A 72,089-nucleotide genomic window follows, 5' to 3' on the forward strand; every position below is an offset into this window, starting at 1 on the left:
AGGAGACTAAGTGTGAGGTTTAGTAGATTGAGTTCTCAATTTAAAAAATATTTTATCTCTGAACCCATCTCCCACTTCCTGCACACAAACACCATTTGGAGACATTCGACTCACGGACAGCGAGAGCTCTTGCACCTTTATGTTCTTACTTTGCTAAATTCAATACTAGATATAGACTCTTGCTTGTTATTGTCTTGACTTGAATTGCATATCTCACATGCTTTACTTTGAAGTTCTTATATGTGTGTTAGCATGTCACCACAGAAATTATTGTGTTATCATTTATCTACTCGAGGACGAGCAGAAATTAAGCTTGGGGATGTTGATACGTCCCAAACGTATCTATAATTTTTGCTTGTTCCATGATCTTTTGGGTGACATTGTTACATGTTTTTCTACACTTTTATATCATTTTACACATATTTGTACTAACCTACTAACTCAGTGCACCCAGTACCAGTTTATGTCTGCTGATGTCTTCTTTGCACGGGCTTTTACCCAATTTTACGAAGCCCAAAAAATCCAGAAAAATATATAAAAACAATGAGCGAAACAAAAGCTTCGGGGTCACTGAAGGAGGGCCAGAGGGGGCCAGGGGCTCCCAGGCGGCCTGCTGGCGTGAAAAGGCCCTAGGCTGCGCCAGGAGGTCGCCTGGATGGGTCCCACCTCCTCCGGTGCCCTCCTTTGGCCTATATTTAGAGATCCGTGAGGAAACCCTCGCAGACTTTCTGGAATCATGAATTTCTCCATCGTTCCGACACCGCAGCGCTTCCAAGATCGGGAGCGTCATGAGACCTCTTTCTGACACCCTGCCGGAGGGAGGATTGACCTCCGGGAGCTTCTCCACCGCCATGGGCGCTTCTCGGATGTGCCGTGAGTAGTTTCCCTTGGACCATGAGTCCATGACCAGTAGCCATGTGATGTCTTCTCTCCAATCTTGTGCTTCAATGGTTAGTCCTTGTGATCTGCCCTACATGATCAAAGCATCTATGTAATCCTCTTGCTTTTGCTATGCTCGGTTTGTTGGGATCCGATGGATTATGAGATTATGTTCAGATTTTTATGAGTTATATATTTGATTATCCTTTTATATTATGTTCCTTGGTGATTCTTGCATGTTCTCCGTTGCCTTTTATTGCTTTGGCCAAGTAGTAGATCGTAACTCCAAGAGGGAGCGTTATGCATGATTATGGGTTCGGGCCCCTCAATGTCTAGATTGAGTGACAGAAACATGAGACTAGGGTATGTGCTTGTTGCCACTAGGGAGAAAACAACGGTGCTTGTGACCACAGTTGCAAGGATTGTTTACCTTACGCATAGTTCGTTAATGAAGTTGGCCGTTGCTTTGAGTTTACACTTTGGGTGGGGCTCGCAACTTAATACCGGAGAGATGTTCTGGATAGATATCTCAAGGTGGATTATTAGTAAGTAGATGCTGATGAATAAACGGTCTACTTGTCTTGGCGTACTGCGTACTGCCCATTATTATTGAACCTCTAACTATCAAGGAGCATAATTAGCATTGCAGCGCGATCATAATTATGTCAATCGCCCAACTATGATTTGTTACCCTAGCATAGTTGTTTATCGTCTTTGGGAGAGAGACATCACTAATGAACATCATGTGACTCCGGTCCACATCACCATCATTGCTTACACCTCCACCATTTACCGCTTTCTTTACTTTTCCGTTGCAATCACTATTACCCCCCCCCCCCCGCTTGTGTTTTGATCCTTTGCAAACTACAAGGCCGGAGAGATTGACAACCTCTCTATACTCGTTGGGAGCAAAGTTATTTGTTGTGTGTGCAGGTCCACGCCTTCTGCTGACCAAGACAGGAGACACCTACTTGTTGAGCCTAGGAGTCCTCCTGGTTTGATAAACCTTACAGTCTCCGTGTAAGAGAAATTTGCTCATGACTACATCTCCACCTTCCACTTAGGGTAACCAACGAGGGGCGAGAAGTATATACATCATCTCGTCATCAAGGAGCCCCACTACCTCGAGCTGGCCGTTTGATTTGTTTCATGTCTACTATCCCTTCCTTTTCATCGCCGAACTATTGGGTGTGTTTGATCGCCGAACTATGGCATGTTGATCACCGACTTGTGGCATGATGATCTCCCAACTAGTGGTGTCTTTTCGGGAGCGGGAAAGACAAGTTTGAATTAGTTGGCATCTGGGGGCCGAAACCTGGGGTCACGGCTGGAAACTAGTTCGCCCCGAGGGCGAAAAAAGCGCCAGCGCATACGCCAAAAGGGATTCACCAGGTGCGCTGGGGGGCAAACGGTTGGAGTTGCTCTTAACCTATGAAGATGTTGCGTGAGAATTCGGCCCACGGAGAGTTGGCTGTGTGGGAAACAATTTTGATGAAGATGGGCTATCTTCTTTGACAAGTCAAGATCGAGGTGATTTGTACCACTACAAAAGCAATCCGACAGATGGAAGCCGATTGCGCATGGATACTGTCATAGAAGTTTCATTCAACGAGTGGCGGAACCAAGATTGAAGACCAGTGTTGGCGTCTTTTTATTTATTTATTATTTCTGTTATTTCTTTGAAAATGTTTCACATTACCTAGCACTTCAAGGTGTAAGAGCATCTCGAGCCGTTCGCCCCCCCCCCCCAGGGGTGTGAAATAGGGCCGCCTGGGGGCGCGCTAGCGAAAAAATTGGCTTGGCGGAGCTCGGGTTCCCAATCCCCCCCCCCCAAGGTCGCCCCCACCCACTGATTTCGACCCACTTTCAGTGCAAAATTGTACCAACTTCGGCCCATATTCAGCATGCTTCGTCGTAAATTCAACAGATGTTTCTTTTTTATCACAAAATTCATCACAGAAATCAATACAAATCAAAATAATTCAACAAATCAAAATAGTTCCACAAATAGAAAATCATAATTCATCACACATTGAGCTAGGCGTTGTCGTTGAGCCTCCATATGTGCTCTACCAAATCGTGTTGCAGTTGTTGATGCACCTATGGGTCTCAGATCTCCTCACGCATGTCGAGGAAGGCAGTCCAGGTTGTCGGTAGCTGGTGTTAAACTTGGGCAAGAGGACCCTGCCTGTAATATGGTTCAGTGTCAAACACTCGCTCTTCCTGCTCGCTCTTAATGATCATGTTGTGCAAGATGACATAGCAAGTCATGACTTCCCACATTTGATCTTTCAACCAGGTCTGAGCGGGGTACCGGACAACAGCAAATCGAGATTGGAGCACACCAAATGCCCGCTCGACATTCTTTCTTCAAGCTTCTCGGCGCTTGGCAAAGTAGGAGTTCTTGCCTCCTGACGCAGGGTTTGAGATAGTCTTCACAAATGTGGACCATCTAGGATAGATGCCATCTGCTAGGTAGTATCCCTTGCTGTAGTGGTGCACATTGACCTCGTAGTTAACAGGAGGAGCATGACCTTCAACAAGTTTGGTGAAGACATTCGAGCACTGCAGTACATTGATGTCATTATGAGTTCCTGGCATACCAAAGAAGGAGTGCCAAATACAGAGGTCTTGTGTGGCCACTTCCTTAAATACCACACTGCAACCTCCTTTGCTGCCTTTGTACATCCCCTATCAAGCAAATTGACAGTTTTTCCATTTTCAATGCATGCAGTCGATACTTCCAAGCATCCCAGAAATTCCACTTGCGGCATTTTGTGCTAGGATCCAAGCAGTGTCTTCAGCATTGGGTGATCGCAAGTATTGAGGTCCAAACACTGCCATCACTGCCTTGCAAAACTTGTACTAACACTCGATGGTGGTGGACTCAGCCATGCGTCCATAGTCTTCTAGAATATCACCGGGAGCTCCGTATGCAAGCATCGTTATAGCTCTCGTGCACTTCTGGAGTGAGGTGAATCCAAGTCTGCCGGTGCAATCCTTTTTGCACTTGAAGTAGATGTCGAACTCCCTGATGGAATTCACAATCCTGAGGAAGAGCTTCCGGCTCATCCGATAACGATGCCGAAATACTTTGTTGCCGTACAGAGCAGCGTCGGCGAAGTAATCGGTGTAGAGCAAGCAATAGCTTCCAGTTGATGCCTCTGCTTTGCCTTCAGCAGGCCCGGCACCGAGCCACCTCGTCGCGGCTTTACGTTGCCCGCAAACAAGACGACTAGAGCGATGAGGACCATGAGGTGCTCTTCGTCCCGTGCGTCGGCATCAGCTTCCTCCTCCAGCAGTGCCGCGAACGCCTGGCGGGTGTGGCACACGCGCAGCCACTTGCGTGGCCGGAGCACCGGAAAAGCTCACCCAGAAGCAGGGGCGAAGCCGCAGTGAACCCTTCCTTTCTTGTCGGGGAGATGGCCTTTCTAGCAGCGGTAGGTAGGTGCACGGCGCCAGGATCGACACAACAATGAAAGGTGTAATGCGCGTGGGGGGATCTGGAGGTGGAAAACCGTTTTTCCGTGACAATGACGTCCCAAGCGTCGTTTTCCCTTCCGTCGGAGTCCCCAAGCACCCCCGAGCGCACTGGGTTCAGCATGGGATCGTCGGGCCTAAAAATGGATCTAATCGGCGAAAATCAACGACCTTGGGCTGATTTTTTTAGTACCGATGGAAAAAAACCGTGGGAACCTGTTAGGGGCGCGGGTTGAGGCTCTTAAGGGCATGTACAATGGTGTTATCTTAAGAGTGCCATGTAGGATAAATGATGAGATGGAGGAGAGAGAATTCATAAAAAAAGTTTTGTCTTGTCTTATTTAAGAGAGAACAAGAGATGATCTCTTAGCACAATATGTCTCGCCATATTTTTAGGAATAGCTAGTTATTGAAAATAAAGCTAAGAGGTGATCCATTGTAAGATATTTTTTGTCATCTCTAAATTATATACAAAATCTATACCTACTAATAAAAGAAATATATATTCTTAGTCTGTCATGTTATTTTATAGAAAACCCCTTGATATTTTTAACATTAAACATGTAGTACATATCAAATATTATTTTAAATACTCATATCTTTTAAATCGTAACTCAAAATTTAACATGTTATATATGGATTTTGATTAAAAAATATGTAGAATCTGAATATGATGTTATTTTACCTGTTAAACATTTACAACTTACTATATATGATGCAATCTTAATCAATAATGCATTGTTTGTTTTTCATTCATACCGGTACTGATCTGGATTGTGAATGAACATCTCAGCAAAATGAGGATTGGAGACGACATTGAAGATCACTTGACCATTTCTTTGTATTTATTAAATCTACATGCAAGTCGTGTTTAAATAAAAGACCTGTGGAATCTTGAACTGCATTTTTTGTAGTCTAACATCATCTTTGTTTAGGTCGTAGGTACAAATACCTAAATTATAGACCATTTTTAAAATTAAAAGTGAATGGTATTCTTTTCTTCCGTTACAACGCACATACCTTTTTGCTAGTTTAAGATAAACTATTTTATCAACCATTATATCTGTACTATTAAAAGCACGAGAGGGCAGATCCAACTACAGATCTGGACCGTCTGATTACACCATCAAGGGCCTAAAAACATTGTTAACGAAACTTCTCGTCGCTAACGAAAACACATATTAACGATACTCTGATTCCCTCGCTACTAACCCTCCCTCGTTTCTCAAAAAACAAACTCCACCATCTTACGCTGGACTGCTTCCGCATACGCGCCCCGTGCCGCTCGGTTCTGCCGCCACCACCGCGCGTTCGATTCTGCCCCGCGCTCGCCGCTGCGCCACCCGGTTCCGCCGCCGCCCCCGCGCACTCGCTGCCGTGCCGCTCGGTTCCGTTGTTGCTGCCGCCGCCACGCCACTAGATTCCGCCGCCGCACCCGCCGCCGCACACTCGGTTCTGCCTCCGCCGTCCGCCGATCTACTCATCGAGGAGGAGGAGCGCCGCGAGTTTGAGGTCAAGGGCGATCTCACCTTCGCCCGCAACCGCACGCGACGTCGTTGGTGCCCTTCGAGGAGTTCGGGGCCTCGCCGGCATGCGGGGTTCAGGGAAAGGATGCGGGTCCTTTGTGAGGAAAGGAGATTGTCTCCACCGCGACCAAATCAGGAGCACATGCTCAAGCTACTTGAGCTCAAGCCCTCCGGGAGACCCGGGATATGTGGGCACAAATATTATTCAGATTGTTCAAGCAACTTTTTGTTTTGTGAAAAGTTCTGGATTTCTCATCAACTCATGTTGACCCAAATGATGCAGCCTTTTGAGCGCCTTGTCTTGCCTCACATGACCACAAGAAATTGCTGCTGCAGAAGAGGAGACGACGTTGGCTGTGGCGGCTCAGCACTAGGTTGGGATCACATCTGGACTGGAGGAGGTTGCCAATGCAAGAGAGGAGCATGTCGAGATCCCTTCACTGAAAATTCTGCACGCCCAGCAGCAGTTGTCCTCTGAACCTACACCAATCTACAGCAGCAAGGAAAGCCCACTTTCGCCTCCTTTTTTCATATCATTTGACTTATGTTCTTCCTGTTGATGGATGGTACCATAGATTTATAGGATTCAAGAATGGTTGCGGATTTTAAAGGATGGCTCATTGTCCTTGTAATCACTGGAATGTTTATAGATGTTTACAAGTATGTGTGTTGATTTGTACAGAGCCAATCGGTGGAGAAATTACAATTGCATTAGAGACATCATGGATGGATAGAGCTCCCCAAACAGAGATGGAGAGACAATTGATGGAACAACTTAGAGAGGACAAATTTGCAAAGAAAGCCCCCGCACAGCCTGGGCGGAGAGGATGCTACTACACAACTATCCCTGCTTCGGTTAAACACATGAACATTTCTGCAGATAAGCTGACTTTGCTGAATTTGGACAGAGTAATGTTCTTATTATATTGTTTGGTACAACTAATCTTATTAGCATGTACCTGGTTTGTTATATCTTCCTTTTCCCACAATATATTTCCTGCAGCAATACCTTGTCTGATGTGAACACATCTTTATTACAATTTGAACAATGAAATGTTTGGCGCTACATGCGGACGCAACAACCTGAGTTTGAATAGTAGAGACCACAATTGTACTCCCTTCGTCCCACAATATGAGCGTTTTGCAAACTATGTTACCTTACAAACGCTCTTATATTGTGGGATGGAGGGAGTAGTTAGCACAGCAACTAAAAGCAATGGGAAAACATTAGTTTGCTGCCTTTTGTCCATTCAATCACAATTCCATCAATTATACTATAATCTGCAAATAAGCATCATAGCTTGCCGCTACTGGTGTTTTGCTCAAATTGATTCCTCTTATAGGTTCCCATGAGTAGAAAACACTGAGTTGACAAGCTGTACCTATATTTGTTGACGAGTCTATTCTACTTCTCATCTCAGACAAGCTTGCTGGAGAATGTCCTGGCCAAAAATTATCAAGGCCAAGAAGATTTACTCTTGGGGGAGTTATAGTTCTCATTCATAGCGTTTATGGTATGGCAAGCAAAACCAAACAATTGATAGTGCGTCTTATTTATTATGTGGATCTATTCTCTAATGTATTTGAGTTGTGTAGATGGGACAGTCACCGGAGGCGTGTATGCAGTGGAAAGCATTAGTCAGTCTTCTTTTGAGCTGCAGTGAAGCTGTAAGTACTAATATTTTCTATCTCATGCTGCATTTTATTCTCGCTCCTTCAGTATTGATGGTTCAAATGTCTACATTCATCTCCTCTGTAGTATTTCTATTCAGGGTTTGGAAATTCATATGGAACTAGCTGGTTACCCAAATGACCCTGGCTCGTTTTAAAGAACCCTGGCCCATTTCAGCCCTCAAATGACCCCTTTTGGCTCAATATTATTTATTACCTTTGACACCAAAGAAGGTTGGATGCTGGTGAACAAATTGCAAACCTGAGAGATTAAACCAAGTTTCATAAAATAATTATGGACTACACATACCTTGAAGCTTATTTCTTATATTAAAAGCAGCATAATAGATTAATTTCTCTCTTTCTTGACACCATTTTCTATTGCAGGTTGTGTTCGGGCGAGGCCCAGATACAACAACCTACTTTTATTTGCCGAAATGATCTCCACTTAATTACAAGGTAACCATTTTCTATTGCATGTTGTGTTCCAAAATCCTAGATGCATAACAATGCACAGCAATTCATACGCGAATGATTTTTTGTACTGATTCATATTCCATTACTTTTACGAAAGGCAGGGGTATGCACTTTTCACCATCAATTTTAGAATAAGACGCCTGCAGGTGAGGTGTAGACATATAGTTTATGAAAATATTGGTTACCACAGCTCTTATTAGTGCTAAGTCGCAGTATCTAAACTTCAGTGTTTTTTCATAATCTTTCTTAGCTCAGTTTATTTCTCATGGAGTGGCTGACCTATATAGTTCTGTAATAGCCCATAAATACATACTGTTGGGCAAAAATATTGGCATCTGCCAGCATTTCCCTTTATATTGGAAAAGATTTGAAGTGATGAAGAACTGCCATGCAAGCATATTGGCATCAGACTTCAGGTGAGAATTCAGTTTACATCATCAATGTGCTATTGCTCGTAAAATTAGTTAAGTACATTCTTAGTTAAGTACATTCTGTTTTAATAAAGGACTCATAAAGGTTACTTGGAATTGGAAGATATTACTTTACAGAACAACACTCTACGTGTGATATGGTAATTAATAAACAGGTACATACGATTCATTCAGGAGTTTTCCATCAATTTTGCTATGGTTGTGGTAAGTCATGGACTACTAAAGCACTAATGATATGTAAATCTAGAGGTTGAACTCTTATTATACACGGAGTATTGTCGATTTTCTAGAGAATAACGAGGCATGCTACCTCCTCTATTCTTCCGTGCATACTATATGTGCAGTTGTACCTTGTCATCTATAGTTTTCAAAAGCATACATGTTTTCATTTTTCATCACACTGATTTATACACTATAGTTATGCGGCAACCGATTGCGCCAAAGGGAGCCACAAAATTGATGGAGTGGATAGCTGGGAGGTGAACAACATGGACTGGCAGTAACTGGCCTTGGCTGGTACTCACTGGGCTGAAGAGCCATGTCATCCTCACTGTGTATAATTTTGGTGACATTGATGGGATTCTTCAACAAGCCAAGTTCTTTGAGAGGCCCGGGTATTTTCTGCCCATCGCCCTCACCATTTCCATCGCGAACGCCATAGACTAGGAGACCAAGAAGAAGAATGGGGGCATGAACACTCGACAAAGCGGTCATGGCTGTTTGGATGAAGGTATCGAGTGACTGTAAGGTGACAATGGTAAAAACATTTTATGAGAATTGTTTGTAGATAGGAGTGAGCACAGCTGTGGTTTTGGAGTAATATTCACACTGGGTCATGTAGCCATTGTGAAGTGTGATGATGTGTATTGTACCCACCAGGAATGAGGAGAGAGACGCCATTCTGTCCCTGTGCATAAACAAGACCGATTGCATGATTACGTCCAATAATATGTTAATTTTATTGGATTAATGCTTGAGACGTGCGTTGCACGCGTAAGCTTACTATGAGTAATAAAGTAATTGAGTGCAATGTTGTTGTTTTTGTTTTGTTAGTGAGCTGTCCACTCATATGCTTCGGACCAAGCACGTTTTGCTCCAAGCGGGGAGCCACAATCTCGAGAGACGCCACATAGCTCAAGTACGCCTGCAATATTTTTGCCAACAAAGACGAGTGGATACCCGCCGAATAGAAAGCAGCTGCATAGTATCAAGTTGTGCAACTAACTATGCATCAATCAACGGAGGATTGCACATCGTTGATACAGTCAAGGAAATGGTGACACGCTGACTAGAAACATTATTGATGCGTCCCATGCAGATTCTTGTGACGACAAAGGCTCGAAGATCACGGCTTCTTTCTTCGGTGTGCACATCAACAAAGAGGATTGACACGGCATCACATATCCATTGATTATTTAGAATTTGGTATATGTCCTCGACGTGTCTACTCTTTTTTTTCAAAAAAAAGTATTTATCTATATCTATATTTACTTTTTTTTTACTAAAGCACATATTGCTTCTGTGATACGTCATTAAATTTGCATAAACGCTCGTAATATGATTGGTAATTAAGTACGTAACATTAAAACAGATGTAAATATTACACAATTATTATAAAAATTATTTGATGTTAATCAAAACTTGCGTTGCACGTGCATTACTAGTATGCTCCAAGGAGGCGACGTTTCACGGATCCGAGTCCCTGTCAACCGTTTCACAGTGTCACGTAACAGCCTCATAAGAAATTCTAATTTTTGCTCCTACTTTCCCGTCCTCTTCCTTGCTCTTTTCCGTTTGGTGCTGCTGAGAGAGGGAAAGAAAGAGACGTCGGCGATGGCGCCGCTGAGGCGGGCGGCGACCGCGGCGGAGGTACTGCTGGCCCTTACGGGACTTCTTCTTCTCGTGCTCTCTCCCGCGGGGGCAGCAACGGCGGCGGTGGAAGGAGGAGGTGACGATCTCTTGACTTTTTTGTCCCATCCACCGGTTCTTGCTTCCGTAGATGAAACGCTTCATTGCTACGCGTATCCTGTGCACGTGGTTCCGTGCCATGATTGTAGCTGGTTCCGCCCGATTTGTAATTGGGGTTGAGGAAAAATCGAGCGAGTTTACAGGAGTTAGTTCCACCGGCTGTGCTGGGAGCAATGCGAGAAGAGGACAATATAGAAGTGATTTAGGAAATCTTAAGTTAATTAGGCAGGAATTGATGAATGGAATGCTAAGGTGAAAACTCTAGTACAGGGACTGCTAGAGCAACAGATTTCGTGTAATCTGTGGGAAATTTAGTTGGGGACAGTAAAGTTCAGGTGCTTCATGTGTTCTCCAGTTCAGATGTTTGCTTGGCATATTCACTTGCATACTATCGTGTCACCAAGAAATACCGTAATATAGGAAGCGATGTGTGCCTTGATATAATATTAACTACATAGCGCCTGTGCTCATAGAAACAACCATGCATGAAAGGTGAGATCAGTCGGCTACCTTCTTATCCTTTCTGAGACTGGAAAATGTTGTTGGATATGACAAAACAACTAATATCTGATATGTATATTCCTTGAACTGCTATCCAGAAAATGTTGCCCTTCATTGTTTTGCATAATGTTGCATAAAGTTGTTTACACTTTCTTTGCGCAATGCAGAGCTCAGGATGAAGCAATCTGATGGTGGTTACTCTTACAATAGTACTCTTGCTCATGTTCTTGTCGAATATGCATCTGCTGTAAGTTCCTCTTTGAACCATATATGCTAGCACGTAATTTGTTTAACTGCTCAAATTAGTTCCTCAAACTCCTAGCTAGTTAAGTTCTGTGACGTGAATATCCTTGCGTGACTCGAAGAATCTTTTTATGACTTGGCTTGCCTAAATGAACCCCAGGTGTATACATCCGATCTAACCTCACTTTTGACATGGACTTGTCCAAGGTGTGAAGGTCACACAAAGGTACAACCCATGAAACCAAAACTAGACTTGGCATCTTATGCTGCTTGTACAAACTGGTCATAACTACGTTCTTTGTTTGATTATTAACGTAGGGTTTTGAGATGATCGAGATCATTGTAGATATAGAGAAATGTCTCCAGGTTCGTTATTTTTGTGTTCACGGCTTCTCATGATCTTCTTGCATGTTTTAAATGACAATTATGCTCGTATATAAAACTAACAATTTTGAGCAGGCTTTTGTTGGAGTTGCCCCTGATCCACAATCCATAATAATTGCTTTTAGAGGCACCCAAGAACACAGGTACAAAAAGTTGCTGGTTATGTTACATATAACTTGCTGCTGCTTACCAAAATTTATACCATGTAGGCACATCTTTCATCTGCGCCTATTCTAACGAATAGTTTCTAGACATAATAGTGTTTACTTTAAAATATAATGCATAATATATTGCTCATAACCATTCATTCCAACATCAAAAAATACTTTTGAAGCGCCTCAAATTGGATTGAGGATCTCTTCTGGAAGCAGCTAGATGTAACTTATCCAGGCATGCCTAATGCAATGGTATCTCCAATCTCCACCGGTCAATTTTTTTTTTTACGAAATATAAATGAGTTTGAAATCACTTGTTCACCTTATGTTTTCTTTCTCATGTTGCAGGTCCACCATGGATTTTATTCTGCATATTATAATACAACTCTGCGGCATGAGATCTTGAAATCTGTTCAGTGGGCATGGAAGATATATGGAAGACTACCCATAAATGTTGTAGGTCACTCTATGGGAGGGGCTTTAGCTTCATTTTGCGCCCTTGATCTTTCCGTAAGTACCTTTGAGCAATATGTATCTTCGTGTGTTACTTGGACATGTATCCTCAATTCTGGGTACTTTCTGTGGGATGTTATGGAAGTACATGCAGGATTGGTTTTTCAGTTTACATGCCATAAAAAGCTGAATTCCGATTTTGATCTAAACCAGCACAATTCCCATGCGTTGCTACGAAACCATAAAAATTAAGGAATTATCATTGGCTTGGGAGATCATCATAAGATGATTGTAGGATGATGGTGTCTTGCGGCTGTTGCATGATTCACGATTAAAAAGAAAGCATGAATATAACAAAAGATCATGTTGCAGTCGCTAAAGAGTCTCAAGTGACCATAGTAGGTCCTTCACAAGATTTATAGTGAGATACATTTTGAATTTGGAACATAGGAGAATGGGCGTGAGTAAGTTAAATGCACAAGATCAAATATTAGATAGGAGGACATCATTTATCGACGCATTGAATTGTAATTTGTTTGCCCTCTTCTGCTATGACATGGAACCAAAATAATTGGTCGGGCAGAGAAACTAAAATCAAGAACATGATCTTGAATTGGAGGCATACTTGCATTTATGATTTGTGTTTTTTACAAGAATGTTATTCTCACATAGGATAGTAGTGTATTTGTTTATTTAAGATAGGTCTCACGCCTAGTAAAAGTAACACTTGTTTATTTATGTCTTATAGAAGGTTGCTAGTCTCACATGTGGATAGTGCATTTGTTTATTTATGTGGTCCCGCATGTGAACCCACCTCCAACTCCAATGTTTATAAGCAGGAAAGATTATTTCATATGTCCAATGTGGATCATGCGTTTTCACATTGAATGTAAATCCAAGAAAGCAAGGATGAAGCTATCCTGACAGATGGATGTCCCTCCCGCTCCCCGCCCGTTCCCTAGCCTAGCCCACCAGCCTCGCCGCCGTCAAATCCCCGCCGGTAGCCCTCCCCCTCCCCCTCCCTCCGGCCATGGCCTCCGCCGACGCCCGCTCCGGCGACTCCAGCCCCGACGGTCGCATCCGCTGGAGCGGCTCTGCGGGCGAATCCTCAGACTCGCGCTCCTACCGCGAGGTCGTCAGCACCCCGCCGGCCCCGCACGGCCCCCCGTCGCCGGCCGCGCCGCGCCCGGTCCCTGCTTCCTCGGCCCTGGTGCCGCTCCGCTCGATCGCGCTGGCCGCCCGCGTTCCTGCCGCCGCCCGCCTAGGACCGCGCTCGGAAGTCCACCGTGCGTCTCGAGGCCCTGTACTCGACGCCGATGGATTCCAGCAGCCGCGGTGGAGGAACCGTCACCCGCGCGTGCGTCGCGCGGCCACCCCTCCTTCCCAGCGCCGCCGCCGCAGCCCGTCGCCCGAGGAAGTCGCCGGCCTGTGCTTTAGGTGCCTGGAAGACGGACACCGGGTGCGAGCCTGCACCAACCCCGTGCGCTGCCGCCGCTGTCTCATCTCCGGCCACGAGTCCAGCTGCTGCGAGACACGGCTGCCCGGTGACCACCGTGCGCAGCCTCCGGCGGTTCACCGGCCGATGCCTAACTCCCCGCCGCGGAACCTCCCTCCTCAACTCCCCCGCGACGCCGCTCCGCCTCGCAACACCGCACCGCCCCAGCTGCCCGCCCCCGCGCCGGCACGTGTCACCATCGCTCGTTCCATCGAGATGGAGGAAGTGGAGGAGGTGCTTGCACGTGGCATGGTGGCCACCATCACCGGCACCAGGCCCCTGTCTCACCGGCCGACGTGGAGGCTTCCTTGCACGCCATGTTCGATCTGCAGCCCGGAGACTTCACCGTGCACAAGCACGGCCCGGAGGACTTCCTCATCATCTTCTCCTCGCGGCTGATCATGGACCGGATGGCCGGCGACCACCTCATCAACGCCGCCCGCTTCTCCCTGCTGCTTCGCCCCTGGTGCAAGCTCGCCCACGCCACTGCTGGGAGCTTCGCATACTCTGTGCAGCTCGAGCTCCGCGGCATCCCGGCGCAGGCATGGCACCTGTCCACGGCCGAGCACATCCTCGGGACTGGCTGTTGGGTTGAGCGGCTGCACCCGGACACGCGTTCCCGCACTGACCTTGCCGCATTCCGGCTCACCGGGCGCGTGCGAGACCTGGCCTCCATTCGCCAGGATGCCATCCTGGAGATTGTCGAGCACGTCCCCGCCATCCGGCCTGACCTGCCTCCGGCCGTCCGCACCCTGGAGTACCCTATCTCCATCCGGCTAGTGAGATCCGTCGCCCTTCCCAGGGCGGTTGACGATGCTACCAATGGCGATGGCAATGGTGATGGTGAGGCTCATGGCAGCACGCATGACCCTGCAGGCCGTGGTCGTGGACGCGAGCAGCAACGCCGTCGTGGCCGGAAACGTCGCCGACCAACCTCCGCCCCCGACGAACGCGCCGACGGCATGGCAGTAGACTCTGCCGGCTGGACTTGCTCCAGAGGCCGCCTACGGGCCGATGGCGAGGCGGTCGACCCTGGCTGGCCGGCGTCCCGCGCCGCCGCGGTTGTGCATGCGCCTCCGCCCGTACCGTCCCATGCCAGATGCATGGATGCATGGCCCCAGGCTGGGACCCACCCGCCTTGTCGCAAAGCCAAAAGAGGAAAGCGTGGGGGAAAGAAAAAGCGCGCCAGGATTCAGGCGACGCTGGCCAAAGCTGCAACTGCAGCGGATCCCAGGCCGACCGGGTCGCCCACCCCACCGTTGGTCCTTGCCACCCCGACAGCTGGCACCTGCCTATTGGCGCCCGCCCGCCCTCCTCCTGTAGTCGGGCCCGCAACGACCCGGTCGTGCGCGTCGCCTAGCGCGCAGGGAGACACCCCCTCGGGCGATGGACCCACCACGGCCAATGCTTGCGCTTTTGGGGATCCGGACGGCTCATCCTCTGCCAATGAGGTCCCGGACTCACCACCTGTGGCTCCCGAGGCTGATCCGCTGTTGGGACAAAGCGATGCTTCGCCCTCGTCAGCTCCTGTGGCTGATGTGCCATCTGCTGCTTTGCATGCCGGCCCCGCCACTACAACGCATGATGCAGTGCCCGCGTCCACCCCCGCGGCCCTGCCGGATCTGCATGGCACCCTCTCCTCGCCAACGTGGGACGCGAGTGGTGGGACCCCATCCATCGCGCCTTCGCCCCCTCCTGCCGCTGCCATCGGGGACGCTGACTTGGGTTGCCCCTCCCCCGCGGCCCAGGAGCATACTGCCAAGGCCCACGCCTCCTGATGCCCATGCCAACAGGCCCGCTTCCCCAAGCCCGCCAACGCCGCAATCCACCCCTGCGTCCCATGCGCCTCAGATGCGCAGCGCAGGGCGCTTTGCCACGCCGCCAATCACTCTGCGACGTACCAGACAGCCGGCCTCTGTCAGCTCCTGGACCCTTGGAGACTTCCTCGCCGCGGCAACTAAGCAGACTTGCTCTGCCCTCCCCAACCCCGGATGCAAACGTCGCCGACAACCCCTGAACTTCTCGCCGCGCCGCGGACGATCCGCCACCGCTGTGAAGAGCAAGCCCGGCGTGCCGCCCACCGCTGAGCGCCGTGCGCAGGTCCAGATACTGCGCACCCTCGGCATCATTGGCACCGATCAGGTGATCTCCGCCGAGGCTATGAAGGCTTATGATGGGGTCTTTGCTGCGCCCCTCTCACATGCTGTGTTGACGGCCATTGCCGCGCTCGTTGGCCGCGCGCTGCCCGCCGACCCGTCCACGGCGCCTGTCACCACGGTGATATCGGGCAGCCCGATCGAGGCCTAGCCGCGCCGTCGCGTGCCCATTTGTCGACCTCTGCCTAATGGATCATGGCCTCAAAATCATCAACTGGAACGTTCGCGGCCTCAATGCCCGTGCCAGACGTACGGCAGTTCGCTCGCTAGTTGTAACTTCCAGCGCTTCGATCGCTTGCTTCCAAGAGACTAAAATGGAATTCGTCTACTCGTCGATTGTCCTTGAGACGTTGGGCTCTGAGTTTGATGAATATGTTTATCTCCCAGCGAACGACACCCGTGGAGGGATACTACTGGCGTGGAAGAGCCGGGACGTGACGATCACGGACCCGATGTTCACCACCAATACCATCTCCGCCCGGGTTAAGACACCTGGTAGCACGAGCTTGCCGTGGTGGCTATCTATCGTCTATGGCCCCCAGGACAACAACGCCAAGATAGCTTTTCTGCAGGAGATTCGCGACGTCCGCGACGCATGCCCGGGGCCATGGCTCATCTGCGGGGACTTCAATATGATCTACCGTGACGAAGACAAGAACAACGACAATCTCAATCGGAGAATGATGGGGCGGTTCCGTCGCGTTCTCAACGACCTCGCACTCAAAGAGATTTACCTCAGCGGCCGGCACTATACATGGTCCAACGAGCAGAACCCGCCCACCATGGTCCATCTCGATCGGGTGTTGTGCTCCACGGACTGAGATGAGCGGCACAGCGAATGCCACCTGCGTTGCCTGGCCTCGGTCGTCTCGGATCACTCCCCCCTCTTGCTCGACTGTTCGCCACTCCCAGCAACGCGTCTACGATTCCACTTCGAGGAGTACTGGACTCGTCTCGCCGGTTTCCCGGAGATCGTGGCGGCCTCGTGGCATTCGGTGGATGATGCCGACCCGTTCCAGCGGTTCATGCGGCGCATGCAGGCCACAGCGCGCAAGCTCACCAGCTGGAGCGCGCGTTCCGTTGGTAACGTGCGAGACTAGCTTGCGATCTCTCGTGAGCTGCTGCTCCGCTTCGACGCCGCGCAAGAGCAACGGGCCCTATCACCGCATGAGGACTGGCTGCGTCGTCAACTCAAGCTCTCTTACCTTGGCCTTGCTTCCCTTGAGCGGACGATCGCCCGGCAGCGCGCTCCCATTGCCTCCCTCAGAGATGGCGACGCGAACACTACATTCTACCATCGCCAGTGCGCATACCGCAAGCAGAAGAACCGGATACATGGCATCTCTGTCGACGGCGCCGTTATCACCGATCCTAACGACATGGCCGCGGCCACTTTCGAGCACTTTGACAGCCGGATTGGGACGGACATGCAGCGTGACTGCACCATTAGCCTGTCGCAATTCATCGAGCCCTCAAACCTGGAAGACCTTGACGCGCCATTCAGCGAGGATGAGATTTGGCAAGCCATCAAAAGCATGCCGTCCCGCAAGGCGCCCGGCCCCGACGGCTTCACCACGGAGTTCCTCCGATCCTGTTGGCAGATCATCAAGCATGACCTTCGATGCGTCTTCGACCAGATTTACGCGCTGCGTGGACGAGGGTTTAGCTGCCTTAACCAGGCGCTGATCACGCTCCTCCCCAAGCGCGCCGAGGCCACTGGCCTGGGTGATTATAGGCCCGTAAGCCTAATTCACATCGTCGCCAAGGTCCTGGCCAAGCTGCTTTCGCTCCGCCTAGCTCCCAGGCTCAACAACCTTGTCAGCAACGTCCAAAACGCGTTCATCCCCGGGCGAAGTCTTCACGACAACTTCATCCTAGTGCGTCAATCCGCACGGCTATTGCATCAGCTGGGTGCCCCTCGCGTGCTTCTGAAACTTGACTTGGCACGGGCTTTCGACTCTGTCTCGTGGCCTTTCCTGTTCGAGGTGCTGCGATGCCATGGCTTCGGCAACCGCTTCCTTGGTTGGATCGCCCTTCTCCTGTCGTCGGCCAGCACCAAGGTTCTCCTCAACGGCAACCCTGGACCAGCGATTTGGCACCGCCGTGGACTGCGCCAAGGTGATCCAGTCTCCCCGCAGCTCTTCGTCCTTGCTGTCGATACGTTGGGCAGGCTCTTTCATCGCACGGTTGAGCTCCGAGTCATGCAGCAGCTGCATCCGCGCCGCGCCATCCCCACCATATCCCTCTACGCCGACGACGTAATTCTTCTGTGCCACCCCTCGCCGGACGATATCGCGGCGGTGAAGGAGATTCTGCAGCTCTTTGGACACGCCTCTGGCCTGCACGTGAACTTCCAGAAGAGCGTTGCGGCCCTCATCCGCTGCGACACCGTGGACGCTGCTCATGTTGTTGCGCACCTGGGCTGCCCCATCGTCGAATTCCCGCTTACTTACTTGGGCATCCCGCTCACGCTGCGTCGCCCCACGGCTGCCCAACTACAACCCGTCGTCGATAAGGTCGCTGGGAAGCTGCCCTCCTGGAAGGCCTGGCTCATGAACAAAGCCGGCCGCCTTGCTTTCGCCAAGGCTGTCTTGAGCGCGATTCCCATTCATCAGCTCCTTGTGCTTACGCCGCCAAAGAAGACCATCAAACTCTTGGAGAAGATTGAGAGAGGATTCCTTTGGGCTGGCCGCGCCGAGGCCCACGGAGGCAATTGTCATGTCAACTGGCGGCGCGTCTGCCGGCCTATCCAGTTTGGGGGCCTCGGCGTTCACGACCTCGAGCGCACTGGCCTCGCCCTTCGCATGCGGTGGCAGTGGCTCAGGCGAGTCGATGCTGGCAGGGCCTGGAGCGGCCTTGACCTGCACTTCGCGCCCGAGGAGCGCGCGCTCTTCTTCGCCTCTACTATCATGGCTATCGGCAATGGCCAGCGCGCCCTGTTCTGGGAGGACCGATGGATCAACGGACGTGCGATCCGAGAGATCGCGCCTCTCCTTTTTGATCTCATCCCCAAACGGCGTCGCAAGTCAAGAACTGTTGCGGACGGCCTTCACGCGAACCAATGGGCCACGGACATTCACGGCATGATTGGCATCCCGGAGATTGGAGAATACCTGCGCCTCTGGCACATGCTCGCCGAAACTGCCCTCACTAACGCACCAGACCGCATTCGCTGGAAGTGGACCGCGAACGGCGAGTACTCCGCCAAGTCCGCATACCTTGCCACTTTTCAGGGCTCTGCGAGATGCCAAGCTTGAAAACTTACCTGGAAGTGCTGGGCACCGCCTCGGGTGCGCTTCTTCCACTGGCTTGCCAACCTCGATCGGTGCTGGACGGCCGACCGCCTCGCGAGGCGCAACCTGCCGCACCCACAGCGCTGCCCTCTTTGCGATCAGGCTACGGAGACGATTCATCATCTTCTCCTGAAATGCCCTTTCAGCCGTGAAGTGTGGCACGAGATCCTCTCATGGCTGCGCCTCTCTTGCCCGCTGCCCAATAACGATGCCACTCTACACGACTGGTGGTGCTCTGCACGACACGACACCCCTAAGCCTATGCACAAGGGATTGGCTTCCGCTGCCTTGCTCGTCCCTTGGATGATTTGGAAGCATCGCAACGGATGCGTGTTTGAGGGTGCAACACCGTCGGTTACCTCCCTGGCGGCTACGATTAAGGAAGAGGCCGCCCTCTGGGCCAGAGCGGGCGCCTTGGGGCTCCGGGCCATCTTGCCACAAACATGGGATGTCCACTAGTGTGCATGTGCTCACCTTGTAAATATGCCTCCTAGGAGGATTGTACTAAAACCCTTCTTTTCAATACAATGAACCGCAAAAGTCTTTTGCGCTTTCTCGAAAAAAAGGATGAAGCTATCCTTTTTTCACAATAAATCCTGTATATTATATTATATGTAGGTATATGAGATTCAGTCGACTGATTTCTCGCCTTTTGTTTTCCAGGTTAAATGGGGGTCACACAAAGTTCAGCTCATAACTTTTGGACAGCCTCGGGTAGGCAATCCTGCTTTTGCAGAATACTTCAATGAGCAGGTTCCAAGAACAATCCGCGTGACCCATGAAAATGATATTGTTCCACATTTGCCACCATACTTTTATTACCTAGGCGAATGGACATATCACCACTTTGCAAGAGAGGTCAATTCTGTTACTTGTAAATAATACCACAGTAAATTGATGGTCTTCTAGATAGAGTCTGTTAAGTTATACGGAGGGAGTACTAGTTTCTAAGTTATACATTTGTTCCACATTATCTTTCTTCAGGTTTGGCTTCGCGAGACCATAGTAGGAAATGTGGTTACTAGGAATGCGACAGTCTGTGATTGTTCAGGCGAGGACCCAATCTGCAGCAGGTATCGACATGCCTCTCGCATTTGTTGTAAAAGTATGGCCCTCCTGTTTTGCTTACGCTTTGTTCTTGCTTGAATAGATCGGTCTATGGGAGAAGTGTGGCAGATCATCTTGAGTATTATGGGGTTAACCTACATGCTGATTCGAGGGGAACATGTCAATTTGTGATTGGCGCATCCAACTCAGCCTATGGTGACATTCTTCAAGTTGATGGAACTATCATCTTATCAAGATATCTGCAGGAACGATATCCTGTGGAATCTATCTAACCCTTAAGCTGAGGGTAAACTGTACAGTATATTATTTTGTGTTTTGTGTAAATATTTCATGTAATGTAGACACACTGGGTGTTGTAGGAGCTCTCCTGAGGATAAGGAAGGTTTTGCCTTTAGAATGTGCCCCCCTTTACTCTAGTGAGAATTGTATATGTCGACATTGTAGGCACGTCATAATTGATGCTCCTGATGATATCACGGGCTCAAATAATAATAATAATAACAGTTGATAATATTGTGATTTTTCCTCTATCTCGCCTATTGTGATTCTTCTTCCCTATTGACAACTATTTTTATATATTCTCTATGCATTTCGTCTTGCCTCTTTAGGTGCCTTGGCGTCAGATATGCATTTGTGATAAAGAGAACTAGTGGACCCGTTGCGCCAAATGGCGCAGAGGCACACTAAAGCCATGTTCGTGATGAAAAAAAATCCCATGGTTTAGTCCCCTCTAATAGGAAACACGGTGGAAAGTTGTGTATAATGATATGAATATACACGGTTTAACCTAATAGCACAGAGTCTAGTTTAAAACAAAAAGCATGTCTTGGTATGAAAAATTAAGATAGAATTGTCTTTCAAAATCTATACAATGAGTGTTTTGAAAAAGTTTTGTCTTTCTCCGTAAAAATAGGTTTTAGCAACCACTTAGGCATAGAGCCCCATTTTAAACTATGATCGCTTTAAAAATATCCGTTGCGCCAAATAGCGCAGAGGCCCATTAAATCCATGTGCATAATGAAAAAAAAATTGGTTTAGTTGTTATGGTTGTGGATAAGCATATATGGTAACAAATTTAGCCCCCTTTTAATAAAAAAAGAATTATGTCTTTTTGGTAATCTTCTGTTTGAGCAAGCATGCACGGTAATAATTTGAATCCCTACGTATACAAAAATATATCATTTTGTTTCCCAGTTCCTTCATGCAGCTATAATTGTAGTCTCTTATCTATATTTTCAGCTTGCGTTTTCATGAATATAATTATTTCCATAGTAGTGTAGCCACACGGCTGTTTTTGTTTCCAATACATATGTAGAAGAAAGGAAATAAACAGGCACACACTTCCATTGTCGCATACTTTGCTTCGATACTCAGTCAACGCAAGGCCCAAAGTTTGTTGAAGAACGTCCAACATCATTCTGTATGGTATTTTCACCATCGGTGGAGCATCTTGTAGAGTGACATTAGGGAATCTACAATAATTTTAAAATTGCCTCATTATTTAATGGGAAGCACTAGGGATCAGACTATTGATCCCTAGCATCCATCAGACCAGTCAGCAGCCGGTAGATACGATCCGCTTGAGATTTTGATGAAGTATCATGCATGCTGCCCACCCCTCGTCCCCACTTTGCCGTTTCATCCAAAACAAAAATCAACAATGCACGTGGGTCTAAATAGTCCGCTAACCACTCAAAACTGCTAAATTTTAGGGAACTAACTCTAGATTTTTATGGAAACAAACTATTTTTGTTTAGCACGAATGAGTATCCATGAATCACATATTGTTTCGAGCGTTACCCCACTTTGCTTCCTACGGTAATCCTACGTGACTGAAATTTGCTTTGGATGCAACCAAACAAATACACTGAAAGCTTGCTTCCATATGAATGAAATTTGCTTCAAACCAACAGAAATATTTATAAAATTTGCTCCTTTATGAAGAACATTTTTTGTTTCCTGCGTTACCATACTTTGCTTCCTATACCGCTGAAATTTGCTTCAATGGCAACAAAATTTGTTTACATACATTTGCTTTTATGGTGAATGAATTTGTTTCCATACTAATGTTGGTGTGCTTCGTTCATTTTTCATAGATGCTTCTGTCAGTTGTGCTTACATTTTTTTTTGACTTATACTACTAATTTAGTTGCTTTTATATAAAAATGATAAAGCTTCAGAACTGATCATTATGTGCTTCAGCACCAAAAGATCAACTAAATATGCTTACTGTGTGCTATTCATATTAGTTGCTTCTTGGTGGTATCAATATTGATTCATAAGACACTATAGAATGCTTCCTAACTAAAGCACTTCCATCAAGAGGTATTGTATGGATGGAGCAGCTTTTGTGGACGGGGTCGTCGGTGGTGGAGGTGAAAACTGGAGGGAGGAGGGGGGCGCTGCTAGGAAGGAGGGTGACGGAGACGAGCTCATCGCCTCGGTGTTAGACAGGGAGGTTGGAACAAGAACAACACTATGTAACAACGTCAGCACGGGATGCCAGCGAGACCAGAGATGCACCACGCCAGCGAGATCCAAGCAGTGGTGGTTAGAACGATGGCAAGGGATCGAAGCTGGTCGTCGCTCGTGCAGCATGCCAGCGATGATGGGCACGGCGACAGCCTAGCGAGGTAACAACGCTGTTGCTGGGTTGAACGGGGGAAGGATGGGTACATCCCCGTAGTGGCGCTTGAACTGCGGTCCGTCGAGGTGTAGATCGCACAAGGAAGGTCAGTGGGACAACATGGTGGATTTGGAGGAGACGAGGCTCTCCTTTTGTTTGGGATGTACTAAAGGGAATGTAACCGATTGCGTAATTAGAGGAGAGGCATACAGATTTAATATGTGAATAGTGGGCAGTTTGTTCGCTGGGTGATGGAAGCGAGAAGCTCTCATCCGTGTGATTGAATAACAAATCGACGATGCAATGTTGGTCTGACGACTTGAAAAGGATATGTCATATGAGTGAAAGTGTTTCCCTTATTTAATAATCTATAAGGCAAAAGAATTGGCAGGTTATCCTCCAACAACAAGAAACTAATAGAACGCCCGTGCGTTGCCACGGGCTTCTTCCTTTCCTGATTTTACATATATAAAGATAATTCATATAGCTCAAGCAGGTGGAAGCCCGCCGTAGTACCCGTTAAAATAATAAATAATGTATATAAAGAGATCAATGCCAAAATTTGACATGTATATAAAAAATGAATTTCAGTCCATTTGCAATGTAATCAACAATGTACATAAAGAGATCAATGATAATTATCTGTTACAAACTAAGACATACTTATGCGTTTGAGATATTGATGAAAACAAACGTCACGAATGTTGTCTTTCGCTTCATTCGCATGGTAATCATATTGCTTGTTGGGTCATATCCAACGGTACAAGGAATGTTCATATGAGAGAGCTTGATTTCTCACGTTCACATACTCGTACAGTTTTTACAGCAATCTCCTGATGCTTACCAAGATCAAGTGGCCTTTGTGCATGAAAGCAAATAAAAAAGATAGAATCAGATTACCTGCTTCATTCAAGTCAAATTAACTATGCATGAGTCTATTGTTTTGAAAACATAAGATGTCTAGTCTCATGGTAAAACTTATAACAAAAAACCTTTATTAATATCGATAACATGAGATGTGTCAGCAAATCACATAATGGTGGAATTAGTTTGTTAAGGATTTTCCATAACAATATTGTATCTTGTTGACATTATCAATAGGTGTTGGATAAGGTAGACAGCACCAGGTGCATCTGTATCGCTACAAAATAATTCAAAACTATTTATCCGTATTATTCAAGCAATCAAACATCTTTTCAATAACATTGTGTTGTTCAACTTCTCAAATGCTAGAATTCGGACATTCTGAGATATTCAAGAAAAACATGGCAATCGGCACAATGGTTCAGAGGCCCAACAACATCAATAGTGTTTTTTTACAAATAATGAATCAAGAAGTTGGAGAATCATATGCATGGAGAAAAAAATGGTTACCTTAGGAGTAGAGATTTCTGGGGAGACGCTCCCACCATAAAATTGCAATACTAATGAACTTTGAAAATTAATTCACTTGGCTTGGGCAATCACCCTATGGTCCATCAACACGATGATGTTTCTTGAATCGCCATTCCAAGGAACCAAGACATGGGAACCATCAACACCCATAGCAACTGCAAGCACCATCCTCTGTTATTAAGTTGGTAAAGCTCTACTCGCCTAACACAAAGTTCTACATTCAAACCACAGAACACACAGCTAATGCGGATAATCAACAAAATCCCAATCTGCTACTATTAATTGATGTCGAAGTGTGGAAAAATAGTTACAATGAGATTGTTTATGGGCTAGTGGATGCTTACGGTGGAGAATAACTTGGTCACGACCTTAGGGGAGGGATAGTGGAAGTTGATGTAGGCGAAGCTACGCCCGTTGGTGCACACTAACTCTATGCCCGCAAATCAATCCAATTTGAGAAAGCATACATGCGTTCAAGATCAACACAGTTTGTGTCATACTTATTGACCCTACAAACCTCATTAGTCCAAAATAGCTCACCAAAATTTACTATGTACATCCAGAGAACAAACATCCAATCTAATGGTAGATAACAACCAACAAAACATGAGGAGAATAAGAAGCGCAGGTTTACCTTGGGTGATGAAGGATCACACGAGTGCCACTGGGGCCGCGCTATGCAGGGGCATCCGCATCTCGAGACCCACCGCCACCGACCTGCAAGAAATCTCAAGACAATTAACATCCGTATTAACGAGATCAACTTAATGAAAGAATATTCCAGTGTGATTTTTGGGATCAACTTTTAGAGTGTTTTTTTTATCAACTTTCGAGGTGCTTTTCCTGAAGGAATAAGTGGATCCTTTGGATAGTATATTAGAACAATCAAGTAATAATGATTTGATGGTAAAAGAAAGATATAACAGCAACCCATCCATTTGGAAAATACCAGAGTAGATCAACCTGCATCATATTTGTACCATACAGTAGTACACGTAAGCTTTTTGCACGTAAACTAATAGGCAAGCGAATGAGAAGGTGACTGAAGGGAAGAATTATACCTAGACGAGGACCTCCCATGAATACTCGACGCATCCGTCTCTGAACCTCCCATAAACTTGAAGGGACAGTTCCCATCAAGAAGGTGCATCTCCCATGGCGTTGAAGTCATTGGGCTTGACGCCGGCGCGGATGCACTTCTGGGTATTACATCATAGTGCAGGCGACAAGTGGGGTCCTGGGCAGCACCACATGATGGCCAAGGAATACTGGCTTTGAACTGATTCATCCAGGCATTGCAGATCTTGTGACTTGTAACTAAAGAGGGACCCGCGTCTATCAACTCATCTATCACCGCCACCCACTCTGGCGCTACTGCCGGTGGACAAACCCACCACCACCGTCTCCAGTCACCAGGATAGAATGGACATCAGCTAAAAACCACAGTATGGAAAATATCAAATGAGCTGCAGGTGACTCAAAGTTTCTTAAGTATAGCTACATATTTTTGCCATGCAGCTTGTTCCACAGAACCAATAATAAAGCCTCTAAATAGCTGAAAACAAGTATACTAAACTCATGATCAATACACATCTCTTTTCTTATTATTAGGCATCATGTGCCGTGCAAAAGATTAATACATAAAAAAAGATGAACAAAAAATATGTACTCATACATGTTGTCCTCCAACAAATAAAAAGTAGGAACAAAAAAAAGATGCATATTCCAAAAGGCCACGTGCTTCAGATTTTAGCAAATGTAACTTCAACTATCAGTTTTGTGCGTGGGAAGATTTAAAAGGTTGTTGTTGATGGTAATCAATTTTGTTGCCATGAGATAATGAACTGGTTCCTTCCCGAAAAAGATCGTTTACTGGTTAGTATTTACTTTTTGGTTAGTATTTACTTTTAGCTCCTCAGTATACTCGCAACTCCGAACAAGATATACCTAAGCATGTTTCCAATTTTGACCAATTTCAAAATTGTGACCAATTTCAAAATTGTAGAATTAAAGAAGAACTACCCATAAAAACACACACAAGTGTTTAGCACTTGATTAACTGATCGAACTTACATCAACAACATCAGCACCCTTTTCCATAAATCATTTTTTGTGAGCACACCAAAGATTCTTTCACCTGAATCAACAAAAAGTGAAGTCCAAGCTCAGAAATGAGTAAAATTGCAGCAATGCACATGAAAAAAAATACTACCTTGTCAACCTGAATGTCAAATAGATGACTCAGCTCGACCACATAGATGTTCATACATAAAGAAACAGTCAAAGCCTGCACACAAAGAGAAATTTTTGGAGCTCTTTATAAGAGTCGGTAATGTAAAATTATCATATAAAAAAATGTTATGTATATTGCTAAAGCATAGTACTCAAAAGAGATACAAATTTATAATACCTCAAGATCTCCCCTGATTTCCTCAAGCCGATTGGGGTTGGAACCGACCCATTTTAACCTCGCTCCATCCAGCTTGGAGGGCTGGATGATCGCACTGCATCTTTGTGTTTCTTCTAGGCCTAGTAGCTTGAGAAATGACACTAAATTTATACATCACAGAAGTAGCACTACTGTTTTGAAGAAAACCAACGAAGATTAGCAAGATGCATGGCGATAAATGAGACGTCACATCGAAGACTATTTACTTGCCTTTGGCACTGGCCTGCAAAAGCTTCCACTCCAAATTGACCAGTAATTTGCAAAATGGACGGCACGACAACAGTTAATGAATTTGGGAGGAAAAGACATACTTGACAACTTCCATTTGAGTAAGAAATTACGGATATTCCAACACTCCTATCAACAGAAAACGTCTTTTATTAAAAGAAACACCAACTAAAGACATGGCATATTCCAGTTCCTCCACCATATATACACAAAGAAAATTTGTGTTCCACGCACACATTTTAAATCCCATCCTATCTTCTAAATAGCAACACATATCCCTCAGTGGAAGAGAAAATAACACCACCCAATTTTGTCAATTATGTAATCCCTGAAACCACATTTGCGGTTCAAAGGTTTGATTCGTCCCCATGTCATTCCCAGTTGTCCATTTCCTTCTTGGAAACGTTGATTTGTACCCAAAGAATATAAAACAACAGCGGCAGCAGCAACGAAATCATCTCAAGATACAGAACATACATATATACCTCGCTAGGATAGTCTCGCCGTTCCAAGCCGAGCCTTACATCCGGGCCCTCTCCTCGTATCTGCATCTCATACACAAGATAGAACGGCCGATGCCGAGTCAAGATAAGAACCCTTAATCCAAACCAACTCAAATCAAATCTATCTAGCCCTCCCTCGGTTTTGAAAAAAAAATCTAATCTAATCTAACCCAAACAAAAGAACCCGAACGAGATCTCTGTGAGGCAAAGGAAGAATCATGTTCAACACAAAATCCGCGCATGCAAGTGAGTCACCGAGCACGTCGCCGGCTTACCGGTGGGCGAGCATCAGGAACTGGTGGTCCGCCGCTTCAAACTCGCGCAGGTCGCGCCCTACCAGATCTCGCACCATCGCCCACCGGTACTCCAGATCACGCCCAACCACCGCGCCTGCCTCGGCCTCTAACGACTGTCGCCGTGCAGGTCCTCCACCAGCGCGGCATGCCGCACCACCACCTGGTAGCCTCCTCGGTCTCCGTCTGTGCCGCGAGCAGGCTCGCCCTAGCGCCGGGCTGCCCCTCGACCTCCATGCCGCGTCGGACACGCGCGCATCTGAGCAGTAGGGACAACGACGGAGCAGGAGATGGGGGCGGAGCGTCGGACTCCGTGGTCGCGACGGACACGCGCACCGAGGGGCTGCCCCTCGACCTCCATGCCGCGCAGGACGCGCGCGCATCCGACCAGTAGGGACGGCGACGGAGCAAGAGATGGGGGCGGGGGCGTCGGACTCCGTGGTCGCGACGGACACGCGCACCGAGGGGCGGCACTGGTGGCGGCCTTGGAGCGGCCGGATGCGCGCATCCGAGCGATAGGGACGACGACGGAGCAGGAGATGGTGACGGGGGTGTCGGAACAGGAGACGGGGGCGGGGGCGGCGGCGGATGGAACCCTAGCCCAGGGTCGGGACTCGGAGGAAGAGATGGAGGGCACGGGGCACGGGCGGATGGGATGCGAGGACGAAAAAAACCGGTGATGAAAAAAAAACCATTGACGAAAAAAAAAGCAGGCAACGGTGGACGAAAAATCCGATGAGATCCGGCTACCAACTGCCCCTTTATTAGTAGAGATAAACATACTAATTAACAATTTGATAAACCAAGCATAAAAGGCACTCATTATAAAATATCCGGGCCATAAAATTAAAAATAAACTGGTAACAACGGTCAAAGGATGTACTTAATAGAGTGTCACGTCCAAAAGCATCCATCATTCTTAAGAAGTTGCTCTCCATTTCTCTCTATTCTTTCATCATCCACACTGTCCACGTCAGCAATTTACCACGTCATTATTTAGTTACCAAAATCATCCAATCAGCCTTTCCCTGTGCCCACGGCGGTGGAAAAAAAGCAGTTTTTCCCCTCACCCACAGCCCGCATGGCCGCTGGCCCTCCCACAGGATCCGATCCCACCATTATCCAGCCCAGCGCCGGTGCCCACCGCGGCATGGCCGCCCCGCGCCTCCAGCGCCTTCTCCTCCGCCGCATCCCGCACGGCCGCCGGCCCCCCAGCAGGGATCCCATCCCACGAACCTATAGCCCAGCAGGTGCTCACCGAGCCATGGCCGCCCCGCGCCTCCACCGCCTCCTCCGTCGCCGGACCGCCTCTAACGCCTCCCGCACGGCCTCCGGCCCTCCCGCAGGATCGGGTCCCACCACCTCCAGCCCAGCGCCGGTGCTCACTGTGCCATTTCCACCCCGAGCCTCCATCGCCTCCTCCTCTGCCGGACCGAGTACCGCCGCCACTTCCAGGCTAGCGCCAGTGCTCACAGCGCCATGGCCGCCCGTCCACCACCGTGCGTTGTCCGATGTGTGTCGTTCGTCTCCTGAGCGCTCGGACGCGGACCGGGCGCGGTTCCGTCGCTGCTGCCGCAGGTGCTCCACTGCCGTCATCATTGGCCAGGAACCCGGTTTTATCCACGTCTTCCCCAGGGCAACAGAGCCGCATTTACTTCACTGCTTCTGACTATGCTTCTCGATGTGAGCTGATGTAACCGTTGTTCTTCAGTACGGTAATTTTTAGCTTCCAGCACTAACCAGATGGCCCAGACTTTTATCTTATTAATTAAACGGTTCAACTAAAAAGCAAAAAAACCCTTCTGCTGCACGATCTCCACAAGTAACTGATTGACTCTTCACTTCATCTCCCCACGATCTCCACAAGTAGCTGATGTATTCCCATTTAAATTGGGTGCTCCACTACACATTTCATTCCCATCGTCCATCATAGTAGTCATACAGCTACCCCTAGTGAGCAAATCCCTCCCCTACCCTCGTGCACATTCCCTCCGACATATTTGCTGGTTGATCACAACTTTGGACTTCCTCAGGTACTGGACAAAATTGGACACCCAGCCTCCCATCGTGGTTGTTCATTCCATGTTGCATACCTAGGAGCCTTCAGTTGACGGCTATTGTAGGTAAATACTGTTGTCATGTATTGTTAAATTCAGAAATACTTTTGTGTACTTCGTTCATATCTGAATTTAACTGCTATTTCTGAATTTTTGAATGCTTGGGTACATTGAATACTTAGCTCTGCTTCTATTTACCTGTTCTGGATTTTTGTTTGTCTATCCAAATTTAAATTCAATATGTTGCGAGAATCCAAATTACATCGCGGTGGTGCTGATTTCCCTTTCTCTCTATGACTGCAGTTCCGTTGCCGATGGGAATGCTGAGTAAATAGGCAATTTTTCGACTAATTTAATCCATAAATAGATGACTAGCATGGCATTGACAGAATTAACTACATATTGATATTGATCTAAACGGGCACGTACTACGCAAACAGTAGACAAATCTACACATGATGCTAGTACTGCTAAGACGGAAGTAATCAAAAGAGGGATAAGCGCGTTATACCCTCCAGTAGGCCATGCAGAAGCCCCCGCAGCGGTGGCGGCAGCAGCGGCGTCCTCGGCGGCCTTCTTGTCAGCCTCGGCCTTCTCGACGACAGCACGGTCGGCGTCGGTGGACATGGTGATGGAGGAGACGACGCGGATGTAGAGGAAGTAGACGAACGGAGGCGAGCAGTCGCGTGATCGCTTCCCAAAAACCTAATCGCCCCTCTTCACCATACAGGAACCGGAGAGGCGGGGTTTCGGAGGCATGCTCTCCCGTTGACCGTGTACGCAGCGGACGGGATGGAGTCGTCGTCGGTAGCAGCAGTAAGGGAACGAGCGCGTGAGGCAGATGTGATCTGATCTCGTGACGGCTAGGGTTGGCGTTAGCCCTGCTTAAATAGGCGGCCGGGTGGAGAGACGTGGGCTGAACCCACGTCCGAGTCGGTAACAGCCCACGATCTGACGTCTCAGATCGTGACGCATCCGTTACGTATTCTCTGATCCTGACCGGCAAAAATAAGCGCGTAGATATGAGCTCGGCTCGGCTCATTCCCGCAACCTGCGGCGCGTCGTGACGAGGCGTGGCGAGGCGGGCGGCGGCGGAGGAGTGCGCGAGGGCATCTTCTCTTCTCACTCTCCAATAGCATGTGGAAGAGAGACCCTTATAAAGGGGTCCAACTTCTTCTCCACTAGCGAGGTGGGACTAAACTTCCCACCACCACCTTGTCATGCCACCACCTACATGGGCCCTTGGAGATTTCTGAAATTCTCTTATGGGCCTAAGGCCCACTACTAATTTCAACAATCCCCCACCAGATCTCAAGGGCACATCGTGTTCCCTCGTTCCAATCACTGTTTTAATATACCAGCATTTCAGTGAAGACCTGTTAAGGTTGAGCTTCACCTAGAACAAGTAGATACACCCCTTTACAACTGAACAATGGACTATGCCTTGAATTGTCAGTTTGGCGTAAAGAAGCTTCACCACAAGTCTTACTAGTAGTAGGCTACCGAAGACTGACCCCTCGGGTGGAGCATATAAGTCACACTCCTGGCCTATTCATGAGTTTACTAGAGATCACCCCAATCTCATAGACTCTGACCAGCAGTGAGACTCATGTAGGTGTGTTCCTCCAAAGATTGCTCTGTAGGACAACTTACACATAAGCTTTAGAACACATTAAGACAGTAGTCATCCTACCGTACAATATCCGAGAGTATTGCATCTCCAACGGAGTGGGTTAGTGAAGTTACTCTCCTCAGTTCACCACTGGCTTGTTTTCCCAGGTCCTACTTCACGGGATCTCCGATCATATAGGTTGGGTTACTACCATGGCAACTCATGTGGGTCTCATACCCATCTCCCTCGATGCACTATCTATCACAACACGTGATAGCCCTTTAGTAAAGGGATCTGTCAGATTCTTAGCCGTTCGGATGTAAACCAACGCTATCACTCCGGAGTTTCTTAAACGTCTGACAGACTTCAATCTCATTCTTATATGTTTGTTGGACTTCATGTTGTCCTTTGAACTCTTCACTTTGACAATAACTGTTTGATTATCGAAGTTCATAAGGATAGTAGGAACCGGCTTCTCAACCACGGGCAAGTCCATCAAAAGATCTCGAAGAAATTCTGCTTCGACACCAGACGTGTCTAATGCTGTTAATTCTGCTTCCATTGTCGATCTCGTTAAGATCGTTTGCTTGCAAGACTTTCAGGAAACAACACCACCTCCAAGAGTAAACATACACCCAGTATTGGCCTTCATCTCATCAGCATCAGAGATCCAATTCGCATCACTATACCCTTCAAGTACCAACGGGTATCCCGTATAGTGAAGTCCGTGGTTGATAGTACCTTTCAGATAGCGCATAATTCTTTCAACAACACGCCAATGAACATCACCCGGATTGGAAACAAACCGGCTCAGTTTGCTCACAGCAAACGCGATGTCAGGCCTCGTTGCGCTAGCTAGGTACATAAGTGAACCAATAATTTGAGAGTATCTCAATTGATTGATAGCTGTGCCGTTGAACTTTCGAATCAGCACACTAGGATCATATGGTGTTTGAGAAATTTTACAGTCTGAATATCCAAATCGACTCAAGATCTTCTCAACATAGTGGGATTGCAGAAGTGTAATCCCACCCTTATCATCTCTCAAGAGCTTGATGTTCAAGATAACATCAGCCACTCCAAGGTCCTTCATCTCAAAGTTCTGAGATAGAAAGGACTTAACCTCCTCAATCACCTTGAGGTTGGTTCCAAATATCAGTATGTCATCAACATACAAGCACAGTATAACTCCTTCGCCCCCACCATGGCGATAGTATACACACTTGTCAGCTTCATTAACAACGAAGCCAACAGATGTCAGATTTGTATTAAACTTATCATGCCATTGCTTAGGTGCTTGCTTCAGGCCATATAAAAATTTCAGCAACTTACACACTTTTCCTTCTTGATCATCTATCACAAAGCCATCTGGCTGTTGCATATAGATTTCCTCGTCTAGCTCTTCATTCAGGAAAGTCGTCTTAACGTCCATTTGATGAACAAGAAGACCATGCGAGGCTGCCAACGAGAGTAGTACTCGAATGGTGGTCCGTCTGGCCACAGGTGAATAAGTGTCGAAGAAATCTTCTTCTTTCTGGGCATAGCCCTTAGCTACAAGCCTGTCCTTGTACTTCTCGATTGTACCATCGGGCCTAAGCTTCCTTTTGAACACCCACTTGCACCCCACTGGTTTGCAACCATAGGGACGATCAGTAATTTCCCATGTCCCATTAGCCATGATGGAATCCATCTTGCTACAGACCGCAACTTTCCAGTAATCAGCATCTGGAGAAGCATACGCTTCTGAAATAGAAGTGGGATTATCATCCACGAGGTATACGAGGAAATCATCACCAAAGGTCTTTGCAGTCCTTTGTCTCTTGCCCCTACCAAGGGTTTCCTCGTCATCCTCCTCAGGATCATGTGTTTGTTCATAATATTCCATAGGAATGGCAGGCTCAGGAGTTCTCTCATGTTCCTGTCTAGAAGTGCTTTGCATATCTCTTATGGGAAAAATATCCTCAAAGAATGTAGCATCCCTCGACTCCATTATTGTACCGACCTTCACGTCAGGTACCTCAGATTTCACTACTAGAAATCTATAGCCTACGCTATTCTTAGCGTATCCCAAATTAACGCAGTCCACAGTCTTTGGTCCAAGCTTACGGTTCTTGGGGATCGACACATTGACTTTCGCCAAGCAGCCCCAAGTACGTAAGTACGAGAGCGTCGTCCTTCTCTTCGACCATTCCTCATAAGGAGACCCCATTATCTTTTGTAGGAAGCTTATTCAGGACATGACACGCGGTCAATATAGCTTCCCCCCACCATGCCTTGGATAAACCCGATGTATCTAACATGGTGTTAACCAAATCAGTTAGAGTACGTTTTTTCCGTTCGGCAACCCCGTTTGACTGGGGTGAATAGGGAGGCGTTCTCTCATGAATAATGCCATGTTCCGCACAAAAAGAATCAAACTCGTTTGAGAAGTACTCTCCACCACGATCAGACCGGACTCATTTAATTTTCTTTTCAAGTTGATTCTCAACTTCTGCCTTATAGATTTTAAAGTAGTGTAGAGCCTCATCTTTAGTATTTAACAGATACACGTAGCAATATCTAGTGGAATCATCTATCAATGTCATGAAATATTTCTTTCCACCTTTAGTCAACACACCATTCATCTCACAAAGATCAGAATGTATGAGTTCTAACGGCGCCAAGTGTCTCTCCTCTGCAGCCTTGCGAGGCTTGCGAGGTTGCTTTGCTTGCACACACGAATGGCACTTAGAACCTTTGGCTAAAGTGAAAGTTGGAATTAAATTCAGTTTTGCTAGCCGCGACATAACACCGAAACTTATGTGACAAAGACGTGAATGCCAAACTTCAGATTCATTAACACTCGAATGAATATTGTTCACGACTTTATTACATAAATCTGCGAGGGAAAGGCGGAACAGACCTCCGCACTCATAACCTTTTCCAACAAAAAGTCCATATTTCGTAACAACTACTTTATTAGACTCAAAGACCAACTTAAACCCTTCTCTACACAGAAGGGAGCCACTAACGAGATTCTTCTTGATGGTGGGGACATGCTGCATGTTCTTCAGCTGCACGATCTTTCCCGAAGTAAACTTCAGATGGACCGTGCCAACACCAAGAACAGAAGCACTCGCTCCATTCCCCATCAATACAGACCCTCGACCTGTGACCTGGTAAGAAGAGAACAATGAGATGTCAGCACACACATTAATATTTGCACCTGTGTCCACCCACCAATCGGTAGATTGACAAACCGAAAATACAGTAAACAAATTACCGTACCCATATCCACCACTTTCATTGTTGCTCACAATCATATTTCTAGGCTTGTGGGAATTGAAATTCCTCTGATGTACCATATTGGCAACAGAAGAACCTTACACCGTTTTTCCATGCGAGTCCTTTGCTCTCGAGTTCCGTTCAACACTCAGATGGCCAATGATGTCCTCTACTGAGAATTCACGCCTCTGATGTTTCAGAGTAGTAGCAAAGTTCCTCCAGGAATTAGGGAGCTTAGCGATTATACACCCCGCGACAAACTTGCCCGGTAAATCGCACTTCAGAACCTCAAGTTCTTCAGCAATGCATATTATCTGATGAGCTTGTTCCAATACAGAACGGTTCTCGACCATTTTGTAATCATGGAACGGCTCCATAACATACATCTCGCTCCCAGCATCGGTGGCCCCGAACTTAGATTCGAGCGCCTCCCACAAGTCCTTGGCGACACGCACATGTAAATATGCGTCTGCTCCGAGAAACACAATGGTGCCTCTCTGAACGCCTTCTCCTGTTCAGGAGCAATCGTTCCCGTGGAGACACCGGTGACCCAGAACACGTTCATAGCCGTGAGCCATAAAGTGGTCTTTGCCTGCCAACGCTTAAAGTACGTACCGGTAAACTTATCCGGTTTCAGTGCGGTAGCAAAGCCACTTGCCGAAAAATTCCTACACATATTAGGTTTTTGGATTGCTGAGTAAATAGGCAATTTTTCGACTAATTTAATCCATAAATAGATGACTAGCATGGCATTGATAGAATTAACTACATACTGATATTGATCTAAACGGGCACGTACTACGCAAACAGTAGACAAATCTACACATGATGCTAGTACTGCTAAGATGGAAGTAATCAGGAGAGGGATAAGCGCGTTATACCCTCCAGTAGGCCATGCAGAAGCCCCCGCGGCGACAGCACGGTCGGCGACGGTGGACATGGTGATGGCGGAGACGACGCGGATGTAGAGGAAGTAGACGAACGGAGGCGAGCAGTCGCGTGATCGCTCCCCAAAAACCTAATCGCCCCTCTTCTCCGTACAGGAACCGGAGAGGCGGGGTTTCGGAGGCGGCTCATTCCCGCAACCCGCATGGTGGCGAGGCGGGCGGCGGAGGAGGAGTGCGCGAGGGCATCTTCTCTTCTCACTCTCCAATAGCATGTGGAAGAGAGACCCTTATAAAGGGGTCCAACTTCTTCTCCACTAGCGGGGTGGGACTAAACTTCCCACCACCACCTTGTCATGCCACCACCTACATGGGCCCTTGGAGATTTCTGAAATTCTCTTATGGGCCTAAGGCCCACTACTAATTTCAACAGGGAATAGGTATGGCGCCTTGTTTGGATGGCGAGCTAACTTCAACGTCTGGTGGAGGTTGGTTCCAGTTTTATTTGCACAGAAGTCCCATGTTGTCTTCCTTTCAGATTGGGAGTGGAACAGGCGGGTGGAGACGCCGGCCAGGTATTGCAACCAATGCCCGCGCCTTTGCTACTCATCTTCTACCTTTAGATTTTGCATTTTTTGCTTAACCCATCAGCTAAATTGATTTGAGTCATATACGTGTAGTTCGATTTGATAGTAGTTAATGTATATACTGATTTCATTTAGTTACATTAGCAGGGAGCCATTGGTGGGGTTTGGTAAGGTATGCTGATCATGGTCAAAGCAGATCAATCCGTCCGCATGTTCCAGTGCAGATCGATAGCTGAAGCACCACCACAGGAAATTAGAAGGTGCCATTTTCTCTTACGCTGGTCTGCTTCCATCAACTATTAGCTGCGCCTCCTCCACCAATTATCCGTACTCAGACCGTCGACGTGATTTACTTTGAAAGTATGTATTCTGCTATTGTTATTATGTAAATTATGGGGAGGAGAATTGTTTTTAGTTCCTGATGTTGCCGAGTACTATTAGTGTCCGTTCTACTTTTGTTTGCCTTTTTTTGGATCAGGTTCTGGTCGTTCATGCCTTTCTGTTGCTCTTCAAATTTTTTGTTTGCTAATTTTTGAACGAGGCTCTATTAGTTCATGCTCTTTATTTTTATTTTCTTTGCAGGCCCCCTTGCCTCAGTACGTATTATATATTGGGTCTTTTTCCCTACCACTCTAATACAATTATTTGATTGTTTGCAGGTCCCCTTGCCTCAGTACGTATTATATATTGGGTCCTTTGCCCTTGTCTCAACGATTCAAGAAATAATTCTACATGAAGGATCAAGAAACGATGATTTGTCATTCATTGGTATCTTCGTATTTATTATTATCAAATTTAGTTCTGTGGGATCACAAAGTCTTCATATTTACCATGTTTTTGTTCTTTCCTTTGGTCTGATATAATGCAGGGGAAAATATGAATAAAGACTAAAAGGTTGTTATGCTAAGACGATTCTGGCTGATAGTTCAAGAAAGACTAAAAGGTTGTTATGCTAAGACGATTTTGTGTTACTAAGGTGTTAAATTAATCGTAGTTTGTGTTTTGTGTGGAGACATGTTTCGATCTACGTATATAGTATATCCATTTGTTTTACCATATTTTTTTGACTAATGAATGTTTTATCCATGCATTTAATACAAATTGTAACGAACTGTGATATCTATGGCACTTTACTTTTTGTCTGTCACTTGATACCAGTGTTTCATGATTCAATATTTGTGCTTCATGAATTGTTTTGTCATTTGAACATGTAATTGAAAAAATGTTAGGTTATCATTATTGCTATTGTTGATGTTATTTTTACCATGTGTTCCTCCACGAACGCGCGGGGTGTCATCTAGTTTTCATAAAGGAAATGTGCCATTCTTTTTTATCAGCGAATGGAGAACTAAAAGCCTTATTTATTTTTATTACAAGAATCAACCTCAGCAGGCTGTTGTGTAGAGTCTTTGTCAGTGGAAGATGCAGGAACAAATGGGAATTGGTTGTAGATTTCTTCTATCCTGCTTCATCCTGCAAAAAAATAGAACAACAAATAAGATAATTGTTAGATTAGAGAATGTTTTTTTCATGGTAGGATGTTCTTCAAGCTGCTTATTGGTACTCCCTCCGGTGTGTTAGGCCTTTTATGAAACGCAGCACGACCAAGGTGGTTTTTCATTGGCTAAGTGATCTGCCCATTTCCTTCAATCAGCATTTAGTTGGTATTAATTATGGCAAGTGAAGAGACGTCCAGGCCCACAGCATGCATGCATGCGCTTAGATATGACGCTAATTCCTCCTCCCTCCTCCCTGCAAAACACGCCGCTAATTAATACCAAAGAAGAAGAAGCATCGCGGAGAGATGGACAGCCATGCAGTTGTGTGCTAATTAAATGACATTTAATGTTTACAGGCCTTAATCCATAGCTAAAGCGGAACAAATAGATTTTGGAGATAGGCCTAACACACACACCGGAACGGAGGGAGTAGAAGATTCTGCACATCTAAAAGGGTTGCACATATTTGTTCCGCATCCATTGCTATTTGCTGAAATGATGTATAAAATACATTAGATTCAAAGCAATGGTTCTGGCTACAATAAGCATTGAGATATCCTAGCTCTGCATCTACATCACCAAATCGGAAGCTTAGTTACTTGTTCATTTGATAGCTACTCCAGGATCCGATGCATTGAATTAAGACTGATCTTGTACTCCCTCCGTCCCAAAATAAGTGTCTTGAGCTTAGTATAAATTTGTACTAGAGCTAGTATAAAATTGAGACACTTATTTTGGGACGGAGGGAGTACAACCAAAGTTTAGTGAAGCTTGTCCAACCACAGTAGTGTTCTCAAGCAAGACATTACACATTATTAATATGAATTGTTATAGGCATGTCTGTTTAAAGAGAAAGTTCGAACATGAATACAATGCTCTTCTTGGAATATGTCCGGAAATCCTATTGTTCTGAATATACCTGCAATGGTTTGGGAATTAGCAAGTGTGGAAGTTCTATAGTTGAGAAAAAACACCCGCACTTATTTTTTTGTTTAATCTTATATTTCTTACTCTGGAATTACCAACTACCAGAGGCATCCCATTGTCCGATCTTGACTAGAATCAACACATGGTTAAGGCAGTAGAGTCGCTTGTCAGTAAAGGAGAAGCCTAAGAGTAGTGGTGAAGCACTGGCCGAGCTTGCTTTTAAATATTGCTAATGCATAAAATCCGAGAAGATAGGCTTGTATGGATGAAAGGACTACATAGATATTCAGTGAGAGAATAGGCTTGTATACCATAGTTTTTCCAAAAAACAGGGAGTAATGGAAAGCCAAAAAAAGATGCGAATGACCTAGAATTAATTGTTGCTAGAATAAAGGATGTACATCTACGGAAGCGCTATTGTGAGTCCGAGCTCACATACTCTGAGATGAATAGTAAAATCCGAAAAATAGTAAAAATATTCAAAAAATTCTAAAATTTTGTGGCAAGAAACATTAATGTTTTTTCTACATGCACGCAAAAATTCCTAACGGAATCACATTCCTAGAGGTGTACACCAAAAAAAAACAAAATTGATGCTCTAAAATGCTTCCAAAACACTATTTTTGAAGCATTGATTTTGTTTTTTTTGCCCAGCCCTCCACAAATGTGATTTCACCATGAAATTTGGCACGCATGTAGAAAAAATATCAATATTTCATGTCCCAAAATTTCAGATTTTTTTATTTTTTTTACTATATTTGCTGATTTTTACTGTTCATCCAGGAGTATAGCTCGAGCTCATATCTGTACATCTACAACTACAATATGAAAATAGCGACTTTACAGTTTGTATTCTCAGCTCATTTTTTTGTTAATACCGACTACAACCCATACACCAAATAGTTTTTTGGACATTGGGATGATTATAAAAGAAGTAAAACAATATTTGATACATGTTAATACTTTGTTACGGAAGAAAAGTAGAAAGACAAATGCACCCCACTCTTAGGATTGAGTTAGCAACTAACCATCACTAAGTGCTTCAGGTGTTCAACAAGCGGAAAAATAATTAGTAACATGAATACAATAAATTGGCCAGTAGATTAGATGAAAATGAAAATGAAGTAAAGAAAATAGTAATCCACCTGGACACTTGGGATATGGATAATGTGGATATTTAATCTATAACATAAATGCAACAGCCACTTGACATGCATTGCCCAGAGTTGCCAACACTAACAAATAAGATGTTGACATACGTGTGCCAAGCTTCCGCCTCCCCGCTGCTGGCAAAATTAACCTCATTGCAGGCGTTGGGGATTCCTTCCTTCACTCAAGGAAGTATGCCGCTACCATCACCAAAAAACCAAGGAGCTACATCTTTTTTACGTCACCCAACCTTATCCCATTTGCCGGCCTCCTTGATCTGCACCTCTACCATGCACGCAACTCCCCTTATACCTGATGACGAGCTAAGGTTAGAAAACACTGGGTGCATAGAGGAGACAAGGACAAAGGTTGGCAACATATATCAAGTAGAACCAAATAAGCAAGCTCACATTAACAACACAAATAATTCTTTTCGCCATAGCTCTCCTCTAGCTTTGTCCTACTATCTTCTTTCTTGAACATATGCAGAACATCAACACAAATCACCATATCAAAATACATGATCATGTTCACAAGAGAGAGAAATAACCTTCGTCCCCTAGATTCCCCTCCTCCCATCTCTTATTTCCTAGATCTCCACACATAATTTTACAAAGCCCATATATTAGTCAATCAAAATTAGAGTGCCGGAGGAAGCAAAAGGCAAAGAGAAATAATGCCTGATTGACCTCTTTAGGCCACGCCATCTCCGAGCTGAGCTGTAACGCCATTGGTTAGATCGCCTTCTTCTTGAATCTACTCACATCATCAAGGCATCGATTTATTGAACTGTACTTGGAGCTGCAGTCGCTTCTCATACTCAATGGCCTCAACAAGCATGAATTCCTTATCAGCCTCTAAACCCCAATTTCTCTTGAGATCAAAGTACATCTAAGAAGAACTAAAAAGATATAATTTCTCTCGAGATCAACATAAGAGAGTCCATCTGTTCTCAAAGTAAACTATGTAATATGCTAAATACTGAAGCAGAATACATGTTGTACATAAGACAGAGAAGGTGGGGGGGATTAGGCGAAGCTCGCCTTGCCACGACATCGGCGAGCCCCTACTGTCCAACAACCACCATCGCTTCCATCCCCCTACCACCGAGGGCTCTCGGTGAGGTGGACCGAGTTGTGTCGATGGATGAGGGAGGGAAACGGTGGCATGGGAAATAGAGAAAGAGGAGGGACTGACGGCGCCACTGCAGTCTTAGCGGCCAAGGCTCTGGTGCTGTGGCCCGAGGAGTGCTTGTTGGCCGTTCCTTGCTTGTGGACCACCTCGTCCAATCGATGTCACCCCATGCTGCGCTGGTGCCATCTTTTAATCCCCGTATGGGGTGCAGATCCGGGAAGGAGGAAGGACGGAGAAGAGGGAGGAGGAGAGGGTGGGGTGTGGCGGCGGACGAGGGAGGGGGAGGAGGAATGTGGCAGCTATAGATTGGGGGCTAGGTGTTAGGTACCAATTTGATATGGATTGGAGTAGCATACAAGCTCGATCTCACGGACAACCACGCGGATCTCGCGGAGGTAGAAGAAGGTGGGGAAGGGAAGAGACCCGACGTTCATCCTGATCCCAATGGATGACAGAGACGACGTGGCCGGGAGTACAAGTAGCGGTGGAGCCGCACCAGGCCTAGTTGGACCACTGGGGCCCAATGAACTTCCTGTTGGGTTGGAGGATCTGGGGCGGCCTACTGGAGGCGCGCCTGGGGTTGAACCCGTGGGCTGCCGTGGCCCTGTCAGCACGGGTGCTGACATCCCCTCTTCCTTGATAGCTGGCTTGTCCTCGAGCCAGCAGTGTAGGGTGATGGTCCCGGAGGAGCTTAGCATCTTCCCACGTAGCATCGAGGGCGGATGGATCGGACCAGCGCACGAGTATGTGCTCACGCCGATCTTTGGTGTTGTGCGCCAGCGCGTGTTCAAGACTTAAACCGGGCTCGATTGGAGTGCTTGGAGACACGGTGCGACACAGCTAGGACACATGAAAGACGGGGTGGACCTTGGTGCCTGTCGGAAGCTCCAGCTCGTACACGACGGGGTTGACGATGCGGATGATCTTGAATGGTCCGAAGTAGCAGAAGGCGATCTTGTGGTTGGTGCGGTGGGACACCGTAGTCTCGACGTACAGTTGCAGCTTGAGACCTTGTCGCCCACGGTGAAGGTTCGCAACATGCGCTTCTTATCCGCTTGTGCTTTAATGATGTTGCGAGCGTAGTGAAGGTGTTCGGAGAGAACCTGGTGCATAGGGAGCTGCAGAAGGAGAAGTGTCCAAGGCAGAATGATAGCTGGAGTTGTGCCAGAATTCAGCGAGAGACAGGTACTGATGCAATTTGTGCGGGCATGCGAGGATGAAGCAGCGCATGTAGATCTCCATGCACTGGTTGACGCGCTTTGTTTGTTCGTCTATTTGTGGGTGATACGGGGTACTCATGTTGAGCTCTGTGCCGATGGTCTTGAACAGCTCGCGCCAAAATCTACTAGTGAACACGGGATCTGTGTCGGAGATGGTAGCTTCTGGTAGACCATGCAGCTTGTAGGCATTCTCCAGGTATGAATGTGCCATCTTGGCCGCCGTAAAGGGATGACTCAAAGGAATAAAGTGAGCATAGCGGGTGAACTTATTGACGATCACAAGGATGTAGTTGAATTTACCTGACACCGGAAGACCATCAATGAAATCCATGGTGACAACCTTCCAAGCACAATATGGTATTGGTAGAGGCTCGAACAGACTTGGGTAGCGGACGTGCTCTCGCTTGGCCTGTTGGCAAACAGTGCAAGACTGCACGTACTGACGTGTGTGCTCTTTCATCTTGGGCCAGGCAAAGAGTTTGCAGAGGCGTCGATATGTGACTGACGCGCCTGAATGACCCCCGATAGTGTTGTCGTGGAAGGCACGGAACACGCGTTATTGCAGATCTCGGGACCCGCCCAGCCACAACCTGCTGCGGAAGTAGAGCAGACTGTCGCGCATAGCAATACACAATTTGGGGTCTCCCTCGTGAGACAAGTCTTGTATAAGCTTCTCGACCTACGGATTGGAGTTGTAACTGGCCGCAACGTCGGAGAGCCAGGCGGGGGCAGACAGAGATTGATGTCAAGGAAACCTCATGAGTGCTGTCAAGGTAGCTAATTTTGTAGCGCATCCCTAGCAGTTTTGCGAATGCCTTCTGCTACCAGGGGGTGGACAAATGGTGATCATCAAGGTGAATCAAGCTGCATTGGTCAGTTCTCGTGAGGAATTCGGTGTTGTGCACATAAGGTTGCCATTGTTCCACGACCATCAAGATCGCTAATGACCCACAAGTATAGGGGATCTATCATAGTCCTTTCGATAAGTAAGAGTGTCGAGCCCAACGAGGAGTAGAAGGAAATGACAAGCGGTTTTCAGTAAGGTATTCTCTGCAAGCACTGAAATTATATCGGTGACAGATAGTTTTGTGATAAGGTAATTCGTAACGGATAACAAGTAAAAATGTAACAAAGGTGCAGCAAGGTGGCCCAATCCTTTTTGTAGCAAATGACAAGCCTGGACAAACTCTTATATAAAGAAAAGCGCTCTCGAGGACACATGGGAATTTCTGTCAACCTAATTTTCATCATGCTCATATGATTCACATTCGTTACTTTGATAATTGATATGTGGGTGGACCGGTGATTGGGTGCTGCCCTTACTTGGACAAACCTCCCACTTATGACTAACCCCTCTCGCAAGCATCCGCAACTATGAAAAAAGAATTAAGATAAATCTAACCATAGCATGAAACATATGGATCCAAATCAGCCCCTTACGAAGCAACACATAAACTAGGGTTTAAGCTTCTCTCACTCTAGCAACCCATCATCTACTTATTACTTCCCAATGCCTTCCCCTAGGCCCAAATAATGGTGAAGTGTCATGTAGTCGACGTTCACATGACACCACCAGAGGAGAGACAACATGCATCTTATCAATATATCGAACGAATACCAAATTCACATGATTACTTATAACTAGACTTATCCCATGTCCTCAGGAACAAACGTAACTACTCACAAAGCATATTCATGTTCATAATCAGAGGAGTATTAACAATCATTAAGGATCTGAACATATAATATTCCACCAAATAAACCAACTAGCATCAACTACAAGGAGTAATCAACAGTACTAGCAACCCACAGGTACCAATCTAAGGTTTTGAGACAAAGATCGGATACAAGAGATGAACTAGGGTTTGGACAGGAGATAGTGCCGATGAAGATGTTGATGGAGATTGACCCCCTCTCGATGAGAGGATCGTTGGTGATGACAATGGCTTCAATTCCCCCCTCTGGGAGGGAAGTTTCCCCGGCGGAATAGCTCCGCCGTAGCTATAGATTGGTTCTGTCGAAGTTCTGCCTCGGGACGGCGGTGCCTCGTCCCGAAAGGTCTGATATGATTTTTCTAGGTCAAAACCCTTCATATAGCAGAAGATTGGCACCGGAGGCCTGCCAGGGGACCCACAAGACTGCAGGGCGCGGCCAGGGGGGTAGGCCGCGCCCCCTGGCTTGTGACCTCCTAGTGGGTCCCCTCCGGTATTTCTTTGGCATATTGTTTTTTCTAAATTCCAAAACTGCTCTCCGTAACTTTTTAGGACTTTTGGAGCTGTGCATAATAGGTCTCTCAGATTTGCTCCTTTTCCGGTCCAGAATTCCAGCTGCCGACATTCTCCCTCTTCATGTAAATCTTGTAAAATAAGAGAGAAAAGACATAAGTATTGTACCATAATGTGTACTGACAACCCATAATGCAATAAATATTGATATAAAAGCATGATGCAAAATGGACGTATCAACTCCCCCAAGCTTAGACCTTGCTTTCCCTCAAGCGAAAGCCGAGATCAATAAATATGCCCACATGTTTAGAGATAGAGGTGTCGATAAAATAAAATACGGACATGAAGGCATCATGGTTATCCTTGGAACAACAACACAAATTGATATAGAATATCTTATGCTAGGGTGACAATTCATTCACAAGGTTAAATATGAATGAAGAACCCTATTGAGAACTAACAAACTATGATTTCAGTCATTGAAGCATTTCCAATTTATCACAACGTAGGAAAGAGTCAATATAAGAGCTTGTAAGGCAAATCCACATACTCAATCAACTTATGGTCTTTCATAATTGCTATCACTCACGCGGTACCTATGAGGTCAAAGCTTCAATCGGACACACAGAAAGATAGGGGCCTATAATTTTGCCTCCCAACTATTTAACTCAAGGGTAATGTCAACAATAATAACTCATGATCACCCACATTCGAGTGGATATATTTGTCTAGATCATTCCCCAACACATGGCGCTTGCCAAAAGATAAAGGCGAAATAAAGGAAATGGTGAGGATCACCACGACTCTTACATAAAGGTAAGTACTAGAAAGTAAGGGTAACACATAGGCCCTTCGTAGAGGGAAGCAAAGGTTGTCATGCGCTTTTATAGTTAGATGTGCAATCCCTTAATGCAAAAGAACGCCACTTTATATTGCCCCTTGTGATAAAGAACTTTATTATGCAGTCTGTCGCTTTTATTTCTTCTATATCACAAGTTCGTATAAAGTTTATTTTCCTCGCACTAATAAACCACACATATTTAAAGAGCAATTTTTATTGCTTGCACCGATGAAAACTTACTTGAAGGATCTTACTCAATCCATAGGTAGGTATGGTGGACTCTCGGGGAAAAACTAGGTTAAATGTTTTTGGATGCACAAGTAGTATCTCTACTTGGTGCAAAAGTTTTTGGCTAATATGGGGTGGAAGCAAGCGACACATGTTGAAGGATCTACAACCATATAACTTCTATTCGGAAATAAGCAAACATAACTCATTATGTTGTCTTCCTTGTCCAATATCAACTTATTAACATATAATATTTTAACGAGTCTCACAATCATAAAAGATGTCCAAGATGATATATTTATATGTGAACCTCTATTTATTTATTACTTCCTTTTAATTGCAACAATGACCAATAGCTTTGTTTGTCAACTCACAACAAATTTCAATCGACTTACTTTTTATATGTGAAGTCATCACTCCTCATAAGATCATTATGTATGCTCTTTTGGTTTTGTTCTATACTTCTTTCTATTTCTTTTTCATCAAGATTATAGCAAGCAAGCAAAGCCCTCGACTCAAAACTACACTTTATTATATAACTCTCAACTTGCTTACGTATGGGGAACAAAAAGAAAAACTCAAAACTAGATCACACTAAAACTTTATTCTACTAGATCAAAATATAACTAAAAGGATCGAACGAATAAAAAAACAAAAAAAGTAAAAAGGTGTGATGGTGATACGATACCGGGGCACCTCCCCCAAGCTTGGCACAAGCCAAGGGGAGTGCCCATACCCATGTGTTCAGTTGTCTTTCTTCGGAGGTGGTGGTGTTATATTCTTGGCGATGATGCCCCTCAGAATGCAATTGTCCTCCTCAATCTTATTAATTCACCGTCTGAGATCCTTGATTCCCTTGCGAAGTTTTCCAGTGACGGTTAGAGCTCCCATAACGCACGGATGTTCCATTGCTACGGGGAAAAGGCAACACTATTTTTCATATTTTCATAAGTAAGAAAATTAGCATTGGGAGGGATAACCGAATTCGGAATTGCTGAGCTCTGAAGTTCTTCCAACATGGCTTCAGGTTGTAAACGAGATGTAACTTATTGGTCTTCCTCCATAGCATCTATCCTCTTCAACTCAGCCTCCATCTTTTCCTCCGTGGCCTGCCCGAAGTGGTTGGCTTTGGTGAATGCCACGACCCTTGGTGTCAAGTGTAAGGCACGGTTTTCCCCCGACCGACTCTTGCAAAGACATCTTGCTCTAAATCTACTGCAGAAATGGCTCGAAACGAAAACATGAGATATTGTCGGGATATGATGGTCAAAACCTTTGGGAGATTATCTAGTGAATTTTTGTCTACTAGAAGGAGTCTTCCATAAGAAAACGGAGTCCGGAGGGTGCACGGGATGGCCACAAGCCTGCAGGGTGCAACCTGGGGGGGGGGGGGAAGGGTAGACTGCGCCTCCCGGGCTTGTCGCCTCCTCGTGCATGCTTCAAACTGCTTTAAATTTTCCTAATTTTTTAAATATTCCAAAACTGGTAAAAATTGCCATTGAAAACGTTTTGGAGTCGGTTTGCTTACCGTAGCACATACCTATTCCTTTTCGGGGTCCGAAACATTTTGATTGGTCTCCCTAATGTACTCTTCCGGAGTTATGGTATTGATAATATTAGTTTCAACATTTATGGGAGTACCTGTGGTATAATGTTTGATTCTTTGCCCATTTACCACCTTCGGATTTGTGCCTTCGGCATTGTTGATCTTCATGGCACCGGAACGATATACTTCCTTGATAATGTAAGGACCTTCCCATTTAGAGAGAAGTTTTCCTGCAAAAAATCTTAAACGAGAGTTATATAGCAAGACATGATCACCTACATTGAATTCACACTTTTGTATCCTTCTATCATGCCATCTCTTAACCTTTTCTTTAAACAACTTAGCATTCTCATAGGCCTAGGTTCTCCATTCATCAAGTGAGTTAATGTCAAATAACCTCTTCTCACCAGCAAGTTTCATAGTTAAGCTATTCAATTGCCCAATAAGCTTTATGTTCTAGCTCTAGAGGTAAGTGAAATGCTTTACCATAAACCATTTTATAAGGATACATACCCATAGGGTTTTTGTAAGCGGTTCTATAAGCCCATAATGCATCGTCAAGTTTCTTAGACCAATTCTTTCTACATCTATTAACGGTCTTTTTGCAAGATCAATTAAATTTCTCTGTTGCTCAATTATACTTGCCCACTAGAGTGAGGATGATAAGGAGATGCAATCCTATGATTAACATCATACTTAGCAAGAAATTTACAGAAAGCACCATGAATAAAGTGTGAACCACCATCAATCATTAGATATCTGGGGACTCCAAATCTAGAGAAAATTACCTCTTTCAACGTTTTAATAGAAGTGTTTTGATCAACACTACTAGTTGGAATAGCTTCTACCCACTTAGTAACATAATCAACAGCAACTAGAATATGAGCATACCCGTTGGATTTTGGAAAATGTCACATATAATAAAAACCCCAAACATCAAATGGTTCAATAACTAGAGAGTAATTCATAGGCATTTCCTGACGTCTACTGTCGGTGCACTAAAGACTGGGGGTCCCTAGTGCCCCAGACTTGTGCACGGGTGCAAAGAGCCCCTATCGGCATGGCATGGCAGGACCCACACAAGATACAACCCCCAAGATCATCGAAGGCATCGGCAAGCCTGCCTTGTCGGGAAGATGACCAAGGCCACACCCATTTGGTGGTCATGATGAACTTACCAAGTACAAGACCCCAGCAAGCCTCCCTTGCCAGGATGATGACTGAAGACCCCGGCAAGCTTCCTTGCCGGGACGAAGACCCAAGGCCCCGGCAAGCTCCTTACCGGGATGACGGGGCTGGACACTCGAGGGCAACCGCCCTTGCCATTGTGCCACTGCCCCCAAGTTTGAGCGCATTCCGCATGCACCAGCGCAACGTCCAGGTGTCGAAACACCTGGATACGTGTCTTCACCAGCACATCGCTAACAAGGACAAGACGTGCATTTAATGCACCTGACAGCGGTAGATGGATAAGCACCGCTCTAGGTTCACTGTAACTCCTCGTGAACCTACCACCGAGCACTATAGGTGACCCCTTTGCCTATAAAAGGAGGCCCTTAGCTCATTCATAAGGGGTTAGACTCTTTGGACATTGACTCAGAAGACGATCATCAACAGTCAATGTAACAATCAACAACAAAACGCTTAATACAACTAGACAAGTAGGACGTAGCTAGGGTTTTACGCGTAAGCGGCCCGAACCTCGGTAAAAAGGATTGTCGGGTGCTGATCGCTGGCTCTGCTCTTCACGTCACCTATCCCCGCCCTACGATCACAAGGGTTTCATGTTGATTCCCATAGGTTTCGATCTCGCAACGCCGACATCTTCGGCGCGCCAGGTAGGGGGTGTGGAGTTGTGCGTGAATCAGAGCAAACTCAGCACCAGATTCTTCAAAGTTTGGGCGTTGCGCCGCGTTCCCCCAGAAACAGGGTACCGCGGCAGACGCTCTGTTCAGCTACGGCTTCCCAAGGCCCACACGAGTGCGTTGCTATGCGAGCGCGGGGCATGGAGGCGGAGGCTCCAAAGGCGGCATCGTCAGGCCGACATCGCTCGGGGCCAACGCGCGGTTGTCGAGGGCGTGCCTGGGCGCTTCATAAAGGTCTCGATGCATACTCCGGCGGACGCACCTCTGCGGAGTGATGCATAGTCGCCGAGGATGCGCCAAACGGCCCCGAAGCCCCGGCGCACACTCCAGCGTAAGTGTTGTACCTCTGAGAGCGTCGTATCGTCGCCCAAGATGCGCTCGGGGGGCTCCGCAAGCACATCCTAGCAAGAGAAAAGCAAAGGGGTTACAGCCTGGCCGACTTTTTTCTCCAAACGACGGTCGCGGACCGTCGGCGAGAAGTCTTTGCCGGAGAAAAAGCCGTTGGGAGCGGTAATTTCCTGCTTGCCGAGGACTCCAACGCCACGGTAAAAGATTCAAGCACCATGCAACCACGGCATGAGCAGATAAGTTTTAAGTTTAAGATTCAGATCTGAAGTAGATAGATTCTCTGCTTCCCCTTTGAAAGTTTCCAATCTTTGTGTGTGGAGTTTGCTCATACTGGGACCTTTCCAAAGCTCAATGCACCTTGTCTTTGTTTCGAACTCATTCAAATGACCTGAACGGCCACAGAGCGCCTTCAAACTGTTGCGAACCTGATCAACAGAGCAAGCGGCTACGTAGCACCTGATTTCGTCTCAAGCTGTGCTTGGCGATTTCTATGGTTTCACTGAACGCGGGAAGGAGCCTTGCCTGTAGTTGCCGGCAAGCTCCGAGATAATACAAAGGCGAATCATACAAAGAATAGAATCAGAAAAAGGGAAAACAGTCTTTTCATTCATTTGTTTGGGATATTCTCAAACATATTACATGGATGATATGATCTACTCTAACCTAAGACTTTTATCTTTGGCAAGGAACTACGCTCGCCGGAGTGAAGTTCAAGAAGACAAAAAGGCGGAGCCCACGGCGCGGCCAAGGCTAGCTCCCGAGGACCAGCACTGTCGTGGTTTTTTTCACGACAGATGTCCTCGTGAAAGGACTTAGTGATGGAGCCATCGCACCTTGGTGGCGAATCAAAGGGATTACCAGCTCATCCGTAGGGAGGTTCCTTGCGTAAAACCAACGAAAGCGTGGTGTTTCCTGACCCAATGTTTGACGGGATGGGCGTACCGGGCCGTCTCGACGAGGTCGGCGAAGGTGTGTGGCTCAGGTACGGGCGCCCCAATCTTGCCGATGAAAACGTGGATCTTGCCGAAGGGGACCGTGTATCCAGATTCGATTGAATTGGCCCCAGGTCCCCACTTAGAGTTGTCGATGTAGTATCTTCCGCAGCGGCTCTTCATCATGATGCCGACCACGTAGCTTGCTAACCCTGGAAGGGCTCCCTTTGACAACTCAACTCCACCGTGCAAAAGCCCCACGGTGGGCGCCAACTATCGTGGTTTTGTCATGGCAGATGTCCTCGTGAAAGGACTTAGTGATGGAGCCATCGCACCTTGGTGGCGACTCAAAGGGGGTGAGCAGAAGCGAGACTCAGATTTACCCAGGTTCGCCCCCTCTTGTGGAGGTAAAAGCCTATGTCTTGCTTTGTGTATATTGATGGTGGATTCGATTACAAGGAGGGCGTAACTCGCCTGACCTAGCTCTCGATGGATTCTAACTTAATCTATCTTCCCTAGAGACTCGCCTTTATATACAGGTCGAGGCTCTAGAGGTTACGAGGTCCGGGATTTACTTACAAATCATGACGTTCCATATCTCTAAGTTGCCGTGTTGGCCAAGCCAGGAAACCTCCTTGGCACTTATCTTCTCCATCAATCCTGAACCGCCATCTGGCTCACGGGCCCTGGCAGCCCACCGATGAAGATCTCCCTGCACACCTCAGGCCCGAACCAAGGCTTCTACTGATCATGTATATATGAGTCGCCGCTTTCCTGACCCGTCCCAGCAGGGCGGGTCATACCGCAGGTAATATCCCCAACATTAGGCCCGAGTTTGACTTGAATTTATTCACGCCAACAAACCTTTATGCTTATCTTTGGTGACTCATACTACCTCCATCCTTTCTTTAATAAGTGAAAATCCGCCAACTTTCTCAATTTGTTTGATTCGCGAGGTCATTTGTTGGTGACATCACCTTCTCCACTATTCTCGGGATTTTGGTGACATCACTTTCCAACGGATCTTTTTCGTCTTTATCCTGTCATCCCGAAAACCTAGGCATCATCATTTTCGGTTTTCAATTTGTCACTCGATTCCCGCGCCTGCCATTTCGTCCTCGCCCTAGGCCTTTAAATAGCCGCAGGGGAATGGGAGGGCATCGCCACCTACCCCCATTCCATTTCTTCGGCTGCATCGTCTTCCTCAAGCTCGTGTCTCGACCACCTCGCCATCGCCGAAGCTCTGTCACAGGTCATCGTGGTCCAGCCGTTTCCCAAGCCAATCGGGGGTGCGGTCGCCGTCGCGGAACCTGTGCAACCTTCTTCCGGCATCTCCTTCCTTCTCGAGGTAAGTTCTCCTCCTCCATTAGGGATAGATCTCGAACCCCTGTATTTCTTAGGGCAACACCGGGACTCCACGAATGCCATATCCCCTTACCTTTTAATCCGTCCGGGTATGACATTGTAGATTCTTCCACGTAGTAATAACCGTGGTAGTTCCATCGTGTTCCCCAACGAGTGGTATTCTTCCTCCATTGCTCATAGATTCACACACTATTTTTCGTAGTGTTCTTGTGTTCTTAGCACCTGAATTTTTGGCCAACATTATTTTCTCAATTGAAACTACCTGTAGATCCGTAAATTATCTCTCGGTGTTGGAAACATGTTTGTACCCAATTAAGAATATTCTTAAGGAAACTTTTAGAGCCACAACCCTCCCCCTTTGCTACGGCGAGTTACAACATCCTTGTAGATATGCTCCCGAACGTTAGCTGACGAGTTACCATTCCGTAGATCCTGACAACCCGCCAATCTCTTTCTTTTTGTAGTTATGGGTACCATCTCGAAATGTAACTAGCTGCCAACACAGGTCAATGACGCTTATCTTGATAAATTTGTAAAAGTGGGTAACCTTGATCCCAAGGAAGTCATTGGGCGGCGGACCGCCTTCGGGAAAAAAACCCATCAACCCGCCGAAGGGGAAGTAGTCGCTTTTGCTGATCACTTGGAGCGAGGCTTCAAGCCGCCCGACTCGAATTTTTTTAGAGACGCCTTGCACTTCTTCAACCTTCATCCCCAATACTTGGGGCCAAATTCGATCAGTAACCTTTGTCAGTTCCAAGTGTACCGTGAGGCTTATCTGCAAATAGAGCCCATTGTATTGTTGTTCCGGAAGTTTTTCTATCTGAACCGCCAGACGGAGTTTGCTAACGAGCCTAGCTTAGAGGTTGGTGGAGTCAATATTCAGCGGCGTCGTGAATGCGGGTTTCCGACCGTTACATTGCCTAGTCATCTCAAAGGTTGGGCGAATACTTGGTTCTACTGCCATGACACCTCTCCATCCAATGAGAACCCTTTACCAGGCTTCAGGGAAGAACGCCTACACATGGACTTCAAGTTGCCGGAAAAGGTAACTGAAGAAGAGGAAGCCACATTTTCCCCTATCTTTGCAAAGCTGAAGGCCCTTACCACCAATGGTCTTACTGGGATTGATCTGATCCGCTGCTGGGTAGAGTGGAGAATTATGCCCTTAAGCCGCCGTCCGTAAATTATCTCTCAGTGTCGCAGGTTGTCGTGGTCCAGCCGTTTCCCAGGCCAATCGGGGGTGCGGTCGCCGTCGCGGAATCTGTGCAACCTTCTTCCGGCATGTCCTTCCTTCTCCAGGTAAGTTCTCCTCCCCCATTAGGGATAGATCTCGAACCCCTGTATTTCTTAGGGCAACACCGGAACTCCGCGAATGCCATATCCCCTTACCTTTTAATCCGTCCGGGTACGACATTGTAGATACTTCCACGTAGTAATAACCGCGGTAGTTCCATCGTGTTCCCCAATGAGTGGTATTCTTCCTCCATTGCTCATAGATTCACACACTATTTTTTGTAGTGTTCTTGTGTTCTTAGCACCTGAATTTTTGGCCATTATTATTTTCTCAATTGGAACTACCCGTAGATCCGTAAATTATCTCTCGGTGTTGGAAACATGTTTGTCCCCAATTAAGAATATTCTTAAGGAAACTTTTAGAGCCACAACCCTCCCCCTTTGCTACGGCGAGTTAAAACATCCTTGTAGATATGCTCCCGAACGTTAGCCGACGAGTTACCATTCCGTAGATCCTGACAACCCGCCAATCTCTTTATTTTTGTAGTTATGAGTACCATCTCGAAATGTAACTGGCTGCCAACAGAGGTCAACGACGCTTATCTTGATAAATTTGTAAAAGTGGGTAACCTTGATCCCAAGGAAGTCATTGGGTGGCGGACCGCCTTCGAGAAAACAACCCATCAACCCGCCGAAGGGGAAGTAGTCGCTTTTGCTGATCACCTGGAGCGAGGCTTCAAGCCGCCCGGCTTGAATGTTTTTAGAGACGCCTTGCACTTCTTCAACATTCATCCCCAAGACTTGGGGCCAAATTCGATCAGTAACCTTTGTCAGTTCCAAGTGTTCTGTGAGACTTATCTGCAAATAGAGCCCACTGTATTGTTGTTCCAGAAGTTTTTCTATCTGAACCGCCAAACGGAGTTTGCTAATGGGACTATCTTAGAGGTTGGTGGAGCCAATATTCAGCGGCGTCGTGAATGCGGGTTTCCAACCGTTACATTGCCTAGTCATCCCAAAGGTTGGGCGAATACTTGGTTCTACTGCCACGACACCTCTCCATCCAATGAGAACCCCTTACCAGGTTCAGGGAAGAACGCCTACACATGGACTTCAAGTTGCCGGAAAAGATAACTGAAGAAGAGGAAGCCACATTTTCCCCTATCTTTGCAAAGCGGAAGGCCCTTACCACCAATGGTCTTACTGGGATTGATCTGATCCGCTGCTGGGTAGAGTGGAGAATTCTCCCCTTAAGCCGCCGAGATGGTTTGATGTGTGATTATAATGGCGACTTGGACCACCCCCAATGCTTTTACAATGTGAGGCTTTTGGAAGAAGACATTGTTGATATTATAAAGAAACTATGTGGCGATCCTATTGAGAATTGCTCCAAAATTGGGCTTAAACCTTTTTGCGTCACCAACCCGGCTCCATAGGTAAACAAGCCGGGTCGCCCTTTTAACTTTTCCATATACTCATTCATGTTTTTGATCTTGAGCCTTTCATCATGTTTAATCAGAGGGATTCGGCGTTTTGGACCCGAAGACCCAAGACAACTGTCAAGAAAACATCCAAACCCGCCCCCAAGACGAAGAAGAAGGGCAAAGGCAAAGCTGCAGCAAAAGAGTCATCCGTCGTTGGCGAGTCTCGGGCCGCCGAAGAACAGTCAGAGGTAAAATTTCTCTTGTCTTTATTGCTTAATTCTGATTTGCACTTATGCTTTACTGCCTTTGTTTATAGGATGATGATTTTGAGAGCCAAGATGAAGATGTCGAGGTAATTTCCATTTCTTCCGAGTCAACTTCTTCTCTCCCCAAGCCGACCAGGTGAATTTGTAGGAAAATTCCCATGTCTCACCCGGATGCTCATCTGGATCCCAATTTCCTTTTGAAGAAGGCGAGTTATACACCTAATCGTCACACTTAAAGCCATTCTGGAGACCTAGTGTCCGGCTTGCCCGAGAGAACAACTGGTCGCAAACGGCAGAACGAGGTATGTTACCGCAAACATCTTTTCCTTCCTGTGTAAGATATTCTCGCGATTTACCCAATCTTTGAATCCTTGTCCATCAGGTTTCACCTCCTTCATCTGGCGATTCAACAATGTTGAAAAGGATCGAGATGGACCTAGAGGGGGGGGGTGAATAGGTACAATTCCAAATTTTAATAATTACTTAGCAATTTTAGGCAAAAGTGCGGAATATGAGTGTAGGCCTAATAATTGCTATGACAAGGAGTAAGCTATTTAGAGTGAAGTAAGACAAGCGGTAAACAATAATCAAATACAAGTACGTAATAAGGATTAACACAAGTAGAGAGTTAGGGTTAGGAATAACCAAAACTCCAAGAGAGACAAGGATGTATCCCGATGTTCACTTCCTTGGAGGGAAGCTACGTCACCGTTAGAGGGGCGGATGTTACCACGAAGGAACACCAACGCCACGAAGGCTCACCCTATTCTCCCTTTGAGATAACTCCATGAAGGCGTTTCTCAACCACTAGTGGTAAGCCTTGAGGTGGGTTCCAAACCTTCACAAACTTTCCGGGGGAAATCACAATGGTTTGATTCCTCTCCGAAGACTCCTACCGCCTAGGAGTCTCCAACCTCCATGAGTAACAAGATCACTGGGATTGCTTCAAACTTTCTCAAATAACAAATCACTTTGGTGGGAAGGAGGAGAGGGAGACGATCTATCTTTTGATTGGAACAACACTCAAAGGGACCAACAAATGCTCTTGGGATCTAAGATTTGGTGTAGACAAGAGTGAGTGAGAAGAAAGGTGTTCTGGGATGTATTCTAGCTGTGTTGAACACCCACTCACGAAGTGGGTGAGGGGTATATATAGTGGGGAGTGTAAAACAGCCGTTGGGGACACTTTAAGTCACACAGGGTCCGGACGTACGACAGTTCTCGGAAGTCCGGGCGTCCGCAAGGGGTCGGACGTTCGACAGGGGTCGGTCGTCCGAGGGCTGTAGCTATGACTGGAAACACTGTGAATTTGAACAGCGACCGAACGTCCCGAGAAGGCCGGAAATCCGAGTTATTCGACTCAACTTCTTCCGGTGGGATGTTCCGGATTTCCGAAAGAGGACGGACGTCCGGCCCTCGGACGTCCGGAGGGAGCCGGCAATCCGAGTTATAGAGCTCATGTTCTTCTCGTGCAGGGCTCCGGATTTCCGAAGCTGGTCGGACGTCCGGCCCTCGGATGTCCGGAGGGAGCCGGAATTCCGAGTTATATGACTCAAATACTTCTGGTGGAGGGCTCCAGATTTCCGAAGCCTGCCGGTCGTCCGGCCCTCGGACGTCCGGAGGGAGCCGGAAGTCCGAGGCAATAGACCTGTTTTGAGATAGGAACAGAGTAGAGAATATGTGGTATTGGGTAGGATAGTGAAGATGTGGTATGAGCAAGTTCATCGCAAAACCTGTGATCCCCTCTTAATAGTGCGGGATCCCTATACTCAATAATAGTAAACTCAAAAGGATAGTGTACATCATCTTTTCTCAATCTCGAGCCTTCTTGAAATATAAATCCCGATCTTCTCAGACCACCTTTGGCACATAATTCTCTATCTACTAAAGTACTTGCCATCCTGAGATACACTCAACAAATAGGATTAGTTTCCTATGTATGTGTTGTCATTAACACCGAAAGTCGATTAGGGGCATAGCATGCACTTTCAATCTCCCCCTTTTTGGTAGTCGATGACAACATATACATAGGTCTCAAAAAGATTTAGCATACATTATAGCCTAGGAGATATTTAGTACGGAGCTCCTCCTTAGTATGTGCATGATTAAATATCGGAGCTCCCCTTTAATGTGTTTATCGAACATATAATGGATTAACATGTAAAGATAATAGATCATCATAGAAAGACAATAGATCATCATAGAAGTAGTGGAGCAAAACATAATTGTCTATGATGATATCATAGCAATCCATAGCAATCACAATCATTCATAAGTAGCCATACATGAGTTTATCCATTACATTAAATCTCCAAAGACTAAAAACTACGATACATTACTCCCCCTTTGGCACCAAGTACCAAAAAGGGAGGCACCAACAACACCAACCATGCTCAGAGCTCATCAGCATCATCACCATCGTCAGGCAAGCCACTGCCACCAGCCTCGTCAAGGAAATCAGCCCACTCAGGACCAGATGGGAAGCCAAAGTCAGTAGGAGGAGCAGCAGGAGGGGCCTCATCATCACTCACATCAAGAGCGCCCGAGGCTCTCAGTAGAGCCTTGAGGGCATTCTTGGAGGAGACTAAGCGAGAAACCACATCATGGGTTTGACCACACTGGAAAGAGACGACCTTCATCATAGCAGAATGTGCCTTGCCAAGGAATTTGGCAATGCGACCGAGAGGAGCGGAGCTAGATGAGGGGGTGGCTGACCGGGCAGCAGTGCGGCGAGTGGATGTGGAGGATGGGGCTTTCTTGGGAGCATAGTTATCTGCCATGTGAGCGGGAATGACCCACTTGCGATGTGTGTGAGTGACAGCCACAGAGAAATAAGCAACATGATTAATAAGAGCCTGGATGAAGGGGGCATGAGGAAAGGCTCACTTGTACTGAAAGCTAGCAAGCCGAATCTCATGCCATAGAAAATGAGGCACATTAATTTTGCTCTTGGGGTGCTTGTACAAGTGAGACATGATGTCAATACAATAGCCACTGTAAGAGCCCTTATCACCCATCTTGGGATAGATGGTGCGGATGAGACACTGAAAAATGATGAAGTAAGGTGAGCGCCAGATGGATACCTGGTTAAGGTCCTTCATGCGTTCATCTGCATCAAGCTCACTTAGTGGTTTGAGAAGATACCCACACGCCTCAATGGACTTAGGCGCATGGTTAGGATCATCCCTATGTATTTTGAAGCCGGAGTTGGGGAAACCAAGTGCGGCAACAAAAGTATCATAAGAAAAGCTGTGAAGCGAACATCAGAGGTGATCCAGCTAACAGTGTGGTTTGGAGCAAAGAAGCATGTGGCATAGAACTGGTGAATGGCAGCAGCATTAAAGTCGCGATGAAAGGCAAGCGGGGCGGCAAGCCCCGATGCCTCTATAAGCTCAATGGCACCCGGGTATTTCGCCGGGTGCATGCGAATATGCTCAAGATCTATATAGAGATGAACAGATAAACCCTTAGGAACTATGACTGTAGTAAAAATGTCCGCCTGGACGTGTGTGCGGAAACGTGAGTCCGTAGAGTCATGTACGACAACGTATTGATCAATGTCGCGGCAGAAAGTGAGGTATGACGACTTGGCAAGTGTGGTGAAGTTCGTGATTGCACGACCTAAGGTAGCAGGGGGTTCTAGTGAGATGCGACGAGCTTCACGTGCGGGCTGAGCAGGAGGAGGTGGTGGCATGTAGGACGCCCTGCGAGTCCCGGGCTTTGGCTTGGACCTCCGATCGGCGGGCTGGTCAGCAAGGTCCTCGGCGGCAAGCTCATCCTCGAAGTCGGAGTCATCACCATCAGACGACGAGGGGAGCTGTGGAGGCGGAGAACGCCGGCAGTCCGTTTGAAGGGACGACGTGGCCCGTCGGAGTCCGACCCGGTGCTAGTAGGGGCGCGAGAGGATGACCCAACAATGTTCTTCCGTGCGGCGTGCTTGGTCTTGGGCATGGTGCACAATAACCTATACGGATGGAAACCCCAAATGAGGAATGAACATGGTCAAACCATAAGAACGAACAGGGAGACTTGGGAGAGAGGGAACCAAACGCGAGGGGAAACGGAGGAGATAACTGTAGACGGATCCCGCGGAGGAAGAAGAGGAAGGAGAGAAGGATCCGCGGAGGAGATCAGGCAGATCTCAGGAAGGGCGGCGCTAGCGAGTGCTCCTGGAGCTGGCGGCGGCGGCGGTAGGGGAAAAAGGGGGCGCGTGAGGGCTAGGGCAAAGCCCAACCCCGCGCCCAGCTATTTATATGCCCCGAAGCATCGGATGTCCGACAGGCGTCGAACGTCCGGAGAGGATTGTGCCATCGGACGACCGACACTGGTCGGACGACCGGAATGAGATTTGCCGCCGGACGTCCGAGACACGTCGGACGACCGAGAGAGAGGAGGAGGCAGAGGCTGGTTCTGAAATTTTTGCTGATGAGATGATGATTTTTCATGGTTTCTCACAAAAAGTACGAACATAGTTGCCTACAAGCATTACATATACTACTTGTGGACAGAAATTGATTTATGCGTACTTTGTAAGCTCAAAAACAGAAAATTAAGACTCACTCCCCTAAATGCATGCCCACATCAAGACACAAACATAATGTGAGTGTGTGTATGTGTGCAAGGTTTCAAGTTATGTTGTCAAGCTCCAAGATACCAAGTTCACGCCTAAGTTGACAGAACCTAGCTACGCTAAGTGGCTTGGTGAAAATGTCGGCTAGCTGCATGTCGGTACCCACATGGGTAATATCAATGTCACCCTTTTGCACATGGTATCTCAAGAAATGATACCTAATATCAATATGTTTTGTGCGAGGGTGATCAATGGGATTCTCGGAGATCTTTATGGCACTTTCATTATCACACAGAAGAGGAACGTGTCGATACGTGATACCATAATCCTTTAGTGTTTGCCTCATCCATAATAGTTGGGTTGCACAGCTTGCGGCTGCAATATATTCGGCCTCGGCCATGGAGAGAGAAACACAGTTCTGCTTTTTCGAGGACCAACTTACCAAGGAGCGTCCTAGAAACTAACATGCACCGGAAGTGGATTTCCGTCCGACTTTGTCACCGGCCCAATCCGCATCGGAGTACCCAATAAGATCGAACTTTGCATCCTTAGGGTACCATAAGCCTAACTTTGGGGTGTGAACAAGGTATCTAAGAATATGCTTAACCGCCGTATGATGGCTTTCCCTAGGGGAAGCTTGAAATCTAGCACATATGCCTACACTTAACATGATGTCCGGTCTAGATGCGCAAAGATAAAGTAGCGAACCAATCATGGAGCGGTAAGTAGATGGGTCAAAAGGAATACCGTTGGTGTCTTCATTTAGAACTACGTCTGTGGCCTTGGGTGTCTTCATAGGTTTAGCATTTTTCATATCAAATTTTTCAAGAATGTCCTTGAGATACTTAGTTTGAGACAACAAAATCCCTTCTTCAAATTGTTGTATTTGAAACCCAAGAAAGAACTTCAAGTCCGTGTTGAGTGACATCGCAAAGGTCTTGGTCATAAAGGCCGAAAACTTCTTGCATAAATGGATGTTAGGAGAACCAAAAATGATGTCATCTACATAGATTTGGCATAAGATCAAATTACCATTTTCCCTCTTACTAAAAAGAGTGGGATCGATCACCCCCACCACAAAACCATCATCGAGTAGGAACTTCTTAAGATGATCGTACCAAGCACGGGGTGCTTGTTTGAGGCCATACAGAGCCTTGTGAAGTTTGTATACATGGTCTTTGTGGTGAGGGTCAACAAACCCAGGTGGTTGTGATACATATACCTCTTCTTGTAAAGGACCGTTAAGAAAAGCACTTTTCACATCCATTTGATGCAAAGTAAAACCATTGAAAGCAGCATAGGCCAATAAAATGCGAATGGACTCAAGACGAGCAACATGGGCGAAAGTTTCACCAAAGTCCAAACCTTCAACTTGGGAGTACCCCTGTGCTACTAACCTTGCCTTGTTGCGTAGGACAGTCCCATTCTCATCTTCCTTGTTCTTGAAAATCCATTTAGTTCCAATGACATTATGTTCCTCAGTTGGTCGTTCTACCAATGACCATACTTCGTTGTGTGTAAAACTGTTTAACTCCTCTTGCATAGCAAGGAGCCAGTCATTGTCACACAATGCATCCTGAACCCTGTGTGGCATAGTACTAGAGACAAACGAAAAGTGAGCACAAAAGTTTGTTAATTGTTTACGAGTCACTCTACCTTCCGACACGCCGGTGAGGATTTGATCAATATCAACACGACCGGCCACACGTGGCATGATGGAGGTCAGGGTTTCACGAGGTTCGACTTCGTTTCCATCATCAACGTCCTCAACATATGGATCATTTATGTGCGTAGGAAGATATTCCTCTTCGCGTTGCACCTATTGAGGTTCATCATCAAACATACCCATACTTTGGTCTAGCTCTTGAAGATCAACTTGTTCTTGAGTGTGATCAGGGTGAGAGACATGTTCTCCCACTTGATCCTCAAGAACTGGCATGATGTGTGTGCTAGTATCTTGTGGAGGTACGGGCAGTGAACTGTCTTGAGGATGAGAAATACTCTCATCATCTTCATCATCATCATGGGGTCTTTGTTCCATGGGAAGAAGTGCACCTACACCCATGTTTAAGATATCTTGTGGGGAGTCTTCTTCACCTGCATCATTTAGATCAACTTGCTCCCCATGGGAGCGGTTAAATTCATCAAACATCACCACACAGGTTTCTATAACACATCAAGTGGATTTGTTGTAGACTCTGTAGGCGTGAGAGTTTGACCCATAGCCAACAAAAATCCCTTCAGTTGTTTTGGATTGAAATTTTCCTAACCGTTCCCGTTTGTTGAGGATGAAACACTTGCATCCAAACACATGAAAGTACTTAACATTGGGCTTGTTCCCAGTTAGGAGCTCATATGGAGTCTTCTCCAATATTGATCGAAGGAAGAGCCGGTTTGATGCATGACATGCTATGTTGACGGCCTTAGCCCAAAAACTATGTGGTGACTTGTATTCGTCTAACATGGACCTTGCCATTTCCACAAGTGTCCGGTTCTTCCTCTCTGCCACACCATTTTGCTGAGGGGTGTAAGGTGCGGAGTACTGATGTTCAATTCCCTCATCACTAAGAAATTCTTCTAGGGTGTAGTTCTTGAACTCAGAGCCATTATCACTTCTTACTGCCTTGATGTCCTTGTCAAACTTACGCTGGGCTTGTTTGGCAAAATCAATGAAGGTGATCTTCATCTCGTCCTTGGACTTGAGAAAGAACACCCATGTATATCTTGAGTAATCATCAACAATGACTAGGCCATACTTTTTCCCTCCAAGACTTGCCCATGAAGGAGGCCCAAACAGATCCACATGAAGGAGCTCTAACGGCCTCGAAGTGGATACAATGTTCTTGGGTGGATGTTTTGATTGATGTTGTTTTCCAGCTATGCATGCACTACAAACACGATCTTTCTTAAAAGATACATTTGTTAGTCCAAGGTTGTGATTGCCGTTTAAGAGATTTTGAAGATTTTTCATGCCAACATGGGCGAGCCGGCGATGCCACAGCCATCCCATGTCGGCCTTGGCCATTAGACAAGTTGTATGGAAGGTGCTCTCTTTCGAGAAATCAACCGTGTAAAGGTTGCCATCCAACTCTCCAACAAAGGCCACTTCGAGAGTGTCTCTCTTAAAGACTTTCACATCCGTTAGTCCAAATAATGTGTCATAACCGACGGAAGCCAATTGGCAAACTGAAAGTAAATGATATTGAAGAGATTGGACAAGCATGACATTTGCAACAGACATGTCATTAGTGATTGCCACCTTGCCCAACCCAATTACCTGCACTTTCGACCCTCCACCAAATACAATGCTCATGTATGGTCGAATGGCTTGCATAAAGTCATAGAGCAAGTTACTATCTCCGGTCATATGATTGGTGCATCCACTGTCGATCACCCATTTGGCTCCTCCGGAGAAAACAACCTGTAACGAATTAAGACTTGGTTTGAGGTACCCATTTCGTCATGGGGCCTTTCACATTAGTTACAAGAGTCTTAGGGACCCAAATAGCATAGAATCGGAATGCATTACGGGGACCAACGAATTTAGCATAAACCTCTCCTTTCTTTGATTTGCGTAGTACATAGGATGGAGACATGAATTTGGTTGTCTTGTTGTGAGTAGGCGAACCCCTAGTGGCCGACCCACTCACAACCTTACCTTTCTCCTTGTGTCCCTCTCGTACAAATATTTCTTTAAGCGGAGTGGTACACTTGAGAGGAGATGCACTTTTCTTGGCGGTGCTTGGGTTGAACCCAAGCCCTTCCTTGGCAAGGCCTCCATTGTGTCGACTTAAAATCTCATTGAGAGTCTTTTTTCCTTGTGCACATGTCATGAGACCTCTGTCTAGTTGTGCCTTTAGCGAACAGTTTTCCTCAAGGATAGATGTCAGTTCACTACTAGAGTTAGTAGTGCAGGTATCAACATTAATAATAGGTGAGGAGTAGGCCTTAGCTAAAGTGTCAAGATAAGTAACCTTGAGTGCCTCAAAGCTCTTTGTAAGAACAATGAGTTTCTCTTCCTTGTCTTTGAAAGCAAAGCATGAGAGTCCACTAGTCGGTTTTTATCATTTACTAACTCTTTGCACACAGATTCAGCCTTTTTCAAGGAGGCAAGATCATTAGCATGTTTATCAAGGTTTTCACCTACTTTCGAGCATAATGCATCATTTTGTGCTTCCTCATACAGGACTTTCTGCTCAAGGATCTCATTTCTTTCCTTCTCCTCAGTGACGAGGGTTTCGAGTTCCTTGATGGTATTGGTGTGCTTACTCACCATTTCCATAAGTATGCGAAACATAGTGAGCTTATTTCCTTTAAGAGAGCACATAAGTTTGTTTATTTTAGCAAACATGGGATTATCTAGATCATTATCCTCATAGTGATCTTCCGCATCAAGATACTCATCAGATGGGGTAGAAGCTAGACTGAAAGAGTTTAACCGTGGAGTTACCTTAACCTTATCATGGGAGCTTTGGTATTCCTCATCTCACATGGAAGTCTTTGCCATCAAACACTTGTGAGCGTTGCCCTTGTAGTCCTTCATATAGTTGTAGTGAACAACATCACCACTTTTGTTGACTAGCCTCAAGGTGTTTTGTGATTCCTGAGCTACTCCGGCAACCCCACCAACATCTTCTGGATCTGATTCTTCTTGTGTAACCATTGCTCTTCCATCTTCCTCTTGAGCTTGGAGTTCATAGGGTTTGGCAACTTCTTCTTTACAAAGGTCTTTGGAAACCTTGGTTTGTCTTCTCTCTTCGCATAAGGGCAGTCATTGGAGAAGTGGTTGGTTTCCTCACAATTGTAGCATTTCCTTACCTTCTTCTTTGGGAATCTTCCCTTGAATTTTCCTGCACTGAACTTCTTTACAAAGAGAGCAATGTCCTCATAATATGGGCTTTCATGAGAGTCAACATCATCACCATCTTCGCAGTCATCATCACCCTCTTATTCTTCACTTTCTTCTTCGTCACATTCATGCTTGGCTTTCAAAGCAAGATTGATCTTTGATGTTGAAGTGCCATGCATGGCAAGGTGCTTTGTTGCATTCGCCTTTGACTCTTCAAATAATTGGAAAGTGGATATGATGTCATCTGGAGTCATTTCTTTGAACCCATGGTGCTGCCTCATGTCCCATACCATTTGATGGTGATATGGAGCAAGAGCATGAAGTAACTTGTCCACGAGAAATCTCTTGGTCAGATTGAAACCATCTTGCGTCTTGTCACAGTCACATGACTCAATGTCTGCAGCGAGAGTCATGAGCCGTTCTAGTAGTTGCTTGGGAGATTCACCCTTTTCCATACAGAAATTCTGTAATTGCCCCTTGGCAAATTCATATTGAGCAAGCCGAAGAGTGGGGGTACCGGTCTTGGTCCTTATAATGCTATCCCACAGTTCCTTGGCACTTGTGATGTGAATGTAAGGTCTCCGTTGCTTGTCATTCATTCCTTTTCTTATGCACATGATCACAGTGTCATTGAGATGCTTGTCATAGGTTTCTCTGGGAGTGAGGCACCTTGGATCTACAGGATTGTACCCATGCTCGAGGATGTCCAACATCTCATCATTGGCGTACCTAAGATGATCGTGCATACCAACTCTCCAGAAAGCAAAATCGGAATTGTCATCAAGCAAGGGAGGTTTTCCTAGAGGATTATACTTAGGTTTCTCAATTTGAGATCTAGCATAAAGCCATGGAACACTGGTTTGGTTCCTTTCCGGAGGTTGTTGGCCAAATGAAGTACCGTGCACATGTGGCCCTCAGGCCCTCGGGGACGTGGTTGTCCCCGTGGTTAGTGATGCCAGTCTCATTTGGACCATGGCCTCAAGAGAAGCATCATGCTCCTCCTTTTGCTTGGCAAGGGCCCGTTCCACGTCCTCAGAGGTGAAAGACTTGACTTCCGTGGAAGTACCGTCCCTCTGCACTGGATCTACCGTAGCTGGAACCCCGTCCATCTCGCTCTAGGGCGGTTAAGCCACAAGAATAGAGCACGAGGCTCTGATACCAATTGAAAAGGATCGAGATGGACCTAGAGGGGGGGGGTGAATAGGTACAATTCCAAATTTTAATAATTACTTAGCAATTTTAGGCAAAAGTGCGGAATATGAGTGTAGGCCTAATAATTGCTATGACAAGGAGTAATCTATTTAGAGTGAAGTAAGACAAGCGGTAAACAATAATCAAATACAAGTACGTAATAAGGATTAACACAAGTAGAGAGTTAGGGTTAGGAATAACCGAAACTCCAAGAGAGACAAGGATGTATCCCGATGTTCACTTCCTTGGAGGGAAGCTACGTCACCGTTAGAGGGGCGGATGTTACCACGAAGGCACACCAACGCCACGAAGGCTCACCCTATTCTCCCTTTGAGATAAGTCCACGAAGGCGTTTCTCAACCACTAGTGGTAAGCCTTGAGGTGGCTTCCAAACCTTCACAAACTTTCCGGGGGAAATCACAATGGTTTGATTCCTCTCCGAAGACTCCTACCGCCTAGGATTCTCCAACCTCCAAGAGTAACAAGATCACGGGGATTGCTCAAATAACAAATCACTTTGGTGGGAAGGAGGAGAGGGAGATGATCTATCTTTTGATTGGAACAACACTCAAAGGGACTCACAAATGCTCTTGGGATTTAAGATTTGGTGTAGACAAGTGTGAGTGAGAAGAAAGGTGTTCTTGGATGTATTCTAGCTGTGTTGAACACCCACTCACGAAGTGGGTGAGGGGTATATATAGTGGGGAGTGTAAAACAGCCGTTGGGGACACTTTAAGTCACACAGGGTCCGGACGTCCGACAGTTCTCGGAAGTCCGAGCGTCCGCAAGGGGTCGGACGTCCGACAGGGGTCGGTCGTCTGAGGGCTGTAGCTATGACTCGAAACACTATGAATTTGAACAGCGACCGGACGTCCGGAGAAGGCCGGAAATCCGAGTTATTCGACTCAACTTCTTCTGGTGGGAGGTTCCGGATTTCCGAAAGAGGACGGACGTCCGACCCTCGGATGTCCGGAGGGAGCCGACAATCTGAGTTATAGAGCTCATGTTCTTCTGGTGCAGGGCTCCGGATTACCGAAGCTGGTCGGACGTCCAGCCCTCGGATGTCCGGAGGGAGCCGGAATTCCGAGTTATATGACTCAAATACTTCTGGTGGAGGGCTCCGGATTTCCGAAGCCTACCGGTAGTCCGGCCCTCGGACGTCCGGAGGGAGCCGGAAGTCCGAGGCAATAGACCTGTTTTGAGATAGGAACAGAGTAGAGAATATGTGGTATTGGGTAGGATAGTGAAGATGTGGTATGAGCAAGTTCATCGCAAAACCTGTGATCCCCTCTTAATAGTGCGGGATCCCTATACTCAATAATAGTAAACTCAAAAGGATAGTCTACATCATCTTTTCTCAATCCCGAGCCTTCTTGAAATATAAATCCCGATCTTCTCAGACCACCTTTGGCACATAATTCTCAATCTACTATAGTACTTGCCATCCTGAGATACACTCAACAAATAGGATTAGTTTCCTATGTATGTGTTGCCATTAACACCAAAAGTCGATTAGGGGCATAGCATGCACTTTCAAATGTCGACTCTCCCCCAATGATTCGTCTTCAGGGGTAAGTTACTTTACTAACATGTTCTTTCAAATGTCAATGTCTTTGTCCCAATATTGGTGCCATTGTTTTTCAGAGCGGAAGCAAAGAAAAGGAAAACCGGCGACTCATCTTCGGCTCCCAAAGCGGCTGAAGCGTCTGGTATGGGTACCTCCATCCCAGAGGCTCCAGAAGAACTAGTTGAAGTTCGCGACGATATTTTTGATGATGTCCCTGATATCCGGGTCAACCCTTCAAGCCCTCAAAAGGAGGTGACTGAAAACATCAACCCGTCCAGTCCTTCTAAGGCACCTGAAGATCCAGACACAGTCATCGTTACTGGTACTGGTTATTCTAAACCTGCAACCGCGGTGTTAACCAAACACACGCCAAAAGATGCCCAAGTATTTGAAGAGAAGGATATCACCAAGTTGAAGCTTCCTCATTATGAAAAATTGGAGTTTGAGGAACTATATTCTGGTTTTGTGAGCCGCCTGGAGACAAGCCACGAGATGGAAAAAAGCCTGGCCAACCTGATGCAGATCAAAAATGAGGTATGACATCTTTTATTACTATTGATATATCCTCCCATTAGCCCTCCAAAGGACGGGTCATCCATGAGGAATCGTGCATTTGTATAATCTTTCAATATGTAGCCCCCAAGGGCCGGGTCATCTTTGTAAACATGAGTCGGGTCTTGAACTTATAGTTGGAAAAACACCTTAAACCTGTAGCCCCCAAGGGCCGGGTCATCTTTTGAAAGATGAGTCGGGTATTTAACTTGTAATTTGAACAAAAAATTTCTTCAACCTGTAGCCCCCAAGGGCCGGGTCATCTTTTGAAAGATGAGCCGGGTCTTTAACTTGTAATTGAACAAAAAAAATCTTCAACCTGTAGCCCCCAAGGGCCGGGTCATCTTTTGAAAGATGTGCCAGGTCTTTAACTTGTAATTGAACAAAAAAAAATTCAACCTGTAGCCCCCAAGGGCCGGGTCATCTTTTGAAAGATGAGCCGGGTCTTTAACTTGTAACTTAACAAAAAAATTCTTCAACCTGTAGCCCCCAAGGGCCGGGTCATCTTTTGAAAGATGAGCCGGGTCTTGTTTGGAGGTATGACCTTAGAAGAATTGAGTCATACATTAGCCCCCAAGTGTGAGGGATGTTGCTTGCAATGGTGCTGAAACTTGCTTCCCCAATGTTTGTTGTAGGAATCCTTGACTCGGGCTGACTCAACTGTGGTCGGCTTGAAGGAAAGCTTAGCTGAGCAGTTGGACGCTCAGGCTAAGTTTGAAGAAAAGTTTTGTCTTGCCCTTATTGACATGGAAAAAATGAAAGCAGAGCACAAAAGGTTTGAAGATAAGGCCCATGTTGAGCAAGCCGCCATTTTGAAACGGGCGGAACAAGCCGAAGAGAAGCTGAAGGCCATCGTTCAAGAACTCTCCGGCTTGAAGCGTCACATCTCCAACATGACCCAAGCCATATTTGGTAAGGGTCAATTACCTTCTTGTGAAAAGTGCTATGTACAATATTGCAATCACTAATTATCTTGTTTTGCCACCTGTAGGTCCACGAGCCGCCACCCTGCAGAATGACTGCATTCTGAAGCTGAAAGCGATCTATACTTTGACATAACAACTATATACTCGCGGTATGATGACTATGAAGGCTGTTATGGGCAACAGGGAACCCATAAAATCTATCAAGCATATGATGGGTTGCTTGTCAACACTGCCGCCCTAGATAGAGGAGCTAAAAAGGTCAGCCGCCCGTAAAGGAGTGTTAACCACCCTAAGCCGGTGTTTGGCCTATGCTCCAGAACTTAAGCCGGGAGAGGTGGCTGGTGGATTTCCAGAGCTGAAGGATGATGCTTCATATTTCACTAAGGAAGACTACCACCATTGTGTCAAAGAGTCTCGCTTTGCGGCGACTCAGCTAGGGACCGGCCTGGACTTAGGCTAATACCAGGCGGCTTATGATGAACACAACAAAAGGGTGACTCATCCTTCGTATGAAATCACCAGCCTGGCTCTGCGACGCCGTAAGAATCCTTTCGATTTTGACATTGATATGTCCACCATCTTGACTGATGAAGACGAGTTCCTCGCCTTGACCAATTGCAACTGGAAATTAGGCGACTTACAAATTGAAGATGGCGAAAGCTCGAGGAAGGATAATCCGGAGGCAGCTTGAACAAACTGAAGTTATTCCGTAAATAATACTTTTGATCCTTTATGGTCGGGTTATTTTTCTTGGTATGGCCCGCTGAGCCATGTAATAGTCTAGGATTTTTGAAAACAGTATGATAACTATACCTTGTGACAGTTTGAAGGTTTCAGCCTTCATTAATATGTATCGCCTTTCCTAATGCTTTGCCATATTTGACAAGAAAGATCTTTGCCCTGTTTATCAGAGAAAAAACAATACGTCGGCTCAATGAGTCGCGATGGGTTATAATAGAGTTTTATGAAACCTTTGGGCTGTGCCACAAAGATAGTCATAAAGTTCGTCGACTCAATGAGTTACGACAGGATAGGACGAGTTTGCAAAACTCTAGAGCTACCCCAAGAAGGCTTTTGCAACAGCCCAAGTTGTTTAGACCGACTGATTAGGTGCGAGTCAAGCTTCAGTGAAGCAGTTTCAGTGAACCCATGGTTTGTCTATTTTCCATGTGCCGGCTTCCGCTAGCACCCTTCATGTTTTAACCAAGGCAAGTTCAGGGTCCAAAAAGTGGATTGACTCGCCAAGAGTACATGGGACCATAGGGCGAGTCGCCAAACACACAGTCCAGTATAACCATTGTAATGCATTAATTTTTCGCTAGCCAAGAGGGTATTCAGGCTGAACTCAATGAGCAGATGCCCCCAAGTGACCTATGATTAGGGAAAAGCCAGACATATGATTGCAGAAGCGTATAGGCTCTTACTGCAAAACGACTTGGGAGCTAGTAGCCCCCAAGTAAGCCGACTTAATTCTCAGAACCATATAGGGTGCCCATGTTTGAACCGTGCAACATGGCAACTTTGGTCCTCTTTGGCGTATCAACATCTAGTTTTGAAATAAGCGGAGCGTGGCGACTTATGCTCTTTGATGCTGATAGCGTCCATGCTTGGATGACTTATGGAACAATAAAGACTCATGCTTTCAAGAAGCTGAAACGGCAGAACCCCAAAGTTCGTGGGCGCCGACTTTATTGCTTTATATATAAAAGAAGAGATTACAAAGACTAAATTTTAGAAATAGATAAGGAGCCAGTGGCTCTAAGTATAGTATGGCCATAAGTGGGTGGTGTTATATGGGCGGGTCGTCTCGACCTCTGTTGTTGGCCTATCTGGGCGACGATGTACCAGGTAGTATGAACCGTTGTGAAGAGTTCTGCTAACGACAAAAGGTCCTTCCCATGGAGGAGATAATTTATGCATACCAATATGATCCTGAATCAACCGAAGCACTAAGTCGCCCTCTTGAAAGGCTCGACTCTTGACTCCGCGGCTATGATAACGTCGTAAGTCCTGTTGATAAATCGCCGATCGTGACGCGGCCAAGTCGCGCTCTTCCTCTAGGGAGTCAAATGCATCTTGACATGCTAGCTCATTGCCTTGTTCCACATAGGCGGTGACTCGTGGCGAGTCGTGTCTGATGTCACTTGGTAGCACTGCCTCTGCTCCATAGACCAGGAAAAAGGGCGTGTAACCGGTAGACTGATTAGGGGTGGTTTTGATGCTCCATAAAACTGAAGGCAACTCTTCAACCCAACATCCCGGAGTACGTTCCAGAGGTACCATAAGTCGGGGATTAATTCCTCGCAATATTTCTTGTTTTGCCCTTTCTGCCTGTCCATTAGACTGGGGTGTGCAACTGCAGAAACATCAAGCTGGATGTGCTCCTTTGCACAAAACTCTTGCATGGCGCCTTTGGATAAATTAGTACCATTATAAGTAATAATACTAAGAGGATACCCGAAGCAAAAAAACAACTTCTTGAGGAACTTGACGACCGTGTCTGCATCGCAGCTGCTAACCGTCTCTGCTTCAACCCACTTGGTAAACTTGTCAACTGCCACCAATAGGTGAGTCTTTTATTGGACGACATCTTGAAGGGACCAACCATGTCCAGCCCCCAAACCGAAAAAGGCCATGTAATTGGAATCATCCATAATTCCTGAGCCGACACATGCATCTGACGCCCTAATTTTTGACAACCATCACATCTGCGTACTATATCCTCAACATCTGCAAGAGGTGTCAACCAGTAAAACCCATGCCTAAAGGCTTTGGATACCAAAGAGCGTGAACCGGCGTGATTACCAGAGTCACCTGCATGTATCTCGTTGAGAATCGCACACCCTTCCTCAGAGGAGACACACCTTTGAAAAATTGCAGAAGTGCTTCGTTTGTGTAACTCGCCTTTATGTATGATCATGGACTTGCATCGACGGATGATTTGGCAGGCCAACAACTCATCAGTAGGTAACTCTCCTCATGCCAGATACGCCATGTAGGGGATTGCCCAATCCGGGGTAGCACGGAGAGCCGCCACAAGTTGAGACTCAGGGTCAGGAACTGCTAAGTCTTCCTCCGAAGGAAATTTTACTGATGGATTGTGCAATACATCCAAAAATACGTTAGGGGGAACCGGCTTACGCTGTGAACCGAGTCGTGAAAGCGCATCAGCCGCCTCGTTGAGCCAACGATCAATGTGATCACCCTGATAGCCATGAAAATGACCCGCCACGTCTGACACAGCACGCCTATAAGCTGCCATCAGAGGATCTGTGGAATCCCATGTGCCAGAAACTTACTACGCCACTAGATCTGAGTCGCCCAAACATCTGACTCGACTGAGGTTCATCTCTTTAGCAATTCTCAACCCATGGAGCAAGGCCTCGTATTCCGACGCATTGTTGGTACACGGGAACATGAGTCAGAGGACATAGCAAAACTTGTCACCCCGAGGCGAAGTCAATACCACGCCAGCCCCCGAGGCTTCCAGCTGCCTAGACCCGTCAAAATGGATAGTCTAATACGTGTGATCAGGTTTGTCTTCCGGAATTTGCAACTCGGTCCAATCGTTGATAAAGTCCACTAAAGCTTGAGACTTAATAGCCGTGCGAGGGGTATATTTCACATGATGGGGTCCAAGCTCAATGGCCCACTTAGCAATCCGCCCAGTCGCCTCTCCGTTCTGTATGATATCACCAAGCGGCGTAGAACTGACCATCGTGATAGGATGCTCTTGAAAGTAATGTTTCAATTTTCGACTCGCCATGAAGATCCCAAAGACTAGCTTCTGCCAATTCGGGTAGCGCTGTTTGGAGAGGGTTAGGACTTCACTGACAAAGTAGATCGGTCTTTGAACCGGGTATTCCTTCCCTTCCGCTTTGCGCTCGACGACCACTACAACGCTTACTGCTTTAGAGTTGGCATCAATGTACAGGAGCATAGGCTCTTTGTCAGTCAGAGCAGCTAAGACAGGCGGCTCAGGCAGTTGTTTCTTCAAGGCTTCGAAGGCTTCGTTGGCTTCATCCGTCCAAAGGAAGCGATCAGTGTTCTTGAGCACCTGATCAAGAGGGATGGCCTTCTCCCCAAGGCGACTTATGAAATGACTTAGAGCCGCAATACGACCCGCCATGCGCTGAACTTGATTGACATTGGCCGGC

At 46.5% G+C, this 72,089-nt stretch overlaps 2 protein-coding genes across 13 annotated transcripts; both read left to right on the forward strand.

Moving 5' to 3' along the window:
• Nucleotides 1-10,215: 10,215 nt before the first annotated feature.
• Nucleotides 10,216-20,691, forward strand: LOC123448423 (lipase-like). Of its 3 annotated transcripts, none has more exons than XM_045125285.1 (10): nt 10,216-10,412; nt 11,101-11,180; nt 11,337-11,402; nt 11,495-11,542; nt 11,636-11,703; nt 11,895-11,967; nt 12,064-12,225; nt 19,776-19,865; nt 20,097-20,185; nt 20,263-20,691. In XM_045125285.1, the coding sequence occupies exons 1-10, from the start codon at nt 10,298-10,300 to the stop codon at nt 20,450-20,452; spliced, it is 981 nt and encodes a 326-aa protein (XP_044981220.1). In that variant the 5' UTR covers nt 10,216-10,297; the 3' UTR covers nt 20,453-20,691. The 3 variants fall into 3 exon arrangements, with proteins under 3 accessions (XP_044981220.1, XP_044981221.1, XP_044981219.1); XM_045125286.1 differs by having other exon boundaries at nt 19,776-19,826; XM_045125284.1 differs by having other exon boundaries at nt 10,217-10,412; nt 19,776-19,970.
• An 8,007-nt stretch (nt 20,692-28,698) lies between these two features.
• On the forward strand, nt 28,699-37,195 carry LOC123448424. Of its 10 annotated transcripts, none has more exons than XM_045125293.1 (6): nt 28,699-29,357; nt 29,708-29,797; nt 35,904-36,066; nt 36,223-36,338; nt 36,738-36,846; nt 36,947-37,195. In XM_045125293.1, the coding sequence occupies exon 1, from the start codon at nt 28,756-28,758 to the stop codon at nt 29,341-29,343; it is 588 nt and encodes a 195-aa protein (XP_044981228.1). In that variant the 5' UTR covers nt 28,699-28,755; the 3' UTR covers nt 29,344-29,357; nt 29,708-29,797; nt 35,904-36,066; nt 36,223-36,338; nt 36,738-36,846; nt 36,947-37,195. The 10 variants fall into 10 exon arrangements, 8 of the variants coding, with proteins under 8 accessions (XP_044981228.1, XP_044981225.1, XP_044981227.1 ...); XM_045125290.1 differs by having other exon boundaries at nt 28,700-29,389; nt 29,545-29,797; XM_045125292.1 differs by having other exon boundaries at nt 28,700-29,389.
• Nucleotides 37,196-72,089: the final 34,894 nt, after the last annotated feature.

Source organism: Hordeum vulgare, chromosome 4H (genome assembly GCF_904849725.1).
Source record: "Hordeum vulgare subsp. vulgare chromosome 4H, MorexV3_pseudomolecules_assembly, whole genome shotgun sequence".
Lineage (NCBI taxonomy): Eukaryota > Viridiplantae > Streptophyta > Magnoliopsida > Poales > Poaceae > Hordeum > Hordeum vulgare.

What these genes read in the sequence shown, in the direction of transcription:
- LOC123448424 (XM_045125293.1), top strand. Translation starts at nt 28,756, where the DNA reads ATGGCCGCTGGCCCTCCCACAGGATCCGATCCCACCATTATCCAGCCC.
- LOC123448423 (XM_045125284.1), top strand. Translation starts at nt 10,298, where the DNA reads ATGGCGCCGCTGAGGCGGGCGGCGACCGCGGCGGAGGTACTGCTGGCC. An exon ending in TTGTCGAATATGCATCTGCT is followed by an intron (nt 11,181 to 11,336) that starts GTAAGTTCCTCT and finishes AATGAACCCCAG; the next exon opens with GTGTATACATCCGATCTAAC. An exon ending in TTTGCGCCCTTGATCTTTCC is followed by an intron (nt 12,226 to 19,775) that starts GTAAGTACCTTT and finishes TTTGTTTTCCAG; the next exon opens with GTTAAATGGGGGTCACACAA.